The 67,459-nt window shown below is 58.6% G+C and overlaps 4 protein-coding genes across 4 annotated transcripts; 1 reads left to right on the top strand and 3 right to left on the bottom strand.

Moving 5' to 3' along the window:
• The first annotated feature begins 4,413 nt into the window (after positions 1-4,413).
• ERFL (ETS repressor factor like) lies at positions 4,414-24,332 on the top strand. The gene is made up of 6 exons (XM_084861403.1): positions 4,414-4,452; positions 19,115-19,194; positions 22,047-22,281; positions 22,612-22,807; positions 22,936-23,053; positions 23,420-24,332. The coding sequence occupies exons 2-6, from the start codon at positions 19,128-19,130 to the stop codon at positions 23,860-23,862; spliced, it is 1,059 nt and encodes a 352-aa protein (XP_084717529.1). The 5' UTR covers positions 4,414-4,452; positions 19,115-19,127; the 3' UTR covers positions 23,863-24,332.
• A 251-nt stretch (positions 24,333-24,583) lies between these two features.
• On the bottom strand, positions 24,584-43,333 carry ARHGEF1 (Rho guanine nucleotide exchange factor 1). The gene is given in 30 exon segments (XM_084861401.1): positions 24,584-24,925; positions 25,184-25,286; positions 25,365-25,528; positions 25,866-25,952; positions 26,036-26,109; positions 26,473-26,559; positions 26,691-26,778; positions 27,231-27,398; positions 27,536-27,611; positions 27,826-27,903; positions 28,067-28,167; positions 28,324-28,438; positions 28,565-28,690; positions 28,844-28,926; positions 29,701-29,847; positions 31,073-31,218; positions 33,244-33,346; positions 34,041-34,178; positions 34,390-34,422; positions 34,545-34,641; positions 34,768-34,867; positions 35,093-35,122; positions 35,533-35,776; positions 36,000-36,042; positions 36,266-36,364; positions 38,131-38,244; positions 38,696-38,763; positions 38,766-38,778; positions 38,866-38,911; positions 43,201-43,333. Coding segments are annotated over 28 exon segments (2,739 nt in total). The 5' UTR covers positions 38,899-38,911; positions 43,201-43,333; the 3' UTR covers positions 24,584-24,925; positions 25,184-25,202.
• Positions 43,334-44,313: 980 nt separating this feature from the next.
• On the bottom strand, positions 44,314-47,970 carry CD79A (CD79a molecule). Its single transcript, XM_084861402.1, has 5 exons — positions 47,709-47,970; positions 45,973-46,275; positions 45,657-45,775; positions 44,848-44,916; positions 44,314-44,728 (listed from the first exon to the last, which is right to left on the bottom strand). The coding sequence occupies exons 1-5, from the start codon at positions 47,785-47,787 to the stop codon at positions 44,615-44,617; spliced, it is 684 nt and encodes a 227-aa protein (XP_084717528.1). The 5' UTR covers positions 47,788-47,970; the 3' UTR covers positions 44,314-44,614.
• Positions 47,971-51,428: 3,458 nt separating this feature from the next.
• On the bottom strand, positions 51,429-59,388 carry RPS19 (ribosomal protein S19). Its single transcript, XM_084905357.1, has 6 exons — positions 59,301-59,388; positions 58,819-58,889; positions 58,455-58,555; positions 52,940-53,123; positions 52,369-52,423; positions 51,429-51,491 (listed from the first exon to the last, which is right to left on the bottom strand). The coding sequence occupies exons 2-6, from the start codon at positions 58,887-58,889 to the stop codon at positions 51,465-51,467; spliced, it is 438 nt and encodes a 145-aa protein (XP_084761483.1). The 5' UTR covers positions 59,301-59,388; the 3' UTR covers positions 51,429-51,464.
• Between the last annotated feature and the right edge of the window lie 8,071 nt (positions 59,389-67,459).

Here is a 67,459-nt window from a genome sequence, read left to right on the forward strand (position 1 = left end):
GGCGGGGGTGGCGGGTAGAGACCCAGCGGGGGGAGCCTGTGTCCCAGCTTCACTCCTAAGCTCGCCTCTGGAACACCCTCGGCCTGCGGCCCGCCAGGCCACAGTCTCCCCGTCCTGGGGACTCCACTGGCCTTCTGGGGCCCTGGCTTCCCTGCCCACCTGTGTTTCCCCTGCGGTCCATCTCCCCCTCCCCCTTCTCCCGACCTGTCATCCCTCTGTCACACTGTCCTGTCCACATGGTCCTGGCTCTCAGTCTACCTTTTCACCATCCCAGACCCTCTCTCTCTCCTACCACAGTCTCCCTGTCACCCCTATTCTCTGCCCACTGTCTGCAGGGACCTCCTTCTGCCCCCCATCTTCCCCTCACCCTCTGAGTTGGTCTCTCCAAGACCTCTCCCACTCTCTTTCAACCAGGGTCTCAGCCCTCTGTCTGCCTACTTCTCTGTCCCCTACTCATCTCTGTCCCTGTATGTGTCTGCCTGTCTCTCTGTCCAAATCTCTGTCTCTGTCTCTGCTCCCCTTTGGGTCTCTCCCTCCGCCTTCTCTTCTCAGGGTGGCTGAGCTTGTCTGCACCCGGTCCCTTGGCTGGCCTGATCTCCGCGTCCACCAGGGGGCAGCACGTACAGGCCTTTCAAGCGGGGAGGCTGAGGAGCTTCCCCGCCCGCCCCTCTGGCCTGCCTGCAGGCCGTCCTGTGAGTGTCTCTGCCAACCAGCTCCCTCCTCCCTCAGACCCAGGCATCCAGGCCTTCCAGCGCCCTCCTCCATCAGACTAGGAGTCCATCCCCCCATCCCCTCCTCCTTCCTCAGGGTCCCCAGCCACTTTCTCTCTTAGAACCCCGGGGTCCTGTCCTCCAGCCCCGTGTCCTCTCTCCCAGGCAGACTGGCCTGCACTGGGGGATGAAGAGAGATTTTAGCTGGGGACTGACAGGCACTGACCAGGAGCGCTGGCACCACTGCCCGCTGCTGAGGCCCACGGGGCCAGGGACCCGCTGTGTGCAGACTCAGGAACAGGGACACACAGATGGACTCACAACCTGCAAGTACACACACAGACAACAGCAACCACACACACACACGCACACACACACACACACACACCCCTGCCCTGAACACAGCCCATCACACTGGCTCAGACTCCTCACCCCCTGAGAGGCTCAGAGACACACAACACACTCACACTCTGCCTCCAGCAGCTTAGACCTGGACACACACCCTTCCCCCCATTCAGAGGGCCTTTGGGAGTGGCACACACAGGCAGGGCAGGGAGCTCTCTCTTAGCCCCCCCGCCCCCCCCCCCCCCCCCCGCTTCTGTCTGTGCCCTCCGCCCAGGGCCCCCAAGCCTGGGCCCTTGCCTGCCCCTTCCCCCTCCCCTCTTCCCCTACCTCTTCTCTCCTCCCCACATTCCCTTGCTCTTGCTCAGATCCCCTGGGGACTCTCTCTCTGACTCTCACTTTTAGTGCCTCTTTCATCTGAGAGTTTCTCCTGCCTCCTTCTCCATCCTCCTCTTCCTCTGTATTTGTCTCATCCATTTCTTTGCACCCTCTGGCAGGTCTCTAACCTCTGGGTTTCTCTGTGAAACGCGTTCAGTTTGTCTCTTGGTTGCAATTTCTTAGCCACATCTTGTCTCTCTGTCTCTAAGTGTCTCTCCGAATGTCTCTGTCTCGGGCTGTAATTCTGGGCCTTAGCATCCTAAGTTTCTCTCTCGGTCTCCCGCTCTGCATATCTCTGTCTCCCCTGACCCCCTCTCTCTGGGCCTCCCTCCCTCTCACGGTCTGTCCCTCTCTGTGTCTCTCTGTCCATCCATCTCTCTCTCCTCCCAGCCCCTCCCTCCCCCCCTTCTCTCCCTCTCTGTCTCACTCTTCGCCTCTCTCTTTTCTCTCTCAAGTGTTTTCAATTTTATTCTGAGTGGAATTAACTACCCCTGATGTCAAATTGCCGCCGAAATCGATAATAATATCTTTACAAAAGAGGATATTCTTCTCTCGGAGAACGGCCTCTGAAAAATGGAAAATTTAGTCGAAATTGATTCATTACTTGACACTTTATAGAACGGCTGCGTATTGATCGCACCTGTCATGTCCCATCTCCCCTAATCGAAGCTGAAGGCCGGCTCCGATGCCTGCTATTTTTCATAATTCCACCGCAGCCGACAGCTCCACAAACAGCGCCGCCGCCTCCCGCTCCGGCCGCCGCCGCACGCCCTCGGCCTGGCCCCGGCCTCGCGGGCCGCCTGCACCTCCTGCGTCCGTCCGTCTGTCCACCAATTCCCTGACCGTCCTGTCTGTTCTCCCTCACGCACAGCCACGCTCCCCTGCGGTCCGTCTGTCCTCTCTGCCCAACCCCGAGTCTGTCCATCCTTTTCATCCCTCCTCCCCTCTCCCCCCCTCCCCCCCCCCGCCCCTAGTCTACTCAACACTCTGCCCTTGTCCCTCTGTCTGTCTCTCCACCCCCCACACATGGGTATGCCCGGCAGGTTGCTTCCCTGAGCTTTGGTATGTCCGTGTGGGTGTCGGTTTGTCCTTCCTGCCAGGGGCCAACCTTCCTCCTTTTCCCCCTTCCGCTACCTCCCAGGGGTGGGGGGTGGTGGGGTGGGGGATGGTGGGGTGGGGTGGGGGAGGGGTGGGAATGCTGTCTGCTCTCCCCACCCCACCCCCCAATTCCCTCTGTGCTCCCTATACCCTGGGTGTAGCCTGGCTACCTCCCTGGGAAGCTGGGGCCCTGAGCCCCTCTCTACTGCTCCTTCCCTCCACCCTCCCTGCTCTTTGCCGTCCTCCCGCTCCCTCCCCCCAGTTCCTCCCCAGGCCCCAGAGGGCCCCTTCTGCCCTCAGGGAACACCCCACCAGCCGACCAGACACAGGCCCTGCCCTCAAGGAGCCCTGAGCCAGGGACCTCCCCCAGCCCCTCCCAGCCCCATAGGATGTCAGATTTGCCCGAGGAGGTGCAGAGAGCCGGTGTGTGTGTGTGTGTGTGTGTGTGTGTGTGTGTGTGGACTCTGCTTGGTGGGGGATTCTGGTGACAGCCAGAGTCTAATGTGAGGGGTGTGGGGGGCGCAGACAGCAGGGCCGTAGGAGCAGAGCCCCGCCCCTAGGACCAGCTGGTTCCACTCCCAACACTCTCAGCTGTGTGCAGTGGACGAGTGGCTTCTGTGCCTCAGTTTACTCATGGGTAAACCGGGGATAACACTGATAGCACCTGCCTCGCAGGGCTGTGGTCCTGAGAATGACACGACTTAATCTGGCCATAGAGTTTGGGCCACTGTCTGGTCCTTGCAAGCAAAGACCATTGAAATGCTCATTGTCACCGTTATTCTGGTTGTGCCTGGAAACTCTTCAGCCCCACCCACCTGCTCCCACCTCCGGTGGTCTGCCGTCAGGGAGGGCATTTAGGGGTGGGTTAGGGGTCAGCTCACTCCATCCTGGTTTCCCTCTTGGCGTTAAAAGCAATCCGAAGGGAGGTGGTCCCTCACAGAGGGACACTCGCCCTGCTGGGGGTTATGAAGAGCCCGGGGGTGTCCTCTCCTGTGGGTAATAAATCTGGCCCCTTGGGTGTTAAAGGCTGGTAAGTGTGTCCTTTCCTCCTCTCTCTCTCCCCCTCCCCCACCCCCCTGGAGGCATTAAACATCCTGAGGGTGTTCTCTCCCAGGGGGGTCCTAACTACAGTCGCCTGCTATGGCAGCCTCCCTGGGGATGTTAACTACGGCTTAATGGTCCCCCTCCTGTGAGATGTTTCCTTCAGTCAAGTGGGTGTTGGCGATACTGCTAATGAGTGGATGCACAGCCTCAGCGTACCCCCTCCTCGGAAACGCTGTGCACACACACTCACTCCCCTTTTGGTGAGCACCTTCTGTGTGCGCACGGGGCATCGCCTGCTCTGCCGTCCACCGTCTCCCGAACCCTCCCGATGCCCCGGGCTCAGAGAGGGAACAGCCCAACAGGTGCTACAGGAGCCAGGAAGGCATCTTTTTGGGTGTTTTCACCAGTCCGTTGGCCAGTGGCCTAGCCTCCCGGGTCCTGGCTACACAAGGCCTGGGAGCTCTCCCTGGGAGGCTGGCCTGGCCCGCTGGGCACTGGGAGTCCGCCAGCCTCTCACAGACACTGCCCACAGCCTAACACGTGCTCCTGGCACTCCGATGGCCTCCTCTCCCCCGAGGGTGAGGCTCACAGGTAAAGCTGGGCTGCCTGATGGGTGTCGCTAACATCCCAGGGACGTTCTGTTTTCCAAAAGGTGTTGTATTCCGTGTGAGAAGTGGTATTTCCCAGAGAGTGTGCTCCCTGAGGGCTGTTACATGCCTTCGATGGGGCTCTCTCTGCTCAGGTGTCCGTCCTCTCTTCCCAGGTGTCCTTCCGCTCATTGAATCGTCATCAGATACGTTCGGGTTGACGGTCCAGCTCTCTGGAGGGGTCATGGCCACCTGCAGGGTGTTTTCTCTCTCCCAGAGGGCGGCGGGGGCAGGTGAGGAGCCCTACCCCACAGAGGGTGCCCCAGAGCCCCCCCCCCCCCCCCCGGCATTCGGGGCCACCCATGGTGAAGGTGCTAGAAGAGACTCAGGCCTCCCCTAATGAAGGGTAGAGACTCCCAGGGCAGGGACTTCTTGGTGGCTCCTTGAAAGAGCGTTGTTCCATGTGGACCATGAGGGAATTCTCCTTTTCTAGCGGAATGTTTGGTCTTTTTAACATGATTAATCGGAAGTAGGAATGCTCAGAGCCAGTGTGTGTTGATTTGATGCTTGGAACGGGGCCAAGTGCACGCCCTTCTCCTGCTATTTAACCATCCCTACAACCTCAGGAGGGCGTCCTCACTGTTGCTCCATTCTACAGATGGAGAAACCAAGGCTGGGGATGCTTAGGCACTTACCCCAGTGAGTGGTGGTAGCGCTGGAGACTGTGTGAAGTCTCCTTCACGCCCTCAGCGCCTGGCAGAGCGGTCCTGACGGTGGCATATCGGCATATCCGCTTGGGGACTGTTGTCTTGCCCCAGCCTCTTTCCCCTCCTGACTTTAGGGGTGGCCCTGAGGAGGCTGTGGCTTTGGGACTTGTTGGGAATGGGAAGGGAAGTGAGGGAGGGCAGTGGGGAGGGGGAGAGAGAAGAGGGAAAGGGAAGGCGCTGGGCAGGGCACAGAGGGTGAAGAGTGGGGAGCCAGGCGCCGAGCTGAACTCCAGGGCCGCGAGGGGCTACAGCGCCCAGGGCTGCGGCCTGTGGGTGTTTACTTGCCATTTCAGGGGGGCCCTCCCTGTGGCTGCAGGTGTGCACTTGTGCTCCTGTGATTGCCTGGGCGTTTGAAGGGGAGCGCCCGTGTGTCTGTCCACATATCAGTGAGGGTGTTTAGTGTCCAGGGATAGAGCGTACCTGTATGTCACCATGGATCCGGTGTGCCCATGTGTCCAGTGTGTGGGTCAGGGTAGGTCCGTGTGTGCTGGCTGTGTGTTGGGAGCCAGCAGCAGGCCGGGACAGCTGTGTGTCCATCTCTGTGTGTTCCTGAGGGCAGTGTGTCCATGTGCCCACTAAACTGTCCTGTGTGAGTGAGTGCACTGTCTGTGTTCCTGTGTCCGTGTGTCCTGCCTGATGGCCATGTGCCTGCTCTCCAGGCCATGTGAGTCTGTGTGTGTGTGTGTGTGTGTGTGTGTCCAGCAGGGGTTCTGGCCTCCACCTCACGCCTGTTTCGCGTGCCCAAGGGCGTCCTCTTCGGGAGGGAGGGGCGCTGCAGGGAGGCCATGGGGTCTCCCCACCCCTCCACCCACCCCGTCCCCGCCCCCGCTCGCTCAGTCCCGGGATCGAACCTTATTTAGAGTCGCGATTCGACATCTGTTTTCAAATTTGATCAGCTCTGAACTTTATTTTCCGAGTTTGAGGAAAATTATATTCTATCGATCGCGCTCCCGCCCCCTCCCCCGCGCCGCCCGCCGCAGTCGCCGCCACCTCCATATATCTGCGCCCCGAGCGGGCCGGCGGCCGCAGGGCGGGAGGCTCCCGGCGCGGGGAGGACCCGGGGGGAGGAGGAGGAACCGGGGAGGAGGAGGAGGAGGAGGAGGAGGAGGAGGAGGCCGCCCAGCCGGCCCCGCACCCCGATCACCGCGCCGCCACCCGCCCAGAGCTCGGTCCCGGCTTCCCGCGCCTGGGTCTCTCCGCGCGTCTCTATTTGGGGTCTCTCCGCACCCCTTGTCTCTGCTCGGCCCCGTCTGGCCGCTCCGGGTGCTGGGTCTCCCCCAGTCCCGGTCTCCCAGTGCCTCTCGCTTCCTGCCCGCGCCCCCTCTTGCTGCACCCCCACCCCCGGGGCCCCGGGCACCCCCCTTGTCCCCCCCCCCCGCCCCGGAGCGCCCTCCCCGGGACGCCGCGGGGCATGGCTGCGGGACCCGAACTTTAAGCACTTCTCTCCGGACCTGACCAGGGCGGACGCGCAAGCCCAGCGAGTGAGTGCGAGGCCGGCCGCGCAGGGGCGGGGTGGGGGCGGGGATTCCTGTCCCGGCCGGGCGGGCGCCGGGGTGCTCCCGGGAGACCTGCGGGGGGGGGGGGGGGCTGCGGGAGCCCCAGGCGGGAGGCGGAGGGTGGGGGGGTCGCTGCCTGGGCAGTGGGGGGGGGGAGGCTGCACCATCCCTGGGGAGGCCGGTGGGGAAGGGGGAAGGCTGGGGGTGCGCCCTCGGCCAGGGGGCCGGGAGCTGTGTGGGAATTGGGGAGAGTGGGGCTGGGAGCGCCTGGGGTCTGGATATTTGGGAGTGGGGCTGGCGGGCAACCCGAGGGCGAGCCTGGGCATTTGGCAAGGGCCCTGGTGGGGTTTGGAGGGCGCCGAGGGCTTGACATTTGGGGGGGGGGGTGGCGCAGGGCCGGGAGCCTGGGAGTTTGGAGGTGAGAGCTGACTGTGGGGGGCTGGGGACCAGGGCGGGTGTGTGGATATTGGGGGCTTGGTCGGTATGGAGTGGGGGTGGATGTGAGGTGCTGGGAGGTCTGTGTGTGGAGCTTGAGTTCAAGGCTGAGGGTCTGTACATTTGGATCTGGGTATTGGTGTGAGGGGTCAAGGGGCTGTGGGAAAGACGTTTGGGCCAGTTTGGGGGTCTGCACAAGTTGGGTTATGGAGCGCAGGCCCAACCCTGACTTTCTAGGCCGTGTCCTTGGGGTCAGGTGGCTCACTGGGCCCCGCTGGGTCCCCTCCCCTGGCCACCTGCTCCTCGCTGTGTCTGTCCCTTCCCGCCTGAGTCCACTAGGAACCCCCCACCCCCACCCCAACCTGTCTCTCTCTCTCTTTATCTCGCCCCTTGCAGCATCTCTGTCTCTTTGGGTCCGACTCTTGGACCATCTCTCAGAATCTCCTCGCCTATCTCCCTCTGCATCTCTCCGTCTCTCTGTCTCTCGCTGTCTCTCGGTCTCTGTCTCCCCCAGCATCTCTGTCTCTGTCTCCCCCTCGCTGGTTTCCGCTCAGATTAAGCCGGGGACCTAATTCCAGGCCCAGGATCGAATTTTCTGGCAACAAAGGGAAATAGCGAATCGATCGGTCGCTCCGGAGATTAAGAGACAAGCGGCGCGCGGATCTATCACGGCTAAACGCCCCCTCCCCCGCCGCCCCGCCCGCGGCCGCCTGGCCGACGCGCTCCGAATCGCCAAGCAGCCTCCGGGGCTCGGCGCCCGCCCGCCCGCAGCCAGGCCGGGCCAAGCCCAGAGCTATCCTGGCCGCGGGCCGTGAGGATGGGCCCAGGGAAGGATGGGAGAGCCTTCCGGACCCGGGGGAGACAGCAGAGGGGAGGGAGAGACACCCAGGCTGCAGACCGCCTGGAAGACTCACGCTGAGCACACCTGTGGCCTCAGGTAACACCTTTCCTGTCCACCAGCACACCTGTCACCCAGCGTTCCTCCTTCAGTTCCCCACAGCCAGCCCTGCAGGTAACACTTCTCTCCTATGCCTGCCCCTGGCCGGTAACCCCCCCCTCCCGCCCCCCCCCCCATCCTCTACACCGCTCCCCTCATCGGCCTCTGCAGCGGGTGTCACCAATGTCCTCTCACCGGCCCCTCCAGGTAGCACTCAGTGGCCTTCACTCCTGCCCCAAAGATGCCTGTGATCGCTCAGACCTGAGCATGGTCTCCTCTCACCTGCTCTCCAGGGAATACCTCCTCTCCAGGAGCCGCCCTTCCCGCCTGAGGCCCGCGTCTGTGTCATTTCATATCACCGTTGCCCCTTCCTACCTGCGCCTACACCATCCCACCCATCCCCAAAACTGCACACGCACACTTGTTTCTCACACGTGCATGTTTCTTCACACCTGCCTCCCCTCAAGCAGGAGCTGTTTACCGTATATTCACACACACACACACACACACACACACACACACACACCTTCCTTTGCACATAGCATTCACACGTGCATTCTCTTGGCCTGTTCTCCAGGAGCTGTATCATCTCCTGCCCTCCTGGCCAAGCTTGTCTGCCCTCTCACCTGTCCTTCCAGAAGCCTTTCCCACGTGTCACCTAGGAACACACCTGCTTCGGCCCGGCTCCCTCACATTCCCACCGTTTTACACAAATGCACGTGTCCCCAGCGGTCCCCCGTCTTTCCCACTTGTCTTTCCAGGTGGCCCATCCCAGACAGCACCTGCTCCGATCGCACCTGCCTCCATGCCAGCACCAGCTGGTGCTCCAGGTGCCTTGGTCCTTGGGGGTCACGGATGTCCTTCCGGGTCTCTCTCCTGCCGGGGCCTCTTCCAGACCTCGTCCTCTGAAAAACCACACCTGTCCGCCCGCACATGGGCCGCCCGCCTGTGTCTGTCTCCTCACGGTGTCTGTCTCGCTGTCCTTCACAACACAACACCTTCACACATAACAGACTGGGGCAGGAAATCTGTCCTCGGACACAGCTATCTGCCTCACCTGGGTACCTGTGTCCCCCTACTGCCCCTCAGGTGCTATCTGTCTCTTCTTTTCCCGCCTACCTTCTATCTCATGTTTCTCGCTTCCTCCCTCTTGCTGCACGAGGTCACATCAGTATCTCCACATCTGCCTGTTCCTCACCTGTCTCCCTCAGGACCGCCACCTGCTCTGGTGCCATGGTCGCTGGCTTCTGCGGGAGATGGGGACTGAGCACTCCACACTGCCCTCCTCAACCTCTCTGCTCCCCGTGTCTGGCCTGGCCTCTGCCCTGGCCCCCCTGTCCTGTCCCCACAGGGCATAGCTACTCCTGGTCACACTTCTGCCTCACAGACAGGCACCTGACTCCTGACCCGGGTCCCCCTCTGTGCCCCTCCTCCCCCACATCCGTGGAACCCTTGTCCCTTAGTAGCTTTTCAAACCTTGTGCACCCATAAGCACCTGGTCTCTGCGATGCTTAGCTTCACCACCTGTTCATGCAACCCGTCACTCCCACTCCGTAGGAGACAAACCTGCAGATCTCCACACCTGCCTCCTGCCTGCTTCCCTCTGCAAACCATGTCTCTTTTCACAGATCCTGTCCCCAGCCACCTGCTCCTCAAGGAACACCTTTTTGGTGAGCATAAGTGACACCTGGAGCCCGGGTTACACATGCTGCACCTGTGCCCGGCCGTCCACACACCTGCCTGCTGCATCACACGGAATCCCTTGCACCCGAGGGTCTCAGACCTGGGCGTGTCAGAAACACGTGGAGGGCTTGCTGGGACCCAGAGGCCGGGCCTCCCCAGAGGTTCTGGCCCAGCTGGTCTGGGGGAGCCCGAGACCCTGCATTCCAACACTCCCTGCTGCTGCCCGCAGGGACCATCCCTGAGGAGATCTACCCATGGCACCTGCGGCAGCTGCTCTGTCACCCTTGTCCCTGCCCCAGGCACTGCTCTCAGCTCTTCAATCCGCTGTCTCATTTCCTCCTCACAAGACCCTTATGAGCCGGTGCTTACTCTTACCCCCATTTTACAGAGAAGGAAACTGAGTCCAGAGAAATGGAGCCACTTCTTTGCAGTCTCAGAAACTGGTGGATGTTGGGGATTTGAGTCAAACTGAGGCCATCGGACTTCGGTCACCCAGGTGTTCTTGCCTCCCTCACCTGCCCAGCTGGTGACCTCCTTCCGCCCAAGACTCTGTCCGCCCAGTCACTGGGGCCACACGTGCTTCTCCATCACCTGCCAGCTCTCCGACACCTCAGCCTATGTGCTCCCTCCCCTCCTGCCCTGGACACGCCTTGCCTCCCTGCTGTCACACCTGTCACTGTCCCACACGGACTCCCAGCCCAGCTTGTCAGCCGAATTTTCACTCCTGCCTGCTCCCCGCCCCCAGCCGCATGGAGCCAACACAGCCCCCTGCACCGTCTCCCACTCACACCTTGGTCCTCGGAACCACCCACCTCTTCACCCGCTCGTGTTTCCTGTGCCCATCAGCCTTTATCCCCTGCTCATCTCTGAGTCTGAGTCTCTTTTTCTGTCTCTCTCTTCCTCTGGCTTCTTTACTCCCTCCCAGTCTCTCTCTGTTGTCTGTCTCTTTTTAAGTGTCTCTGTATCTCTTCCTATCTCTTTATAGCTCTCCAACCCTCTTTCTGTGTCCTGCACTCTGTCTCCTCCCTTCTCTTCTCTGTCCCTTACTGTCTTCTCTGACATTGCACATAGCGGGGGACTTGAAGCTATACTGAGCTCTATTTGAGTCCAGGCATCAACATTTGCCCTTGTGAAACCTGTCTGAGCCTCAGTTTCCACATCTGTGAAATGGGCATCGTGACAGTTGCTACCTCCCAGGTCGTGGTGAGGACGAGGTGCTGAGGGCAGTGAGAGGACCCAGGCTAGCTAGGGCTTGCTCTCCCGTCTGTGGGTCCCTCTCTGTTCCTTTCTCTTTCCAGGGGCTGTAGCCCCCCCTGGCTGTCAGTGGGAGTGTGTGTGGTTGGGGGGCGGGGGGAGAGAAAGGTGGGCAGAGGCATCCCCGCCAAGGCCTGGGCATGGGACCAGTGTGGGGCTGGGGACAGGGATCGATCCACTCGGCGGCAGTGCGCGGACCAGGATTGCATCTTGTCACAATAATTTATTGCTCTCATCCCGTCTGATCGATGGCGCTGAATTAGCACCGTGCGATGCCCCTGGAGCCCCAAGCCTCCCCAAGCCCCCTGGACCCGGCCCTCTCCGGCCCCGTGGGATCCCCTCAGCCAAGGCGCCCAGTTCCAGCTGCCCTGACCCCACACCGGGGCCTGGTGGGTGCCAGGCCCTGCCCTCTGTCTCCTGCCTCCTCGTCCCGCTGTCTCTTCCCCTTCTCACTGCCCCACTTTGCCCCTCATGCTTGCCTTCCTGGGCCCTTGACCCCATGCATCTGTTCCTCATTTTCTCTCAGTCACCCGCTTCTCCCCCATGTTCAAGCCCATGTCTTCATCCATTTAATTCTCCGTTCCTCTCTGCTCCTCTGTCTGTCTCCCATCTGCCTGTCCCGCTGGCTCTCTGCTCCATTCCCGTCTGCCCGTCCCTGTCTCTCTGCCCTCTTGTCCCATGTCTTGCTGCCCCACCTCCATTTCTGTCCCATAGTCTCTGGCTTTCTGGTCCCTTGAACTCACCATCCCTCTCTTACTGTTTCCCTGCCACGTCCCATTTCATCTGAATTCCGTTTAAACTGTTTTTCCTGGGCACATACTTGGCACCAGGCCCAGTGGACAGGACACACAGCGCAGCCCCTTGGGCATCCCAGCCAGTGCTCAGCGTGGCTCTGGTGGGTGTGGGCTCAGCAGGTTCAGTTGGGGGGCAGCCTTTGGGCCTGGGGTTGGGATGAGGAGGGCAGAGAGCTGGGATTGAGGGAGAACTTGTGGGAAGAGGTGAAGGTTCAGGATGAGGCAGGTTTAGGTGTGGGAATGGGACCATGAGGAGGGAGGAGGAGGGGGAGGGTTTGGAGTTGGGGTGATAGCCCTGAGCGGACCCCCCCCCCCAGGACTGCTGAAGGCCCTGAACCCACCCTGAGATCAGCCCGCCTGCCCCTCTCAGGCCTTTCTCACCCTCCTGCCTGTCCCCTGCAGCTGCAGCTCTGCCTGGGCCCTAATCCCTCAATTTTCCGCATCTCTGCCCCTCCTCTTCCTCCCCCCCTGACCCCGGGTCTCTCCAGCAGCTCTCTCCCCTTAACCTCCAGCGCTTTAATTCATTTTGTCAAGCCTCTCTGACTCAACGCCTCTTCCAGGGGCCCCTGACGCGGGTCTCCCGCCTCTGTCTCTGCCTCTGCCCCTCTCTCTGCCCCTCTCCCTCCACCTCTCTCCCTCTCTGTGTCTCTGCCCCTCTGGGTGTCTCTCCTCTGTCTTCCCCTCACTCCCTGGCTCCCTGGCACTTCCTCCCTCTCTGGACCTCCAGAGGGAGGGGCAGGGCTCCCTTCAGAGGTTGGAGGAGCAGCCTGGTCCGCATAGCCTGCCTCCCTCTCCCCTCTCCAGCCTGTTTGGTAGGCGGGGTGCGTGGCACTGCGGCTCCCACCTCCCTGGGGACGCTCTCTCACCACCCCCACTGACACCGTTCTTGTGCAGCCACAGCCCCGGGGACATCCGTGCAGAGCCTGGGACTCAGGGAGAGAGACAGACCCACCGCCCCAGACAGATGCCTGCTGGCAGGAGAGGCTGGAAGCAGGGTGGAGTGGGCGTGAGGTCTCCATCCTGCCCTGGTTTGGTGCCTCCGACTCACCCTAAGCCAGTGTCACACACCTCCTCCGGCCACCATCTGTCTGCACTCTGTCCCTCCGTCTGTCTGGCACAATGCAGCCTTGGCAGAGGTTCCCGTGTGCGTGTGTGTGTGCCGTGTTGTAAGCTATGGTGACTGTCTATGTGTGTGTCCGTGATGTGTGACACTACGTGTGTGTGTGTGTGTGTGTGTGTGTGTGTAGATCTCAGCCGTCTCTGTGTGTGACTGTGACCCGTGGAGCTGTGTGTGTTCCTGGGTGCCTTAGGTGACTGGCCTGTGCCTAGCAAAGCCATGCGCGTCGTGTTTGTGAGCGAGTGTGTGACAGTGTGTCTGGCGTTCCCCAGCCGGTGGCCAGGCCGGCAGCCCGGGGCTGGGGGCCAGGGGTCAGGGGCTTTGTCCCAGGGAGCCGAGGAAGGCCTGGGCGACGCCGCCCCAACAGGACCCAGGAGCTGGCTGGGCGGGTGAGGAGCTCAGTGAAGAACGGCCTGGGAAAGGCCACACACACCCCCAAACCTGTGACCCGAGACCGCGCCCGCTGTGAGCGCCTGTGGCGGCGTGTTTGTGACAAGGCGTTGCTGTGTCTCTGAGCCTGCGGGCGTGTGTCTGAGTCTCACGTCAGATGTGCACGTTTGCGTGTGCGTGTGCGCGTGTGTGCGTGTGCAGTCATTTTGGGGAGTGGAATGTCACGGGCTGGGGAAGGCGGCCGCTCCTCCTGAGAACCGAGTGACTGATGCCGTGTGACCAGCCAAAGACTGGAGGCTGGTGTGTGGTTGTGTATGTGTGTGTGGCTGTCGGCTGGTGCAGTGTGTGCTCCGTGTGTGAGCTGGTGCCTGTGGTGTGTGGGGCTGTGTCTCTGTGCTGACATGGGAGCGCACCATGTGTGTGGTGCCTCTGCGTGTGCTCTGGGTGCCTGGGTGGGGATGAGCCAGCCTGTTGTGGGGGGTGGGGGGACAGTGTGTGGCCTGGAGAGGAGTAGTGAGGGGTGTGTGTGTGTGTGTGTGTGCGTCCACACCTATCCCGGGCACCCTCACTCAGGGCCGGGCCAGAGCACTTGGTTGATGTGAGCAGGGGCAGGAGTGGGGCTGCCTTCAGGGGTGTGTGGCTGTGTATGTCCTGGCAGGAAAGTCCCCGTCACCTTCCTGGCCCTATCCTCCCCGCGATGGGACTGGGTGTGTTACTCACGGATGTGGCCATGATCTGTATGGACTGGTGTGCGTGTGTGAGCGTGCACACGTGGGGAGTGTGACAGCAGGCAACCAGGCTGCGTGTGGTGTGGGAAGTGTGCCCACGGTGCGTGTCCGGAGAGAGCGTGTGCGGGGGCTCACTGTGTGTGTCTCCGTGTGCACGGTTGTGTCCTCACGGTGTCTGTTGTAGGCAGGGTTGTGCTCCCCGGGTGGGCACAGGCAGCGTGTCAGGGTGTGTGTGTGTGTGTCTCCAGACGGAATGTGTGTGCCTGTTGGTATGTGTGTGCGTGTGGGGGTGGCGGAGGGAGAGGGTCTTGGGCCGCATCTCTCTCCTCTTTAGACAGAGCCCTGGAGAAGATATGAAATTTAAAAAAAAAATCAATTTTCATTCCACTTGTGCAGATTGTGTTAAGGGGAGCTGGGGGCTGGGTGAGGGATGAAGGGGCTGGGGAGGGGGTGAGGCCCGAGGCGGCTCCCGAGGCGGCCGGAGCAGCTTAGAGAAATCAAAACAACTGGTTAAACCCCAGCCCGGGGCCCCAGTGATGGCAGGCGGAGAGAGACATGGAGAGACAGAGAGGACAGAGAGAGACAGAGATGCCCAGAGACAGAGACAAGGAACAGAGACACCGGGAAGCGGGTGTCCATCGGGAGAAGAGGCGGCCAGAGAGATGGAGCCCCAAGACCATCGGTGAGAGAGACGCTGATACCTCGTGGGGTCTGAGGGGCCCAGAGACCTGTCTCTGGAGAGACAGCACCAGAAGCAGGCCTGTACTGGTGCTGTCTCTACAGCACAGCTCACATGCTCACATGCATGGGCACACATGCACAGCTTATACTCATGTGCTCACGCAGAGACATGCAAATCTCACACACACAGGCACACACAGAGACAGCGTGCATGCATGTGGAGACTGCGCGTTTTACACATATTAGTGTGTACACAGAGACCACACACCTTACATGTAGGTGCACGGACACAGGGACCACACATCTTACATGCACGTGCATGTATACATAAGACCACACACATCATAAGCATGTGTACACACGCAGAGTTGGCACACCTTACACATATGTACATGCACTTAGGCTTGCACATATTACACGTGTGTGCATGCGCAGAGACCGCACATTTGCATGCATATGTATGCCTACAGGCTATACATCTTACATACATGTGTGTGCACGCACAGAGACTATACAACTTACATACATGCGTGTGCACAGAGAGACTGCACATCTTACATACATATGTGCATGCAGAGACTGCACGCCTATGCGCACAGAGAGACATGCTGGAGAAGGGTGGAGTGGATGGGTGGACAGGCAGGCAACTGGGCAAATGGCAGCAGGAGCAGCGGGGTCCCAGGTGGGGTTCCCTCTGAGTGCCCGCCCCATCCCCACGCAGCCCCCCACCCAGACAGCCCAGGTGAGTGCCCCGTGCAGACACTGCGTGGTGTACATGTGCCCCCATCTTCATGCGGTGTGGCACATGTGCACGCAGGGTCTCCAGCGCATGCCTGTGTGGCTCTGTGAGCTTGCATGTACTTGTGTGACTGGCTGGGCTGGTGCGTGCCTGGGCCCGGTGTGTCTGCTTCCGTGTGGTGTGGCGTGGCGTGGCGTCACTCAGGTCTGTGTGTCTGCATTGATGGTGGACCTTAGTGAGCAGTTGTGTCTGCCAGTGTGTGTGTGTCTGTGATTTGGGACTGTGGGTCTTTGTTTCAGTGGGAATGTCTGTGATCATGAAGTGTGACTATTTTGACAATCATGTCTGTGAGTTTTGTTTCACATAAGGCATGTGTGCCTGAGTGGCTGTGTGGGTCTGTGTGATGTGTGTTGGTTGTAACAGTCTTTGTGCAAGTGATTTTGTTGACTCATGATCACACATCTGCATGGTGTGTTGTGTGACGTTCTGGTGTGTGTCACTTTGCTGACCTGGGTCTGTGTGTTTTGTGACCTTGTGGTGTGTGTTATTTTGCTGACCTGGATTTATGTGTTGTGTGATGTTGTGGTGTGTGCTGCTTTGCTGACCTGAGTCTGTGTTGTGTTGTGTTGTGTGTAAGGTTGTGGTGTGTGTTATTTTGCTGACCTGGATCTATGTGTTGTGTGATGTTGTGGTGTGTGCTGCTTTGCTGACCTGAGTCTGTGTTGTGTTGTGGTGTGTGCTGCTTTGCTGACCTGTGTCTGTGATGTGTTGTGTGACGGTGTGGTGTATGTTATTTTGCTGACCTGGGTCTGTGTTGTGTTGTGTGACGGTGTGGTGTGTGTTATTTGTTGACCTGTGTCTGTGTTGTGTTGTGTGACGTTGTGGTGTGTGTTATTTGCTGACCTGGGTCTGTGTTGTGTGTGACATTTTGTGGTGTGTGTTATGTTGCTGACCTGTGTCTGTGTTGTGTTGTGTGACGTTGTGGTGTGTGTTATGTTGCTGACCTGTGTCTGTGTTGTGTTGTTTGACATTGTGGTGTGTGTTATGTTGCTGACCTGTGTCTGTGTTGTGTTGTGTGATGTTGTGGTGTGTGTTATTTTGCTGACCTGGTCTGTGTGTTGTGTGAGGTTGTGGTGTGTGTTATTTTGCTGACCTGTGTCTGTGTTGTGTTGTGTGACATTGTAGTGTGTGTTATGTTGCTGACCTGTGTTTGTGTTGTGTTGTTTGACATTGTGGTGTGTGTTATGTTGCTGACCTGTGTCTGTGTTGTGTTGTGTGATGTTGTGGTGTGTGTTATTTTGCTGACCTGGTCTGTGTGTTGTTTGACATTGTGGTGTGTGTTATTTTGCTCACCTGTGTCTGTGTTGTGTTGTGTGATATGGTGTGTGTGCCTGGGTTGGTGTGTGGGTCTGTGATCTGCGTGGCAGGGAGAGGAGGGAGGCAGCTGCGGCCTGCCCAGCCCCGCTCTGACTGCTGTGCACACGCACACGCACACGCACACACACACACACACACACACACACGCACACACATTCGGTGCCGTGGCTGCGGGCGGTGGAGATGGGGTGGGGGGTGGAGGAAGCAAAATAAAATTAAAAATTAAAGCTTGCCCGGAGTCCCCATCCGCACAGCGGCCGTGGGAGCCGCAGGGGGAGCAGCTCCCCCTCCACAGCCACCCTGGCTGGGCTGTCTGTCTGTCTGTCTGTCTGACTGTGGGGCCGTCCTGCTGGACCCCTGCCCGCCCCGCAGCCCGGCCCGAAGGCCCCACTCTCTCCGTCGGTCGATCAGTGATCAATGGGGCCAGGAGGGCGCCAGGGGCAGGGCGAGATCAAAGGGGCCCCAAGAGATGGACACTGGGACGGAAGCAGAGACACAGAGACAGACAGCCCTGGAAACAGAGACAGAGCCGGGATCCGGGAAGGGGAGCAGAGAGACGTGGGGGCCCGAGCGATGTGGAGACACAGAGCTGGGGGTGGGGGACATGATCCAGAGATGGAGACATGGGGATCCGGAGACACAGGACCTCAAACCCGGACAGTCCAGCCAAAACGAAGGGAAGGGGACAGGAGGGAGGAAGCAGGGACCGGCGGTGGGCCTGACAGGACAGAGGCGGGGAGAGACCAGAGATGGAGAAGTGGCAGGCAGAGACCACGAGACGGCAGAGACGAGAGAGAGAGACGTGATGGGGGGGGGAGCGTGGGAGCAGGGCCTGGAGCGCCGATCCCACGGCTCCTCGTTATAACGTGTCCGGAGGAGGCGGCGGGGAGTTGAAAGCATCGGGAAGAGAAATCAAAACCAACACGGAAATGAGAGGGGCCAATGGGGGGGGGGGAGGGCGGGGGGAGGAGGGAGGGGACCCAGAGAGGCAGAGCAAGCCGGGGATGTGGGAGAGGTGGACCGGGAGAGGTGCGGAGTCAGGGCGATGGAGGGAGACGGGGAGACAACCGGGAGGGAGATGGAGAGAGAGACAGACAGGGACAGACAGGGACGGGGTGGGCGCAGAGACAGAGACGGGAGCGTTAGAGGGAGAGAGGAGGAGGAAAGAGGTGGTGGAGAGAGACGGAGCGAGAGCCGGGAGATGGCAGAACTGGGGAGACAGGGAGAGAGACGGAAGGGTTGGGGCTGGCGGGGAAGACAGAGAAACAGGGCAAAGGATTGAGTGGAGGCAGAGACAGAGAGATGGAGAGAGACAGTGATAGGGAGGGAGACGAGAGAGAAGAGGGAGAGAGAAATGGGAGAGAGGGTGGGAGGAGACAGAAGGAAAGAGACCGAGAGAGGAGAGAGAGAAAGAGGGAGAAAGTTGGGCAGAGGGAGCCGAGGGGCAGAGGAGGTGTGGGGGTGGGACTGGCCCCAGAGGGGCTTGGAGGGAGGGGATGGGTGGGAGGGGCCTCAGTAGACTCCAGGCCATGGGGTGAGGGTGAGGGTGTGGGTGATGACAAGTCTGGGGGGAGTGAGCTATCCGACACGTCCTGTCTGGTGTCCACAGGGAGGTGGGCTTTGGGGGAGCAGGGTGCCTGTGGTTTCTGAGGGATATGCGAGATCTTTGGGGAGCAGTGGGGTGTCTTAGGAGGACTGTGTGTTTAAGGGTATGCGGGCTGAGTGTCTAAGGCGGGGATAGGATGGGGTGGGGAGGGGGGTGGGTGCCTGGGTGGTGGGTGTCTGAGGGGCGGGGCTGCCAGGAGGGGAAGGCTCTGAGAGAGGGGCAAGGAGGGGTGGGGCACCTCGGGGAGAGGCGGTATCGGGTATCCGAGGAGGGGTGTCTGTCTGCGGAGGGGTCTGGGCGGGATCACGGTCTGGGGGAGGCAGCGCTGAGGGAAGGAGTGCCTGAGGGGGAGGCAGATCTGAGGAGGAAGCGGCGGCGGGGAGGCAGGTCGGGGTGGCGGGCGGCGGGGTGAGCCGCAGGTGGCAGGAGGGTGTCTGGGGGAGCCGGCGGCGCTGGGGCTGCTCTGCCTGGGTGGGCGGAGGGCAGGCCGGCCTGTCCCCTCCCGGCCGGGGGAGGGGGGCACCCGCCCTGGCGGGCTCTGGGCTGGCAGAGGAGAGGGATGGGGTCAGCGGGGGGCGGGTAGGGCGAGGTTCGGGAGAGAGGAACGGGGGCAGCACAGAGACAGAGGGAGAGGTCGGGCGCGAGCCGGGGACCAGGGGCAGCGGCGGGGACGGTGCGGGCGGCGGGCGAGTGAGAAGTGAACGGGGAGGAGCGGGCGGCGGCTGGAGCAGCGGTGCCCCGTGCTGGGGCAGAGCGGGAGGCTCCGGAGGCTCCGGAGGGCAGGATCGCAGCACTGGTCGGGGACAGGGACCGGACGGGGCAGAGGGTGCCAGGGTGGGATGTGGGGGGAAGGCAGCCAGCGTCGGCGGGTTGGGTCTGGGCGCTGACCGCCTGTCTGTCCGCCCGCCCGCCCTGTCCTGTCCCCGCGTGTCTGTCCCGGCCTCTCCGCAGGGCTGGCTCCACCATGGACTGTAGCTGCGTCTCCGACCTGCTCTTCGCCCCGCCCGCCCTGCCGGCTCTCTGGACCCCCGGTAACTGGCCCGGCCCCCTCCCCTGCCCCAGCCCTCAGCCCTCCCCAGCGGCCCCTCCTGGTCTCCCCCTCTGCCCCCCTCCCACCCTGGGCTCTGTCGGAGTCTCCTGCATCCAATTCCTTAATGAAAAACTTGGCGAAAAACTTCGCAGCCAGATGTCCCTGCACCTGCCGGTGGGACGTGAGGGTGGGATGTGAGGGTCGTTAGGAGGGTGGGAGAGGGGTGGGGGTCTGAGCGAGAGGAACAGGGGTTCAGGGTCCTGAGGTCCCGGGGGGTGGGGGGGAAGGGGACGGTCTGCTGAGCACATCTCAGCCTACTGTCACCAGGGACCGGCAGGCAGGGAGAAGCGGGGGACTGCCTCAGGGGTGAACCCCTCCCCTGGCCCTTACCGGCCTGTGGCATGGCCTGAGGCATTCCTAATGGAGTCCCGGTGCTGAGGGTGGGCGGCCCGGGCCTCAGTGCTGGGTCCCTTTCTTGCACAGGCGCTGATGGAGGGTGGGTAGGGGGAGACCAGAGGGCATGGGCCAGGGGCTGTGCACAGGGACAGACAGGACCACCCATACGGGGCTTGGAGCTCCTGCCGCTGGGCCCTGGGAGAAGGCTTGCTCAGAGGATGCTCAGGATGGGGACGTGGATAGTCAGACCGGCTTGGGTGTGCATTTGAGTGCAAGTCACACGCCCCACAGATGAGCTGTGAGTGTGTGTGTGTGTGTGTGTGTGTGTGTGTGTACGCGTGCGCGCAGAAACCTGTGCCTGGTTATTTGGGGCTGTGGAGTGTCACACTGAGTGTTTCTGGAAGAAGGGTCACACTGGATTGTGTGTGTGTGTGTGTGTGTGTGTGTGCTGGTGTGCCTCCTGTGCTGCACAGCTGAGGCTACCTGAGGGCTCTGGGCTGGGCATGTCGCACTCTGTGGCACGTCCAGTGTGTCTGCATTTAGGCCTTGGGGGGGGGGGTGTCTGCCAGTTGCCGAGTGTACCTGCCTCAAGGGGTGAACCCTCTGCCCGGTCCTTACTAGCCTGTGGCATTCCTATGGGGGCCCGGTGCTGAGGGTGGGCGGCCCGGGCCTTGCCTCAGTGCTGGGCTGTGTGTTTGTGTGTGGTTTCTTGCATCTGTGCCACTGAGTGTGACTGAGTGTTGCAGACTGTCAATGTGTGTCCTTGTGCTGAAGTGCGGGGTCCTCTCCCTAGGGGTGTGTGTGTGTGTGTGTGTGTGTGTGAGCACTCACCACACGAGGGCCATAGGCCAGGGGCTGTGGACGGGACAGACAGGACCATCCAGATGGGGGCTTAGAGACCCGGCCCAACGGCCGGAGCCCTTTGAGGACAGGTGTGTGTCTGGGTCGGGTTGTGTACTTGCCTGTGTGGCCAGTTGCGTGTCATCTTTGGGGCCGTGTGTGTGGTGTCTGTGATAGTCGCATCCCCACTAGGGTGTGTTCTGGGTGTGGAATGGGCCAGAACCCCGTGTTGATGGAGCCCTGGGTCTGAGGTGAGAAAGACCCCAGATGGAGTTGAGAGAAAACGCTCCCTTTGGGGAGGAAACTGCCTGGCTTCCCGGTCCCCGGCTCAGGCAGGAGGCCTGTGCCCAGGCGTGGACACCAGGCAGCCTGGCCTCCCGCCCCAGAGGGGGAAGGCACGGCCGGACACACAGCAGTGGACACACGCGTCTCCCGGCTCAGCCTCGCTCACCTCGTTCCCTCCCTCACACGGCTCTCCGCTCTACAGGCCAGTTCTCCCTCCAGGTTTTTGTTTCGTTTTGTTTCCCTGCCGTGTGTTTTAATGCCGGGCCTGGGTCTCTGAGGGAGGGAAAGCGGATGGAGGATGTGGCCGGGGAGTGAGTATAGGGTCTGGGGCTGCCCGGGTGGTGAGGTTGAGGGGTGAGCAAGCACATTCCATCCCCGCCACCCCCAGCACCTGGGCATATTTGGGCCTCGGGGTGCAGGATGCCATGGGAGTGTGGGGAGCTGAGTGAGCTGTGGGTGTTACAGAGTGGGGATGCCTGGGGGGGCGGTCTGTCATGGTGTGCGTGCCTGTCAGGGTGACACGTCTGTCTTGATGCTGCCTCCCTGTCTCCCCCACCCTCTGTCGCATTGGGTCTTTGGGGGCCTGTGCTTGTCGTCGTGGCTGGTTGCAGTTCTGAGGGGCCCGAGGAGCTGTGTGATTGTGTTGGGGTGAGTGTGAGTGTGCAGTGTTGGGTGCTGGTGTGGCACATGGTGCTGGTGCGCTGGGCCAGCAGGCGTGTCCCTGGGGTGGCAGGGGCCCTTGGGGCGAGTGGACGTCTGTGTGACACGTTGCACAGTGTGGGGATCTGCAGACACACTGCTCTCCGGCCGGTGCATGGATGCAGGGAGGGAACCCAGCGGCGTGAAAGGCATACATACATGACAGACGTTGAGACGTGTGCGCAGGCCCAGGGCGGGGCTGGCCACGAGGGGAGCTTTGGGGAGAGATGGCACAGGGCGGCGGGGGCCGGCAGGAATGAGGCTGAGAGAGCAGGAGACCAGAGGCCGTGGGCGCAGGCCAGGGCGGGGGGTGGTGTGCCATGGAGGGAGAGGGCTAATGCATTCCCTGCAGGCCGGCCCTCCCAGCTCCTCCCCACAGTCAGGGACAGGACGCTGGGCCTCCTACCCTCCATCCAGGACGCTGAACCTGGGAGAGTTGTGCCAAGACAGGGACCCGATGCTGAGCTCTCTCCCGTTATGGGGCATTTGGGGACCAGAGAGCCACTGGGGTGTGGAGTAGGAATTCAGTTTCCGAAAGATGCCTGAGGCTGGGCAGCTGCTCATGGGGGGGTGGGGGGTGAGGGCGGGGTGCCTCTGGGGTCCAAGCAAGGCCGCTCCTGCCTGTTGTCCCAGGGTTTGCCTTCCCGGACTGGGCCTACAAGCCGGAGTCGTCGCCCGGCTCGAGGCAGATCCAGCTGTGGCACTTCATCCTGGAGCTGCTGCAGAAGGAGGAGTACCAGGGCGTCATCGCCTGGCAGGGGGACTACGGGGAGTTCGTCATCAAGGACCCCGACGAAGTGGCCCGGCTCTGGGGCATCCGCAAGTGCAAGCCCCACATGAACTACGACAAGCTGAGCCGCGCCCTGCGGTGAGGCTCCCTGGGCCTCGCCCCTTCTCCCCTCTGGACCCCTGGGCCCCCAGCCAGGAGCTTCTGGTTTCCTGGGCAGAACCCCTTGATCAGGCCAGGGCTCTCCTTGGGTCTGGGGGGGGGTGTACCTATGTCCCTGAGTGCGGGGCAGGGGAGGAGGCAGGGCCCCTCTGGAGACACACAGGCAAGACCCCAGCCCTGCTTTGCCCTGCCTCGCTCTGGGACCTCAGTCAGGGGGCTCCTGTGAGCCTCAGTTTCCCCAGCTGTGCTCTGTGGCTGGCAGAGCATGGGCCCGGGACCCCCCTCCACCCTGTCCCGCTCTCCCCACAGCTATTACTACAACAAGCGGATCCTCCACAAGACCAAAGGCAAGAGGTTCACCTACAAGTTCAACTTCAGCAAAGTTGTGCTCGTCAACTACCCTCTGCTGGACGTGGCGGCCGCCACCACGGGCTCCCCGCTCCTGCTGAGCCCGGGTCCCTTTGCGGGGGGCCCGGGGCCAGATGCTCCTCCCCTCACCCCCGAGGTGAGTTGAGATGCAGGGGCGGGGGGGGGGGCTCTCAGAACTGGAGCATCTGGTGTCCCCCAGGCCATGAGCCCCTGGGGAGGAGTGGCCGGTCTGAGCAGCACCGCCTCCCTCACCTCCCCCTCCAGACCCTGCAGACCCTGTTCTCTGCCCCCCGCCTGGGAGAGCCGGGGGCTCGGGCACCCCTGTTCACCCCCGAGACGGACAAACTGCGTCTGGACAGCCCTTTCCCGTTCCTGGGCTCTGGTAAGGGCCTGAGGTCCCGGGGGTGCCGGGTGGGGGGGTGCTGCGGGGGTTTTAGGGAAGAGGATGGGCAGGAAGGAGGCGGCGAGGCTGCCGTGTGTGTGTGTGTGTGTGTGTGTGTGTGTGTGTGTGTGTGTGTGAAAGCTGGAGGCTTTGCAGGGAGGGGAACGGGAAGGGGGATGGGCTGGGAGAAGGGCTTGCAGGGGTGCTGAGGGAATGGGAAGCCGCATGAGGGTGGGGACAGGTGTGGGAGGGACAGTGGGCACAGTGTGGGGGCCACAGGAGGTGGGTGGCACCCTTTGCTCAGGCCCGGGTGGGCAGCCTGCCTGTGGAGCCCTGGCCCAGCCCGACCCACCCCTGTGTCCCCAGGTGCTGCCGGCTACTCCAAGCCCCCTGGTCTGCTGGGTCCATACAGCCGAGCCTTCCCCGAGTACCCCTGGAACTTTAACCCCTACCTCGCCGGCCCCTTCCCCAAGCTGCCCGCTTCTCTCTACCCCCCCCACTTCTACCCCAACCCTCTGGCCAGCTCCCTGGGCCACCTGCCCTCGGCCGGGGCAGGCCCCACGACTGCACCCCTGCTGGCGGCCGCAGGGGAGGGCCTGGGCCCCGAGCGCCCCTCGGGCCTGGCCGCGGCCCCCCGCCTGGCACTGCCGGGGGCTGGGGGTCCAGAGACCACGCTGGGAGGGAAGGAGGACAGCGACTCGGAGTTGGAGATCACGGACGTCAGCGGCTGCAGCTCTGACAGTGAGGGCGACGAGGGCCTCCCGGTGCCGCCCAAGCCCAAGGGGGGCAAAGGGGGGCTTGGCAGCTGAGCCGGCATGGGGGACAGGCTCTGCTGGGGCAGGACCGGGGCCACTGCCCATGCAGCCTGTGTGTCCGGTTCGCCCTCGATGCCCTGCCGGAGGCCAGGGACAGCCCTCAGCCCCCTCCAGGGCAGGACACCGGCTGCCCAGTCACTGCCCCAGCCCCGGGCTGGGCCTCCCCTCCCCCTCCAGAGGGCGAGGGGACACGGCCTCCAGCCTCCTCCCAGGCTCCGGTTCGAGGGGGCCCCCGCCAGGCCCCACTCCCTAAGTGCAATATGGTGCCCGGCCTCCCCGCCTGCCCCCACCCCCGTGCTGTGACCTGTGTGTGTGTGTGTGTGGCTGTGTGTCCCCTGTGCCAGCCCGTCCTGACACCCTCTCTACACAGGCCCCCTGGGGACAGGGTGCTCAGAGCAATAATCCCGCCCCCAGCCCCCGCCCAGGCGGGCTCCCCTCCCCACCCGCTCCCCGTGACCCCAACAGCCACCTCCAGAGTTTACTACAAAAATAAAAGAGCAGAAAGGAGTGTGGATGTGGGGCGCCCAGCACTGTGGGTGACCGTGGGCGGTGGGGGTGGGAGCTGGGAGGGGTGGGTGGGCGTGCCTGGGGGAAACGGTGAACACACCGAATGAATGAACAGGCGGAGAAAGGCCAGAGGCACAGAGGCACGCGGCGGGTCTGACCCAGGCAGGGGGAACTCCGGACACCACGCCAGGCCCTCACAACACAGAGCTCTCCTTAGATAATATATATTAAAAATAAACCTCCAATTCAGGATATAAAAACAGAGCAAAGGCACTTGGGGGTGGGAGATGGGGGTGGCCCCCCAGGCAATACTGGGACGGCCCGGGAAATGGTGATCACCGTGGTGCCCGGGGAATGAAGCCCTGAGTCCCCCAAGCAGAAGGCCAAGGCCAAGGCCAGCGGGAGGATGGAGGCGGCAGTGGTCCCGGCTGGACCCCCTCAGACTCGGCCTGGAAGCCCGCGCCCTGCCCGTGGGCCCTCGGGGGCATACGCTGCGGCGGCCGTGCAGTAGTGGGTGGTGGTCCTCCCGTCTCTCCGACGTGCAGAAGGCCTGGGGACGTGGAGAAAAGCAGGAAGGAGAGCGATGGGGAGAGGAGGAGGGACGGAGACAGACACGGAAAAGGGGGAGAGAAAGGGAGGGTGGGGAGAAAGCAAAAAATGGCCTGAGAAACAGAAACTGACAGAGATGGCGAGATGCGGAGGTAGCTGAGGAGATTCAGAAAGAGGAAGACGGGGAGAGGAACGGCTGAGGAGGGGGCCCCTGGCACCCCTTCTCTGGCAGTGCCCAGCCCCCGAGCTCCCCACTCACCTGCCTGGGGCCGGGAGCCTCAGGTACAGCCGGACTGGGGGACAGTGTTCTCTCCCAGCTGAGACAAGGTGAGTCGCAGGCGGCAGAACTCTTCCTCCACTTCCTGGTTGGGGAGTCATCCATGAGGGGGGCCCTCACTGAGCCAGCCCCCCCGCACCTCATCCCCTCTGCCTGCCACCACCTCCAGCTGCTTAATGGTCTCCTCCAGGCCAAGCAGCTCCTCTCGGATGTCCTGGGTCTGTGCGGGGCTCAGGGGGCCGCCCCCGGGGACCCCGCCCCCTTCGGGGGGAGGCCCCGCCCCGCTGTCTTCCTCTGCAGGGAGCAGGAGCTGCTTCAGGGACAGCACTGGCGGGGACAGGGGGTCAGAGTCAGAGGCTGGGCTGGGGTTGAGGTGGGGGATTCAGAGGGGAGCAGGGGAGGGGTGAAGCCAGGGGCCTGTGGGTGGGAGGGTGGGTGCCGGCCAGGCTGAGCTTGGGGTGAGCCGGGCCTGCAGATGGAGCTGGGATGCATAAGGGAGTGCATAGGCGGGGTTGGGACCCGGTGGGAGGGCACCCAGGATGGAGGTGGGGCTGGGGAGACGGGACTGAAGGGACTGAGCTGCAGAGGGGCGTGGGGCGTGCGTGTGGCTGGCGCAGCTTGTGGTGGTCAGCCCTGCAAGGAGTGGGGGGGGGAGGGGGGCTACCTTTCTGAAGGGCTTTGGCAGCGAGCTGGCCCTCGGGGCCGGGCCTGCAGAAGGGCAGGAGGGCGCTGAGGGTTCTCTCGATCCGGCCTGGGTGGGAGCAGGATGGGTGGTCAGGTTCTGCCTGGTTCCCAGCAGACACCCCCTCCCGCACTGGAGGCCCCCGGGCTCACCGTCCGTGGGCGGCATCTCTCGGCCGCCGCCACCGTTGCCGTTCTCAGCACTGCTGAGCAGGGGCTCGCGGGCGCTGGGGGAGGAAGTGCTGGGTGACCCCACACCCTTGACCTCGGGGGAGGCAGGGGCAGGGAGGGAGACAGGGGAGGTGGGGAGGTCCGGAGACCGAGACAGAGGTCAAGGCTGGGAGGCAGGGAGACAGAGAGGCCCGGCCAGTGGAAGGCAGAGGCCTGGGTGGGAGACAGGTGGGCTATGGTGGGGCAGCACACACATGCACACACATGCACACACATAGACACACAGGCACACACACAGACAGACACACACACGTGTACACAGGTATGCACATGGACCAAGGCTAGAGCTCAAGCTCTGGGGACACACGAGAAGCCAGGCCCAGCCCCCGAGCCCTCCAGGTCCTCCCTGCCCCGCTCACCTGCTTGGACTGGGCCGGGGTTTGGGGCGGGAGGCGGGGGCAGGCACCTTGAGGGATCCGGCGGTCTCCGTGATGAGGGCACACCAGCTGGGGAGACAGGCCAGCAGCTGGGCAGTCAGAGCCCAGACCTTGTGCCAAGGCCCCCCACCCTCACCCTGCCCCCGGGGACTCGGAGGCCGGGCCCTCCTCCTCCAGCTGTGCGGCCTCCACCCCCTTACTTCTTCCGCTCGGACACGGTCTGCGCCACCAGCTCGTATATCTGGGCCTCTTGGTCCCAGGTGAAAATGACATAGAAGGCTTTGTGGTCTGTGAGGGGAGAGGGGGGCTCAGAGCCAGGTAGCCCTCACGGAGGAGGAGCCCTCAGGCTCCTGGACCCAATCCCCCTCCCGTGTCACCCTCCCCCCATGTGCCCTTCTCCCGCCTTCCCTCTCATCCAGCCAGGCAGCCCCTCGCCACCGCCCTGACCTGGGGCAGCTTCGTTTGCAAACCCCTTGTCCCTGGCTCCCAGCTCCCACTCTGCACCCCTACAGCCCCAAGCACAGCCAGGTGTCTCCAAAATGGAGCTGGCCGCCCCGTGAGCTCCTCCGCGCAAGCCCAGGGCAGTTCCCATCTCACTCAGTGAAGCCCACAGCATGGCAGGCCCCGCCCACTTCTCGGGCCTCCAGCCTGCCAAGCCAGGAATGCGAGATCCCCGGCTCTTTGGAGGGTTCCCTGCCCACTGCCTAGGCACCATGCCCCGCACCCAGGCCAGGCCTCACCGGTGGCCACCTCGCGGGTCATGGCGGAGGTGAGCCGCAGCACCGGCCGCAGCATGGTCTTGCCGTCGGGCGTTGGGGTCAGCGTCCGGCTGTGTGACTTGAGCAGCAGCCGCTCATCCTGGCGCTGGAGCAGCAGCAGCAGGTCGTCCAGCAGCAGCACGTGGACCTCTGCAGGGGCACGGCCCTGCTCAGCACCCCTGCCTGAGCGTCTCCCCCACCCCCACCCCGCCAGGCCCGGCCCTGCTCCGCACCCGGCCTGGGCGCCACCCCCCCCCCCCAGGCCCGGTCGCCGCCCGGGGGCTCACCCACAGCCTTGTCCCTTGTCACCCGCCATGTCAGCGGGCCCTCGTGCACCAGCTTCTTCTTGGTGATGTCCAGGTTCTGGAGGCGGGAAGGGTGACAGTCAGTGCAGGACAGGGCGGGCGGGTGGGTGGTGGAGATGACCAGGGGCTGGGGGTCAGTCAGGGGTCAGGGCGGTGCTGAGGGAATGGGGAGGGTCAGCGTGGACGGGCTCTTGGGATCCCCGGGACATCAGAGAATGACCGGGCAGCAGGGCCAGGGCCGAGGGAGAGGAGGCGAGGGCAGGCAGGGTCACCTTGAACTCGCTCAGCATGGGGTCACTGCTCTGCCGCAGGTGGGACAAGTCCAGGCGCCTCTGATAGTCCTTGAGCCGCTGGAGCAGGAGCAGAGTCATAAGTACAAGCCAAGGGCTGGGGCCACCCCACCCCGTCCCCCAGGGAGACAAGCCCAGGGAGCGGCCTGACCTCCAGTAACCCTAAAGGGAGGAGCGAGGGTTACTCAGCAGAAACGGCCCCGCGACGGCGGAGCCAGCTCACCAGCAGGTCCTCCATGTCCCGCACGGCCTGGTTGACGTGGTGCAGGATCTCTCGGCAGCACTCGGCCGCCAGCTCCACCTTCTCCCGCTCTGCAGGCTCCTCTGTGGGCGAGGGAGGGACAGGCCGTGAGTTCAGGCCTGTGAGGTCCGGCCAGGAGGCTGCCGGTCCCCGGCCAGGCTGGGAGACGGTCCCGGCCAGGCTGGGAGGTGGGAGCCAGGCTGGGAGACGGGAGCGCGGCTGGTGGAGTGGGGGGGTACCTGTGTTCTGCGCGATGCTCTGCAGGAGCAGGGGGTACTTGGTCAGCCGCTGCATCTCCGTGGGGATCATGTCCTTCAGCTGCAGACGGCGGCACCGCGGGCGGCTCTCGGCCTCCTAAGGGGACGGCAGCGCTGAGGTGGCCCACGCCTAGGCCTAGCCCCCGGGTCAGGGCACCAGCCCCTGCTCCCTGGACCACGGCCCAGCGCCCGTCCCCCCGTCCCCACCCCCAGCCCGCCTCACCTGCACAAAGGCACAGAAGCGAGGCTCCTTGCGCTGCTTGGCTTTAAGCTGCTCTAAGGCGAATGACTGGCGGCTGCAGAAGCGGGAGGAGATTTTCTGGAACCAGGAGCCCTCGGCACCATCAAACTACAGCGAGATCCAGGCCAGGGGGTGTCTCAGCTGGGACATTGGAGCCCAGACAGAAGGACAGGGCTGGGGCCCAGGCCCTTGGCTTCTGGGTCCCTGGGGGGGCGGGGGGAAGGGGGGGAAGAGGGGCGGAGTCGGGCAGGGCGCTCTCACCCGGGCCAGCAGCACATCTCCAATCTCCTCAATGAGGTAGCCGCTCTCCTGCCTCCGCTTCATCAGGCAATCAAGGAACAGAGCTGTGGGGGATGGTCAGGATAGGGGGTACTGTCAGGACCCCCAAGATTGTCTATAGAGCCTGATGGGAGCTGGCGGGGGTGGGTTGCAGGTGTGTCTGTCTGATCCCTGGAGCCAATGGGCTGTCCACCTGGAATCTGAGCTCCAGGGGTCGGGGTGGGGTTGACCCCAGTGCTCAACTTGGGGCTCTAGGAGAGCGGGCTAGACCCCCAAGTCTAGGCGCAAGGTCTCAGAGGAGGAGCCCAGTAGTGGGGAGGGCAGGAGGGCAGCGAGCAGGGTGGGTGGCAGGCAGGGAGGCGGTGGGCAGGGGGGTGGCGGGCAGGAGGGAGGCGGGCAGGAGAGCCGTGGGCAGGAGGGAGGCAGGCAGGAGGGCCGTGGGCAGGGGGGCGGCGGGCAGGAGGGCCGTGGTCAGGGGGGCGGCGGGCAGGAGGGCCGTGGTCAGGGGGGCGGCGGGCAGGAGGGCCGTGGGCAGGGGGGCGGCGGGCAGGAGGGCCGTGGGCAGGGGGGTGGCGGGCAGGAGGGCCGTGGGCAGGGGGGTGGCGGGCAGGAGGGAGGCGGGCAGGAGGGCCGTGGGCAGGGGGGTGGCGGGCAGGAGGGCCGTGGGCAGGGGGTGGCGGGCAGGGGGGTGGCGGGCAGGAGGGAGGCGGGCAGCGGGGCGGTGGGCAGGGGGTGGCGGGCAGGAGGGTGGCGGGCAGGAGGGTGGTGGGCAGGAGGGCCGTGGGCAGGAGGGTGGCGGGCAGGAGGGAGGCGGGCGGGGGGCGGCGGCCTGCACTCACAGTGCACCTCGATGAGCTCGTCCAGGCTGGGGAAGATGTTCTGCAGCTCCTCCAGGGGGAAGAAGCCGCCGTCGGCCATGGGCTGGTAGAAGAGGTCGTGCAGCACCCGCAGCATGCGCACGTGGGCCGCCTCGGTCACCAGCAGCTCTGCGGGCCGGCAGGGAGGAAGGTGGCTGTCGGGGAGCCAGCTATGGGGGCAGAGTCCGAGGCAGGCTGGGAGGATGAGGAGGGAGGGACGGACGGGGACACCCTCTCGGGGTTGAGGTCATCTGCCCGAGATCGCACTGAGGACGTGTCCACCCGCCGCCTCTCCTTTTGGCAGCGGCCGCCAGCCAGGGCGACCGACGTGTCCCCGTATGCATGGCACCAGGCTTCCCAGGACATGGGTGTGAGTGCCCTAACGGGGAGAGTCCTGGGCAAGCCAGGACCACTGGGTCACCCCACGGCCAGCAAGCGGGCAGCTGTGTCCCGTGGCTCCCCGCCCAGCGAGGGAGTCAGCCTCGGTCTCAGGGACACGGCCCCCTCTGCTCTCAGACGCAGGGCCCACGGCGTGCCCAGCGCCAGGCCCCGCAGCCCCTTGGTGCGGGCTCTGCTGAGAACCTGCTATGCTTCGGATTGGTAGCCACTAGCCCCGTTTCACTCAAGTACTAATTAAAAGGGAACGAGACACAAACCAGTCCTCAGGCGCACTCGCCAAAGTTCAAGTGTGCAGCAGCCACTGTGTGCCCGTGTTGCACAGGCAACATCGGCATTTCCATCATTCCGGAAAGTTCTGAGAGCACTGCTCATGTTTCGAGCATGATCTTAGGAGGTTCTGACCTACAAAGCACTCGCCTAATGCTTTAAAAATCCTGAGTGCGTACCTTCTCCAAGTAAACTTCCAAACGAGCTCCCAAACGCAACTCTTTTTGCCAAATCTCCTTCATACGCACAATTCAGAACCACAGAAAACGAGACAAAAACGAGACTCTCTCACCTCCGCCCAGAAGCAGGCAGCCCTTGGGCTCTTCCCACGGACCCCCAGTGGCCGGACTGCGTAACAGCAGCTGCTCTCGGCTCTCACTCCGCCCCACGGGTGCTAAACACCCCACGCCAACGCCCCATCCTCAGACAGCCCTGACACAGGAACATCACTGCCCACGTCTCACAAACAGGGAGGCCAAGGCCACGCCAGAAACACAGGGGCACGTACAGCCCTGCTCGCAGCACCGCGCCGTCCGCACCACTCCCGCCGTGGGGACCGGCCCTGCCAGCAGCACCCTGGCTCGGAGCGGCCGTCCTCAGTGTACGTGACGGACACCTCCCTGCACCGCCTCCTCTGCGGAGCGGGCCTGGTCTGCCCGCGGTCACACGGCGGCAGGAGGGCACTCACCGCTGATGACCTCCTGCCGCTTCACCTGGCTCTTGGGCAGGCTGTGCAGGGTGCCGGGGGGCACGAGCTCCCGCCAGCCGGGGGGTTCTTCTGGTTCCAGCTCCAGTCCTGACCGGCCTGGCTCGCCCTCCTCTCCGGGCTCGGGGCTGTGGGACAGAGGCCTGGTCAAGGCCCGGCTTAGGGGGCCCAGAGAGGAGACCTGCTCCTAGTATTCCCCGCCCCTCACATCCCCTGCTCCCCATCCACTCGTCTTCAGCACCCATGTCCCAGGTGGCCATGCTGCAGAGCAGCCCCCAATTTATAGGAAGAACCGTCCTCCCCTCTCCTGGAACCACTGCAGGCCCTCAGGGACCTCAGCATCCATACCCAGTTCTCTGTGACTGTCACTGACCCCCTCTCCCCGCCCATCCCCCCTGACTCTCCGGCTGACTCTGGGGGGGTGTTGGGGTGACGTACGTGGCTCGTCGGGCGGGGCCAAGCACGGCCGTGGCAGAGCTGGGGTCCATGTCCACGTCGCTCCGGGAGCGGCCCCCACCCCGGCCCTTAGCCCCGAGGCTGCCCCGGGCAGGCCGGCGGCGGTCACTCACCCGCAGGCTCTCCGAGCGCCCCAGACGCCCCGACAGCCTGGACCCCGAGGCCAAGGATAGAGTCAGGACAGAGACGAAGAAAGACCAGGACAGGGACAGGCACAGACCAGAACAGGGACAGGGAGAGACCAGGACAGGGACAGACCAGGACAGGGACAGGGACAGACCAGGACAGGGACAGGGACAGACCAGGACAGGGAGAGACCAGGACAGGGACAGGGAGAGACCAGGACAGGGTCAGGGACAGACCAGGACAGGGAGAGACCAGGACAGGGACAGGGAGAGACCAGGACAGGGACAGACCAGGACAGGGACAGGGACAGACCAGGACAGGCACAGACCAGGACAGGGACAGGGAGAGACCAGGACAGGGATAGGGAGAGACCAGGACAGGGACAGACCAGGACAGGGAGAGACCAGGACAGGGAGAGACCAGGATGGGGACAGGGACAGAGACGGACAGGGACAGGGACAGACCAGAACAGGGACAGGGACAGGGACAGGGACAGATCAGGACAGGGTCAGGGACAGGGACAGGAACAGACCAGGACATGGAGAGACCAGGATGGGGACAGAGACAGACCAGGACAGTGAGAGACCAGGGCAGGGACAGGGACAGACCAGGATAGGGAGAGACCGGGATGGGGACAGGGAGAGACCAGGATGGGGACAGACCAGGACGGGGACCAGGACAAAGATCAAACATGCAAGAGAAGAGAGGAGTCAGAAGGAGCAGTGGCATCTAGGGGTGCCCAGTAGGGGGTGGTGAGGAAGGGAGGGGAACCCAGTGTGGAACTCAGGACGGACTCCTCCCTTCCCTGGGGTGGGGGTGGGGGCAGAGCCAGGAGTTGGGGTGGGAGAAGGGGGATTTTAATACTTAGCTCTTTGGCTGGGAGGGTGATGTCCCCACCCACCCCTCTTATGGGTGAAGGGGAGTGGGTGGCACGTGGGTAGAGGGGAGGGGCTGGGAGAAATGGGGGAGGGGCTAGCCCTGCCCCCTGACCCAAGGCCCAGGCACCCACCTCTTCCACCTTCTGGGGAGAGAGGGGCACAGGGTCAGAGGTGGACCCAGAGGGAACCCAACTCACCTCCCCCACCCACCAAAGGGTCCCCAAAGCGGCTGCACAAGGACGGGCAGGGGGCAGAGCCTGCCCCCCCAACTGTGAGGGGGACAGGGCCCCCAGGCATGAGCACAGAGGACCGGGGGCTGAGGGAAGGGGTACCAGGAAGCAGGAGCAAGGCCGCGGGGCTGAGGCTAAAAGAGCAGAGGGAGGGATGAAAGTGGAAGAGTGGGGGAGAGGGGCAGGCTGAGGGGTGAAGGGCGAGGGGAGGAGAGGGAGAGTGGGAAGAGCAGAGGCAGATGAAAGGAAAGAGGGAGGAGGAAGGAGAAATAATTGTAAAAAAGAAGAGAAAAAGGAATGAAAGAGATGACGAAAGGGAGATGAAGGAAGAGGGAGAAGACAGAAGGGAGAGCAGGACAGAGTGGAGACGGCTTGGGGACAGCAGGCGCAAATGGCAGCAAGACTCCACACCCATCCTCCGCCCTGATTCCTGCGCTCAGCACCCCGACCCCGGCCTGGGTACCTCTCTGTATCAGGGCCCTCCTCGGTGCTCTCCAGGGGCGCTGCGGGCTCCAGGCTGGCGGGGCCCTGCGGGGGCGGGTCCCCCAGCTCCGGGGAGGCATCACCTGGGGGGTGTGGGGGGGCAGAGCAGGGCTGGCTGGGAGGCCCTCTGGCACAGACTCCACTCTGGGGGTCTGTTTCGTCCGCCATGGAACGACAGCTGAAGACCAGCCCCTACTGCCCCATCTAGTGCCCGGCAGACACCATGTGGCTGTTCTGTATGCTCGTGGGGGATGGACAGACGGAAAGGCCTCTGAGAGCACGGATGGGGCCCACAGAACTGGTGGGGAGACTGGATGCTGTGCTGGAAGCATCCATCTGTTCTCCTGACCCTCAGCAAGGACTTTCGGGAAGAGGACACATACACCCCATGTAAAGATGAGGAGGCTGAGGCTCAGCGAGGGGTGACTGCCAACATACAGGGAAGGCAGGCCTCAGAGATGGGCTTTGGACATGGGCTGGCTGAGCAGCTGAGGTCCCAGGGGCTGAGCCACAAGAGGATTGTGAGAAAGGAAACTAACAGGGCTGGCGGCTCACCCTCTGTACTCAGAGAGGGTTCTGGGAAATGAGCTCATGGGGCTGATGGGAAATGTAGTCCAATGATGTGGGAAACATCACCAGGACAGGGGTCAGGGCCTGGGAGGAAAGCCAAGGAAGGGGTAAACTGAGGGAAGGGCGGTTCTATGATTGGCACTGGTGCCCAGGAGCAGGGGGACATGTGGGATAACTGAGGGCTGCTCTGGAGACCAGAAGACCCACCTAGTTCCCGGTCAGGGCTGTCCCCGGACACAGGTTGCAGTGAAACTCCAGGGGAGTCCTGCCCAGGGACCCCAACACTCCGGTCCCGGGAGGGCACCCCCAGGCCTCCCTTCCGTTCGTTGAGGCCTGGCTTCTCAGCTGGGGAGAAATGAGGGAGAAAGGGGGAGATGAGAGCTAGTAACGCATCCACAGCGGCCGGGGCATCGAGGTGCTATGCTCCAGCCTTTCCTCTCCACCCAAGACCCTCCTCCTCCTGCAGCCCCAGGAGCCAGCCCAGCCCCCTCCGTCCTCAGCCCCATCTTCCCCTCTCAGGTTCCCCAGATGGATGCTCTGGCTTCAGGAACATTACCATCTTCTGTTTTGAGGTGTCGAAAATCTGGGGCTGAAACGAGATGGGACCAATGGGACCGTGAGATGGGGGAGGTGGGATGGTGGGGGAAGGCGGGGCGGTGGGGGGGGGAGGCGGTGGGGGCAAGTCAGGGTGTGCGAGGCCGGGCGCCTCACCCTGGGGCTCTCCCCGGTTCCATCGGGCAGCGTCCAGGAAGCTGCTCAGTCCTTTCTTGGTCTTGGTGGGCTCATCTGACCGCCGGTTTCCCATCACCTGCGAGAGGTGGGGAGGGCAGAGGGGGCTGGTGAGCCACCCCCACAGAGGAGCTGGGCCAGGGCAGAGTCAGGGGGGCAGCCCTCTGGGGAGGAACGGTCCAGGTCCGATCGCTCAGGGAAGCACCTTTTTCCGGAAGAAATTCCTCCCCGACTTCTTGTCCCCGCTCTTGGTCCGCACCCCGAGGTGGCGCATGTACAGGCTGATGGCGGTGACCACAGCGGCACTGTGGGGAGGGGGCGGTGAGGACCCACACACTGACCTGCACACTGCGCCCCCACAGCCTGACCCACCCCCACCCCACAGCCACTTCCTGCTGCACATCTCAGAAAGGGGCCAGGGCTCCAGGGGAGGAGACCAGAGACGTGGCCGGACCCGGACCCACGCCCCAGCCTCCTCCCTGGGGCCCGGGAGACTAGAACGCCTGTCTTGCTGTCTCTGCTTCCATCACCTCTTCTCTTCGTCAGTAGAGATGGTATGTCTGTGAGGAAGGGAGAGAGAGACAAGCTTGCTAAGCCTGGGTTAGTCCCCCCAGCACAAATGTCCACTGGCTGTCCCTCTGAGGCTGGGACAGGACAGGGGAGTGGCAGAGAGGGCACTGCCGAGGCAACTGGGAAGGAGAGAGATGATCTCATCCGGGTGCAGCCAAGGACAGGAGTGGCAAGGACAAGACCCAAGCGCCAGGCTTGAGTATAGTTGGACAGGCCTGGAAACTGGGAGACCCTACAGTGGGGAAGAGGAGATGAAAAGCCAGGTGAACTAAAATGCCAGGCTGTGGGCCCCAGAGGTCAAGGGGCGATGCTAAGACATGGATATGGCGCTGCAGGGGGGGTGCGGTGGAGGGGGGGGCTGAAAGGGATGGGGCAGCTGGGGAGGGGCCGGCCCACTCACTGCATCTCCTCCAAGTGGGCCAGCAGCCGCTCTGCCACCAGCCGCTCCCGGGCCTCGAAGTTGGCGCCCCGCCCCACCCAGGCCTCCAGCTGCGTCAGCTCCTGCTCCCAGGGTGTCATGCCCATGAGCCGCTTGGATCGGAAGTCCTCCAGCTGCCGGCTGATGGCTGCCTGCTGGCTCTGCACCACCTCCTGCACGAACTGCCGCTGGCTGTCCTCGGAGATGAGGTCAGGCCGCGTGCGGTCTGCAAGGGTAGGGGTGCGGGCTGGGGGCCAGTTTCCCGGGCCCGGGGTCCCCACCCACCCCGGACTCCAGCAGGCATGCTTCCTTGGGCTGCTGCTTCAGGAGGAAGACAGGAGTCTCCACTGACCAAGACCTTGGTGTGTGCCTCCCGCCCTGGGCCTCCGGGGGGCCTGGACCTGCTAGAGCCCTCTCCCTCACCCCAAAGTCCCCGCTCGTCTCCTTACCAAGTTCAAAGGCGACAGCCGAAGGGACAGACACCCGCAGTACCTGCTCAGGAGAGAGGATGGAGTGAAGGGGAGGACTGGGCAGGGATGGGAGGGCAGCCCAGGTGCCCCGGAACGGGGGTCTGAGGGAGCAGTGGCGGGAGGCCAGGCTGGCACAGGGCTCCCCAGCCCAGGCTGTCCCTCACAATGCCCTCAGCAGGATGGAGGTTGGGGGTGGCTTTCCAGGGCCAAAGGCAGGGGGACCGGGCCGGGGAGGTGCCTCTCACCGCGGTCTTCTCTAGGAAGCTGTGGTAGAAGTCGAGGAAGGCCTTCTTGGCTTCCTTAGGGCCCAGGGAGCCCAGCATGTCCGCGTGCAGGCAGCAGAGCTGGGGAGACAGAGGCGACCTGTCCTCTCCCAGCCACCCAAACCGCACCTCCGCTTGGGAAACCTCGGGGCTCAGGTCCTCTAGACATGTGCTCCCTGATCTCCACAAGCCCCTCTCCCAGGCCTGCCTCTCAGCGGCCTCCCGGGGCCACCATGGGCATCTGGGAAGTGCTCCCCTGCAGAGTGGTTTTCTGTGGCTGTCTGCCCGCTGCTGCCACTGCCACCCACACCTTCTAAACGCTTTGTAAACAGGTACCTGTTAGCGCTTAGGGGCATCGCCAACCCATTTCACAGATGAGAAAGCTGAGCTCAAGTTCACTGGGGGTCACACAGCTCGCAAGGGGCAAAGCTGGGACGGGAACCCAGGCAGCCCATGTCCACTGCCTAGAGAGGTCAGTGTGGCGAGGGCGGGGTGTGGGCTGACTCCTCTGTGTCTCAGCCGGGCTGGGGCACAGCAGGCCCGGTGAGGGGCTCCCTTATGCACTCATGAAGCACTTCCTTGGACTGTCCTGTGCTGGGAGCCGCGGGCAGTGCAGGGGGGGACTCCAGCCAGTCCTGACTCCGTGGGGCTCTCGTCTCAGAGCACTAAGTCTAGTCCACTGGGGGTGGGACTCCGTAAACACCTGCAACAACTACGTCACCACCCGCCCCCAACCCAACCCAAGGCGAAAACCCCATGCAAGGCCCCTGGACAGCCTCCCTGGACCACAACGACCCCTCCGACCCCTCCGCTGCTCCTCCAGCCACAGAAGTGGGGGAACGGCACAAGGACCCGCCCCAAAATACCGAGGCCGTCTGATCACCTCAGCCCAGCCCTGGCCCTCGGGCCTCGGGCTCTGCTGTGGGAGGACATGGCAGGCAGCACCGTCCCTGGGCTGAGCTCCAGGCGCTCAGTTCCAGAAACCCCAGGCTCAGGAGGCCGGGATCTCCAGGCACCAGGCACTTTCCTGGAGAGAAGGCAATTTCCAAATCTCCTGCCGGTTTCTGAAGCTTCTGTGTCAGTCTACGTGCCCTTCTTTCTGCATCCCCGGGCAGCCCTCGCTGGCACTGCCTTCAGCCTCCTTGTCTTCTGGAGGGACCTGTTGGGCATTCCGGTGCAGCCCAGTGCCCTGGGCCAACCCTGCTCTCAGCCTGTGCGGGCTGCACAGGGCTTCGTGGGAGGGGCCGCTGTCCACAGAGCTTCCTTCCTACACCACCCGCGGGGTCCTCTGGATCCCAGGGGTCTTACACAGACAGCATGGCTCTGCACCTGTAGCTCTCAGAGGTTTTCGATCCAGGAGGCTTCTGGATCCTGGATTATCTGCCTGAGGGCTGCTTGTGGTGGCTGCTTGTTTCTGAACAAGGCTGGTGCACTACCTAGATCCCAGGAGGCTGATGGGTGCGCCATGACTGGCTGGAGGCACCTCCAAGGCCACGGAGAGAGGGGTCCACTTTCTGGAGTCCCTGGGGGAGTCCGCACTGATGGGTGACACGGTCACAGACACCAGAGGGGAGGGGTGTGGTTTCTCCCCGGCTCCCGGATCCTGCTGCTCTCACGGCCCTGCGCTGTGTGCTCTCCCAGCCTGCACTCAGAGCTCACTGAGATTCATCCAGGCACCTGCAGTCCTGTCTGGTTCACACGGAGGTCCCTCTGACTCCCTAATTCTAGATCTGCTTTCTGGATCTGTTTTCTGGACCCTCCTGGCTCATCTTCACTGGCCTACCACACTGACCACTCTGCCTGGCCAGGGCCCCACCCTGCCTGTGCCCACCCAGCCCCATCCTCACCAGGGGTCCCGGCTCGAACTGCAGGGCCACGTGCTGCAGGAGGGCCATCAGGTGGGCTGGACGCCGCTTCACCTGCTCCAGGCTCTGGAACTGGCTGTTCTGCTCCTCTGCGTTCTGAGGGTGGGGGTGGGGGTGGGGGTGAGATGTGGGGAGAAGAGGGGCCTTGGGCTGACCCTGCTCCCTCCCTGGCACTTCCCGATGGCTCCACGCCGGGAGGGGGTGTCTGTGCTGTAGAGGTGGCAGCACGGCAGGTGAGAATGGAGAAGGTTCAATGTTATGACGAGAGGAGATGAGGACATACGTTACACGGGATGGGATGGGGATCTCTGCTGTGATTGCGGAGCAGAGATAAAGTCGGGGTTAGGGTAAAAAGGGTGGGATCAAGAATGGGACGGGGAGATGAGGAAGGAGGCTCCACAAAGACGAGAGAGAAGAGCATTGAGAGGCTGCAGCGGGCCAGCATCTGAGGACAGAGAGCTGGACCCGAGGTGAGAGGGGACACCGAGGATGGGACGAGGGGCGGGGGCCCCAGGGACAGAAGCTCTCTCCCACTCCAACTTCTCACCGCCTCCAGTTCGTTCTCAAAATCCTCGTCCTCGGCTCCGATGATGCTGACCGGCACCAGGCCAGGCCGGGGGGCCCTGGGGCCTGGGGAAGAGGAGGGTTGGCTTCAGCCCACGGTGCTCCCCACTCACAGCCCCCCAACCTCCTCACTCCTGGGCTCTCTCCACTCACCGCCCCTCGGACCACGACGTTGTCTGCCTCCATGGGCTGTGCAGGGCTGGGGGAAGAGGAGGGGCCGTGGTTAGGGATGGGAGGAGGTGGCACAAGAGGTTACTCACAGATTCCTGGCCCAGGTGTGAAGGTGAGTAAACAGCCTTTCCCCATCTGGGCCTCCTCCGCAGCTCAATGGGGCCTCTGTGTGGCGACAAAGAGCCCTTCAGAGGCCAGCCAGGGCGGGGAGCCCGAGGACAGGGAGACTTGTTGGGGGAGAAGCTGGAGTCCCAGGAGCCTGGGTCCATGAGAGAGCTGTGGCCATGACAGCCTGCAATTTTGGGGTCCCTAATGAGGGGGCTGGACCTAAGACTCTGGGAGGAGGAGCTGGGGGCCTGGACTCCTGGGTCTGGGGAGGAGGAGGGGCTGGGGGCTGGGCCCCGGGGAGGCAGGGCGGGGAGGCCAGCAGAGTTGGGAAGGTTAAAGGGGAGGTAGGAGGTATATAAATGGGGTGTGGGGGGGCTCTCTTCTGATCTGTGACAGGCTTGGGGCAGGATGTTGCCTCTGAACCCACCAGCCCCACTTCCTGTGACAGGAAGTCACAATGGCAAACCCCTCAACCCCCAACTCTCCCCGCATAAGAAAACAAACTCTGAACCCCAACCCAAGCGTTCTTTCCCTCGAGGATCTGATACATATTCTGGCCTCCAGTCCCAGAAAAACAAGGAACAGTCCTCAGACAGCTCATCCCCAAGGTGTGTCTGTCTCCTTCGCCTATGTCTGTCTGTCTTGCTGGCTCTCCTTTCTCCAGACAGCACTCCCAGGCTGTATCTCCCTTGAATCTACCTCATCTTTGCCTCTCTTCCTCATTTTCTCTCTTCCTCCCCCCAGACCTGTCTCATCCCCCCCACACCCCCCTCTTTGCCTCTCCTGGACCCCATCTTGCTTCTGTTGCTCTCAGCTTTTCCCCTCATCTTTCACTGCCTCTGTCTCCCCACATTGGGTTCTGTAGCCACTGACCCTGCACTTCTCTGAGTCAATGTTTCATAACTCTCCTTCTTCTTCTTCTTCTTTTTTTTTTTTTAAACATATTTTATTTACTTTTACAGAGAGGAAGGGGTAGGGATAGAGAGTTAGAAACATCGATGAGAGAGAAACATCAATCAGCTGCCTCCTGCACACCCTGCCACTGGGAATGTACCCACAACCAAGGTACATGCCCCTGATCGGAATCAAACCCGGGACCCCTCAGTCCGCAGGCCAACGCTCTATCCACTGAGCCAAACCAGTCAGGGCCCATCTATCTTCTTCCCATGTCATCTCCCTTAGAATCTCCACTTCTCCCTGTGTCTTTCCACCGCTATCTTCTGTGTCCTTAATTAATCTGACTAATGTCACAAGAGCTCATGTCAGGCAGGAAGGGCTGTGGAAACAAGAGTGGGGTGGACCAGTGTAGGGGGGTAATTCTCCCCACAGCCCAGAGCTATTTATAACCCTAGCTGCCTGAGACCCACCCTTCCCCCTCTTCCATAGGCCTCCTCCCTGCCACTCAACAAATGGTAGCTATGATTTTGATTATGATCATTAAACAGGGATGCTTCCTCGAGTGTCCAAATGCCACTCCCGGGTTCACCCGAGCAGGCATCATTTCTATTCTTTTCCATAAAGGGTAGGTGTCCAACATCCACAGTTGAGTAATTTAAGATCTGAGCACTGTTAAACGTTCACATAAATAAAGTTGCAAACCAAGGCAGAAAAAAATAATAGTAATTATTTATCTTGAGAGCTAAACTCACATAGCACGAGCAGGCTGCCAGCACTGCTCCGAGTGCTTCTCACACGGAACCTCAGCCCTCACAACCACAACAGCCCATGCTACTGTTACTCCCTCCGGAGGTGGGAAACCTTCCCTGGGCTGCCAGCTGCAACTCCTGGGCTGGAAAACATGACCATGAACACGAGAGTCCATGCTCGTCCCACTTAGGAGTGGACAGGGTCAGCAGAAGCAGGGAGATTCCAAAAGAGCACAGGCTATCTGAGCGAATGCCATGCACTTGGCATATATTATCTCCTTTATTCCTTGCCACAGCCATGAAACAATGACTAAGGCTTAAAGTGCACTAAGTGCCGTTAAGTGGCAGCATTACTGCTTTATAGGTATTAGCCAACTTAATCCTCTCAGCGACCCCCAGAGGTCATTATCATCACCCGCATTTTGCAGAGGAAACTCAGACACAGCTCATGAGGATAGAATGGGACCCAGCCCGGCAGCCTGGCCTCAGAGTTTATGGATTAACTACCAGAAAGTGCTGCTTCGGAGCATGGGGAACCCCACCCTTAGGAAACTAGAATCTGAACCGAAGCCGAGACACATGAGGTCTCTTTATGGTCTGGGAAAGTCAGGGATACGTAGGCACTGAGGCCTGGCAGGAATGCAGGCTGGACGCTGCTGTGCCACAGAGGGTTGGGGCTGAGGGAGGATGGGGGAGCAAGGGTTGACTGCTTAGGGGACAGGGGAGATGAGGGGCTACCACAAAGGCTGAAGCTGTCAAATGGATCAGTAGGCAACTGACAAGGCCTGAGGTCCAGCAGGGTGGAGATCATAGAGCAAAGCTGGCACATGTGGGGGGCAGCATGGGCACCTGGGTTCTTTGCAGGGCTCAGAGTCTGTAAGATAATGAATGGATGATCCTGGTCTCTAAGAACCTCTGGGAGACTTGTAGAACCTAAAATAAGAGTAGTCAAGGGGATTCCATCTGACACATGGTGGGTCACACATGACCATGAAACCTTGGAGAAAGTAGCTAGTCTATGGGATCTCTGGAGATTTAACAGGGGACCAGAATTCTCTAGGGGCCTGTGGTGGTCCCTAAACCCAGGATCTATAGGGCCCTGGATTCTAGGGGATGCTACTGGTCCCCTAGTTGGGGACCACACGTCTGTAAGAAGCCGGGTCACCATAGGGAGCTAGCAGAAGAAACTTGGGGGGCGTCTGTAGAATCTTATATCTGCATGGAACGTGGCGGGTCTACATGAGCCCCCAAAGCTATATGGGACGTGGCGGGTCTCTACATGGGCCCCAAATCCCACGGGAAACGTGGCGGAATGCACTTCTAGGGATGCTGGGGCGGACGTGCGGAGTCAGGGTCTGACGCCCGCGGGGGCCGCGTCCCTCACCTGCTCCGGGTCGGAGAAGCCACCGCAGCTGCCAGGACCGAAGCCTCCGCGCGCCGGCTCCCGGTCCCCCACCCCTCCGCTGCCCTCCCCAGCCGCTCTAGCCGCCTCCGAGGCCCCCTTTGAGTCTAACTCACTCCACTCCTCCCACCAGCCGCTCTAGCCCGACAGGTGACTCTATTCCTCCTGCCGGACGCTCTAGCTCTCCGCTGCGCCACGCTGGCCAGATGGGGCCGCTCTGGCCCGCCGTGGAGGGCTGGCGTTTCCGGGTCTCGACTGCTCCCGTCACTCCCCTGGGCCCCGCCTCCTCCCGGGCCGGAGGTGAGGAGGGTTCCAGCCCGGCTGCCAGGGCTCAGTCTGAGATCTCGGGGTCACCTCGGCCCTCCGGCTCCCGGACGGGGCTCCCCACCCTTATCTCACCTCCCTAACTCGGAGATCAGTTCCGTTCCCAACGCCTGTGCATGAAGTCTCCCCGCATCCCACCCCCACCCCCACCGCCACCCCCACCCCGCACCCTTCCCGCTGATCGGGAAGGCAAAAACCCCCGGGTTCGAGCGGACCTTTCCCTCGGACATACATGCAGTGTAACCCGGAGTAAGCAATGACTTCTTCCCGAGCCTCAGTCTTCCCATCTATGCAATGGGCGCAGTCCGCCAGCTCCGTCCCCCCACAACCCAGCTCTCCGGGTTATAATGAGTGGTCCAGAAAAAAACACAAAGATTTCCAAAAAACCGCTTGCAAACAGCTCTCTGCAACTGGCAGCTTCACAGCGGCCTGCGACGTAGTGAACTGTCGTGTTTTTTCCTCCCGGGGTCCTGAAGCAAGCGGGTGAGAAGGCGGCGCCTAGCGCGGGCAGCGCCGCGAGTTCAAAGCCCAGCTCCCCTGTCTCTGGGCGAGTCGGCGCTGCTCCCGGCTCCCCGGCCTCAGTTTCCCCACCCGCACCGCGGGAGAGACCTCCATCTTCCGCGGGGCAGTGGGAGGCTTTGGCCCCGCCTCGCACGCCTCTCCCCCGCCTATTGCCCTTGACAGGTATTCGCTCTCCTGGTTTTGTCCCTTTGACAGGTGGGAAAACTGAGGCCCGGGGAGCGGCGGCCGCCGAAGCAGCGGCGCCCTGAAGGCCCCACCCCGCCATCCTCCCCGCCTCCCCGCCGCCGGGGGGGAGCGGGCGGGCGCGGGCCGTACCTGCTGTCCGCGCGGGGAGGTGGCCGGCGGGCGCCCGGGTCGGGCTCGGCGATCCCGGCCCGGAGTCCCGGCTCCCGCTTCCTGGCTCCGGCGGGGCAGGAAGTTGGGGCTTTTTTCCGGAGGCCCCCGCCCCGCCACCCCTCCCCGCTTCCTGCCCGCGCCCCGCTCCCGCCCGGCACCTCCGCTTCCTTCCCCTTCTCGCCGCCCGCCCGGCCCCGAGGGCGCCGCCCGCCCCGCCCCGCCGCGCCCGCCGCGCCCGCCGCGCCCCGCCCCGTCCTGCGGTCCGGCCGTGGATCTGCGGGGTCCGGTGTCCGCCGTGCCCTCCCGGCTGCAGCCTCTCCCTTTCCGTCTGCCTCTCCGTGTTTCTGTCCGTGTCCGCCTCCCTGTGTCTGCCTCTCTCTCTCCGTCCTGGTCCCCCCGCCCGTCCCCTCCCTCTCCGTCACCTTCTCCCTCCGAGCCCTTTCCCATCTGGGTCTCTGCGGAGCCATCCGACTCCTTCCTCACCTGTTGATTCCTCTCTAAGCCTGTCTTTCTGAGGACCCTTCCCTCCTCTTTCTGCGGTCGCTCTGAGTATGTCCTCTCCGATTCCCTGTCCTTCACTCGCTCTGTCTCTGTCTCTCTCACTCTCTGTGTCTGTCTTTCTCCCCTCTACCTCAGAAACTGCTTATCTGTGCCTCTGTCATTGCCCCCTTTCCCCAAGCCAGGGCCACACACTCTCCAAATCCCGGGCCACAGCCCACTCCCAGACAACAGGTATGGCCATAGGAGAATTCTGACAGTCCCCTGTGATTCTGAGACTTAAATGTGCATAAATAAACGTCCGTGGTCACCTCCATTCCCTCCTGTCCCCCCACCCTGCTCAGGGAAGACATGCCTGGGGTGGAGACCCCTGCAAGACACTTCTGTTCCTTTCGGGGGGCAGCCGAGATGGGCTCCCTGCTCTCAGGTAGTGGGAGAGGCAGAGGCGGGGGAGGGGAGTGGAAAGGGGTGGAAGGGGTTAGAGTGGGGCAGAATCCTGGGACAGGGGGAGGAGGGGACTAGAGGCCTGGACTCTTGGGTCCCAGGGGAGCAGGGTGGGTGGTCCCCATGAGATCCATGACTCCTGCCAAGGTCTGCAGTTGGGAGGCATTTATTATAACTAAGTGGCCTTGACAAAAGCAGGGAGGGGGAGGTGACACGGAGGCTGCTACAATCAGTCCCCTAGAGGCAGTGATTAAGGCTCATTACCAGCGGGGTCAGCGAGTGGGTGGGAGCTTGGGGAAGGCGGCAGGGAGGGGAAGGGAGGGGAAGGAGGAGGAGCGGACACTCCCCAGGGGGAAGTTGATGCAGGACCCTCCCGGGAATGATGGTGAAAGCGCTGGTTCCCGGGAGCCGGGGAGACACTGCCGCTGGGAGCATGGCAGACAGGGGCTGGTCACGGCTTCTCCAGCTGGACGTCTCCGATGTGGAGGCTGCCCACGTCCTGGTAGGTGCCCTGGAGGCCCCGCGAGATGTCCTCGTACATGGAGCAGTCATCGAGGTTCAAGCCCTGGGGTGCACACGGGGTGGTGGGCCTCTCAGTGTCCGGATGCCTGGGCCCCTCCCCCAGAGGCCCCCCAGGAGGCCCCCAACGCACCTGCTCCTCCCCTGCCCCCACCCTCCACTTACCTCATAAAGATTTTCGTCTTCGTAGTCATCCCGGGGGTCCAGTCCGAACTTCAAGTTCTGCCATCGTTTCTGTGGGGGATTGGGAGTCTCAGTGGGTAGGGGATATGTGTTCAGGCCCTTCTGGATGCCAGGAGGTGCTTTCCCAGAGCCAGCAAGGGACCTTGCTCAAAGCCACCTGTTGGGTAAGTGGCCCAAGCCAGTGTTCTTCTGGCTCTCTCCGCGGCCCAGTTGCTCTCCATGAATAGCAGCACCCGTGGTGAAGAGCGATGGTTGCCCTGTGGCCTAAAGAAACTGCAGCCACATGCCGAAACCGGTTTGGCTCAGTGGATAGAGCATCGGCCTGCAGACTGAAAGGTCGCAGGTTCAATTCCGGCCAAGGGCATGTACCTTGGTTGCGGGCACATCCCCAGTAGGGGGTGTGCAAGAGGCAGCTGATTGATGATTCTGTCTCATGGATGTTTCTAACTCTCTCTTCCTCTCTGTAAAAATCAATAAAATATATTTTTTAAAAAAGAAAGAAACTGCAGCCACAGACACCGGGAGGATCCCCAGCCCCCATCTTCCCTGGCCTTGGCTGCTGTGTCTGGAGAGTAAAGCACCCTGAGCGGGGAGGGGGCAGGGGGTAGAGTGAGAACATCCCTAGACAAGGGCAATGATGACAGCCAGCCGAGGGGAGACGGAGCAAAGGCAGCGCCCCGGGCACCATGTAGACTCCCGTCGTCGTCTTCACTGTGCTCGTCTGGGTGCCACCCTGCCCCTGTGTGGCGGGGCTGTCATTCTCCCGGGTTTTCGGACTCCAAGGGGCTCACCCTGAACAGCAGCAGCGTCCCGGGCACCACGGCGCAGAAGAGCAGGATGATGCCCTCCGCCGTGATGATGTTGTTCTTGGTGTCCTCCCCCATGTCCAGGAAGGCTCTGGGCACCGGCTCTGTGAGGAGGGGGTGCTGCTCAGAGCCCTGGTCCCTGGCCCTGCCCCCAGCAAGGCCCCGCTCGGAAGCCCCCACTCCACAGGTGAGAAATGGGTAAGTGTGCGGGAGCCGGGAGCAAGGATGCCCAAGATACAGGCACCCACCGGCTCCCTCCCACTTCCCAGACGGGAGGCCCCGAGAGCCCGGCACTACTTACTGAACACGTGGAGGTAGGTGCCATAGGAGTGCCACTCAATGCCGTTTTCCAAAATGTGGCACCTGTACAGGCCTCGGTGGCTCATGTTCACCGATGGGAACAAGAGCTCCCCATTGCTCTCGGCCCAGGCGTGGAACTGCGGGGGCCACGTGAAGTTGCCTTGGAGGATTTTCCACCAGGTGATGTTAGGGCGGCTGCTGAGGAGGCTGATGTTGAGCAGGCACGGGAGGCGGGCCTCCTCCCCCACCATCACCCTCACCGATGGCGGGGTCCGGTCTGTGCACTGGCTCTGGCCTCCTGGGCCTGCAAAGAGGCGGGTGGCTCAGGGGCTGTGGATGGGGACACAGGCTCCAGCCCCGGCCTCTGCAGCTGCGGCACTCCTGGGGATGTGGGGGTGTATGAGGGCCCTCCCGGGGGAGGAGAGGGAGGTGTGGGGCACAGAGGACGCAGGGTGTTGGGACAGGGAGTGAGGGGGCGGGCACCTAAGGAAGGAGAGAGAGGAGAGGACATACCTTGCGGGGTGTGTGTGTGTGTGTGTGTGTGTGTGTTGAGGACGTCCTGGGGGGGGGGGAGGGGAGAAGAAGACACCTGGATGGTGACACAGTGCCACCTCTTGCATGTGGATACTTGGTTCCCTGGTGCCCTGCCCAGGCAGCAACTTCCAGAAGCAGTTTGGGCATTGCCTCCTCCTGAAGGCTTTCCTGGTCTCCAGCCCCAGCCCCAGCCCAGCCCCACACTTGACACTATCTTTTGTCATTTTCAAAAAGCCCTTAGAAGAAGGTCATCTCCTCATGCTGTTTTTCAGGTGGGACAGCAGAGGCCCAGGGCAGCAGGGTGGGGGCCGGGGTAGGAGGAGCCATCTTCCTGTCAGGTTGGCTCTGCCTTGTCTTGTGTCTCTGAGCCCGCCCCTTATTCTCTGTAACTTGCATGTGTCAGCCTGGGGTCAGGGGTTGAGTGTAGTCCTTGGGCTGGGGGTTAGGGGAGCGTCTCGGCAGTGTGGCTGGCTGGCTGGAGGGAGCTGGTGGCTCAATCCCCCCTCCCTCCTCCCTCCCCGGGAACCCCCAGCTATCAGAGCTGCTCGGCCTCTTCTGGAAGGGAAGCGGGGAGTTGAGGAAGAGGCAAGAAGGAAGACGTGGGCAAAGAGGCAGCAAGCTCAGGGGCAGGGGCTCCATTCCTGGCTCCCAGCGTGACCTCGGGTGGCCAGCTGCCTCTCTGAACTCGTGGGCCAAACAGGCGGTCGTAGCCTGACAGACAGCTGGCGGAGCTGAGGGAGGGTGGTGTCAGGGGGCACCCCTCCCCCCGCACTGAGAAGGGGCTCCCTGTGCAGGGGGTGACTGGGACTCCAGGCAGAGAAAGGGAAAGCTTTTCTTCACTCTGAGGCCGAGTGCGCCCCAAGGTCCCCTCCTGCCCCCAGCTCTGAAGCTCAGTCAAGGGCAGCCCTAGTTCCTCATTTTGAGCCCAGGGGACAGGGTAGGGAAGGCACCCTGGCTCAGGCCTTCCTCCACGAGGTGGTGGGTGCCCCTTTAACAGTGCTGAGCCCCCTCCAGCCAGCCGCCCTAGGCCAGTTTGGAACCGTCGAGCCAATAGACGTGTGCGGTTTCTACAGAGGCCTGTCCCAGCTCCCCTCCTGCTCCCCTCCCTGCCCCCTTCCTGAAGCCCTTCTCTCTGCCTGTGCCCTCTCTCCAGCCTCCGCAGTGCCCCCTCCTCTCCCAGGCGCCCGCCTGTCAGCCACATACCCAGGCCAGCAGCACAGATCAAGAGGAGGAGGACGGTGCCAGGCGGCGGGCCTTGCAGGACGCTGGGACCCCCAGGCATCTTCTCCCCGTGGGTTGGTTCCTCTGGCTTGCAGCAGTCCTGGGGTACCAGACCCCACCTCTGCAGGCCCCGAACTCCACCCTGCTTCCTGCCCAGCCTCCCGGAGATGGGCTCCACTGGCCCCGCTGCTGGGCAGCTCCCGTCAGTGTGTGCGTCCGATGTGAGCTGAGAGGAACTGCTGCCTGCACCTGTGCTGGCCACAAGTCCCCTGGGAGGAGGGTGCTTGGGTGGGGGAAGAAGCTAATTCGGGGTCTGGCTCCTCATTGGGTGCCTGCTGTGTGCAGGCAGTCAGGGCAGAGGCTCTGAGCTTTCTTAGTCTTAGTCCCTACTGGCCTTGGGCAAACCTGTGCCCAGTTGGACACTCTGTACGTTCCCTTCGTGGGGTTGGAAATGAGGGTGTAAAGGCGAGGTGTGGCGCATGAACAGCACTGACCATAGCACCTGTAGTAGGCGCTCAGTAATGGTGATTACTGCTAATGTTCATGAGGAATAAGTGAGTCAAGCCAGCGGGCTCTGTGACTAAGTGGTGACTTCCCTTCCCAAGCCTTTTGTGGTGGTTAATCCTCACATGACGGTGTTGTTTTCATTGATTTTTAGAGTGAAAGAGAGAGGGAAAGACAGAAATATTAATGAGAGAGAAACACATCGATTGGTTGCCTCCTGCATGCCCCCAACCCGGGGAGGAACCTGCAACCAAGGTACTGTGCCCTTGACCAGAACTGAACCCAAGACCCTTTGATCTGCAGGCCGACACTCTATCCACTGAGCAAACCCATTGATTTCTTTAGAGAGAATGAAAGGAAGGAGGGAGGGAGATACATGCCTGTGAGACACATCGATTAGTTGCTTTCCAAACTCACCCTGATTGGGGCAGGGGATCAAACCAACAACCCAGTTAACATGACTGGGAATCGAACCCATGACTCTGATGTGAGGGCCACTGAGCCCACCAGCCAGGGTAAGCCTTGGCATTTTTAATCCGAGACTAGGATATCTCTCTGGTGTTGTGACATGAGATGTTCCTGGTACCCAAGGAAGTAATAGCAACGATGGGCTCTTTCTCGCATTCTTTCATTCAGCCTCCCCCCAAGCATCAAGCCCCCCTCCTTTTACAGAGGGGGAGACTGAGGCCCAGGGAGGGAATGCTGTCACTGTCCCCTGTCTGGTGTTACACAGTGGTGGTGGAGCGGGTTCTTCTGAGTATCATTTTAGGTCAAATGGGAGGAAAATGAGGTTTGAGGGTGGGGGGTAATAATATGAAATTGAAATGTTTCTGAGCAGTTAGGGGACCATCACACACACACACACACACACACACACACACGAAAAACTTTTCTTGCAGGGAGAGTCCTGGTAGCAAAAACTGGGAAGCGAAATGATAAGCCCGGGCATGGAGAATGGATGCATACACTGTGGTCAGCCGACAGAGTAGCACACAGCAGGAGAAAGGCAGGGCCTCATGTCAACAGGGCTACAGCAGAGGAAAAAAAAAACATGAAGATGAGAAGATACAGTAGCATGATATGGTTGACTTGTCTTCAAAAGGCAAAACAGTGCTGTGTGCTGTTAGGGACACGTGGTCTGTATTCAAGGTGCAGACAGAACGGTGCAGGGGAGTGACACCAAGTTCCTGAGAAGGCCTCTCTGGGGGAAGCCAGTGGGTCATGACAGGGAAGATTACACAGAAGGCTTTGCCTAAATTTTGTCATGCTTTTTTTTTTTTTTTTTTTTTAAAGTATATTTTATTGATTTTAGAGAGGACGGGAGAGGGAGATAGAAACATCATCGGTGAGAGAATCATTGATTGGCTCCTGCACGCCCCCTACTGGGGATCGAACCCACAACCCAGGCATGTGCCCTTGGCAGGAATCAAACCTGGGACCCTTCAGTCCGCTGGCTGATGCTCTATCCATTGAGCCAAACCAGTTAGGGCTTGTTTTCTTAAACTAGGAGGTGGGCCTAGGAGTCTTTGTTACACTATCATGTACACAGTTTTTGCTTGCTTGAAGTATTTCATAAATATTTTTAAAAAGCAATTATATGCTCACAGAAGAGCATGGCCTTCAGGAGTCACCATTCCTGGGTTTGAATCTCAGCTCTGCCAACGGGCTGGTCGTCTGAGCTTGTTTCTTCTGTAATCTGAGCACAATCCCCCCATCTTGTGAGGCTGAGATAATATCAGTGTTTAGCACAGGGCAAGTTCCTCTTTTCTGGCCAGGAGGCTCTCTACCCTTTTCTCCAGCGACCCAGGTGTTCTGTTGGGACCCTGGTGTATATAGCAGGTCATCAGCACCTCTTGCTTTATTTAGCTCCTGCTTGTGGTCTCCCTCCTAAGGAAGAAGCCTGGAATCGCAGGCTGCAGCCCTAGAAATTCACTTCCTTCCTCATCCATCAGTGGCTGAGCCGGCTTCCAGGCCCTCGACTGCCCTCCAGTGGCGGAGAGGCGCAGCTGCGGGACTGCTGGCCCTCCTTGGCCTGTCTGGGCATCTGCACCTTCCATCACCCAGCACTCCTTCTCTGGAGCTGTGCATGGGAACCAGATCCTTGGCATTTTGTTCTCATGACAACTCTGGAAATGTGCTTTTTGGCATTTTCTCCACAGGGTTGCAGCATTAACGATATTTACTGAGCGCCTTGCATGTGCTAGGTTCTTTATTCAGAAGTTTCCAGCACTGAGCTGGGATGAGGGTAGGAATCTGATTTGGTCTTTGAATATCCTGGCCTTAAGCTGGGTAACACTGAGCCACAGCACCATCTCTGGAATCCCCCGGGAACCAGCAGCGCTACAGATGAGGACTGGAAGGTTCAGAGCAGGAGTTGCACAGAATTAGGGGCATAGTTGGCATCCTACCCCATTGTTTGAAATTCAGGCTTGGCACCAGGCTCGTCACTAGGACTGGGGCCTTGTGCAAGCCAGATCCGCTTTAGTTCTCCCCAACCAGGTAAGGCTGGTCACTTGGAACAGTAATGGGCTTTATCCAGGATTGCCCATTCCTATGGTGCTCGCTGTGTGCCCCTGGGCAAGTTCCTTTGGGCATCCTTGGATTCTACCACTCACACCAGTGGCCCAATCAAAGGCAGAGCTCCTGCCCCATTGGCACCAAGAGCCCATCACCATGTAGGACCAGTGAAACTATGCCAGGTGACAGCACTCTGCCTCCGCAGGCACCAACCGGCCTCCTTAGCACCTATTACAACTCTAGGGCAGGAACATCTAGGCCCATTTCAGATCAGGGCCTGTAGCCACAATGCAAAAGTGAAGGCTCAGACAGGACCACCCTGCCCACAGACCAGGAAAGCAAGTGCAAACCAGGAACACCGCTCAACCAGAGCTGGAAAAACCACTGGGAGTTCGGGTTGTTCCCATCCACTTCCTTCCAAGGAAACATCTCAACCCAGCCCTCCCCTCCCTCCCAACTGTTCCAGTAGGAGACAGAGTGCCACCTCAGCAACCCAGGCTCCAGCTGGGGCCACTGCTTGAACAGCATCTTCTTTCAGCTTCTCATTCTCTGAGATTTGCAAAGCCAGGATATGAATGAAGTCCAAGGGTTTCCAGATCCTGGCCCGCCCAGCCACCCAGCATCCCTGGCTCATGGGCCCAAATGGAAGAGGAGCAGACAATCAAGAGATCAATACCGAGATTATGAACGAGGCAATTTATTAACCCAGCATTTGTTCTAATGCTTCTTGTTGGCAGCTGCCACCTGTGGGAAAGATGGAAGAGTTAAGATCAGTCCTAGTGTCCACGTTCTGGCACTTGGTAATAGTTACCCACAGCCCAGAGGACACCAGGCATCCTGCTTTGTGGTCTCACATGTATTCACTCTCCTTGTCTAATCCTTATAACCCCAGGTACCTCCCCATTTTACAGAAGTGTCAACAGGGACTCAAGAGCACTGGGATGGGATTCCAATACTGCAAATGCCATCATACACAACGATGCCTGTGCCAGGCCCTGCTCTGGAAGTTTTCCTCTCTTAGGCCACCCAACTCTCAGAAGGCGACACCTTCCATTCCTGACACTTGACGTTAAGTGACTAAACACTCCAAGGTTCCCAGTAGGCCTGACACAGAATGAAGGAAACCAATATGGGTTTATGCCAGGCCCTGGAGGGCTCCCACTGCTTGTAGATCACGGAATCCTAACCACCACACCAAGGTAGGCAGGAGCAGATTGCTCCACAGACAGGGAGACTGGCTGCAGCTGAAAGGACTGCCCCAGGGTGTCCAGCCCTTAGTCATCAGGATGGAGACCTGAATTCTGGCATGTCATAATTACAGGAATTGCATCAAAAGGTTGATGAGACTTGGACTCAACAATCTCATGCCCATTCAGCATGAAGAGTAGGGAGACATTGAAGCCAGAATCTGTGCAGGGAAAGCAGCCCAACTGCACCACAGAGTTGGGTTCCCTTTACCTCAGCTCCAGCAAGCCACTCAGAAATGCTTTTCTCCTGCCACCCCCAGGGAAGGCCTCCTGACCCCTCACCAGCCTGGACTGTGCCCTTCAGGGAAATCCTGATCTGACAACGCCCAGGCGATGACAGAGGGACCCAACCCTAGCCCTCACCCAGATCTCACCTGCCCTGCAATTCTGTCCAGATCTCTCTGTCCCTGAGGTGTCAATTTGCGGCCCCTGTGGGGAGAAAAGGGTCGTGAATCCCCCCCCAAGTTAGCGCAGGTTCTCAACCCCTCCTTCCGGATGTGAGTCAGGCTTTCCCAAAAGGCCCCTGGCCACCCGACCACATGCTGCCAGCCAACTCCCACCGAGGACCCCAGTGGGCTGCATTCTAATGAGCTTGGGGCAGGAGTGGGAGCCCCCCGGGAGCTGACGGTGTCGTTTGTGCAAGCATTAGATCAAAAGCCCTGAAAAATCAATCGGGCAAAGTTAACGAGCAGGCTAATGAAAGCGGACAGTCGCTAAATTACCTTCCGAGAGCCCAGGGTAGTCAGTTAGAGAGGTCGGAGTGAGGCTGTTAGCTGTTTGCTTTTTTGCAGAATCCCCTGCCCACCAGAGGGTCAGGTACGGACAGTGCAGAGACCTAGCCCCTCTCTGCATGTGGGGATGGCCCCTGCTAACTTTATTATAGGTGTTTTGACCCCAAGGCTCCTCCATCACCCCCTTTCCCACCCATCCCGATCCTTTGCTTACCCATCCTGATCCTTCTCCACCATTTTCAGCCCCTCCAGGGCTTGGAGGACTCTGCGGGCCACGCTCTTAGAGCCTCTGCTGAAGTGGCTGGGCATGACACCGTTTCTCTGTCGTCCTCCGTAGATCTTGGTCATGGAGCCAACCCCAGCGCCTCCCCGAAGGTAGAGGTGCCGCGCTGTGGACGCTGGTGGGGTGAGAGGGAAACTTAAGGGCCCTGCTCAGGCAGAGAATACTCTTCTCCATCGCCAAGGGGAAGGCCTTGTCACACGTACAGTCTGTGTGGGGCTACCTCACCATTACAGCCAGGGCAACTGTGCACGCACTAAAACCTGGTACCCCCTCTCCCACCATGGCCAAGCCATGCTGCACTCTGGGCCCAGCCTAGGAGACAGGGCATCCAGGCAGTGGAGGGACCGCCAAAGCCACACTGCTAAGGCTAGACGGGAAGGCCTGTACATAGAGCCTGTCCTCCTTCATATGCCCGAGGGGCAGGAGGGTGGAGGAGGGACCTATTGCCACTTGAGTGCTGCTCTGAGCCCTCGGCCAGAGAGCTTGGTGTGGGGGGAAAGGGGTCAGGACCGAGAACCATGCAGTGGATATTTCCAACCCGGCATGTGTTGGACACGAGGATCACTCTCCCTAGATGGGCTTGGTTAACCCTATCAGACCACTGGACTGTTTACGGTAATTTTCATATCTGCTGCTATACCGCTGTACCTAATTTTCCATCCTTTGCCTAGACTTATGGCGGGCCTCCTTGGAAATGCTTACTCCTTTTCATGTGGAGTACTTAAGTCATCTGCCAGCTCTGTGCACCTGCTTTCACATTTTCCTCCCAGAGATACTAAGATGGTCAAAGAAGCTGCCTAATGTTATGGCCCTAGCAAGTCACCTACCGTCCTCTAAGAATCAGGGGTAACTGTCCCTCAGATGAGGGTTATTGTGAGGACTCCTTGCAGATGTGTAAAGTGCTCTTGTCCCCTACAGAAAGGAAACAGGCTCCAAAGGGTGCTTACTGGCTTCATGCCGCAGAGCTCTGGAGGGACAGCTCCTCCTCCTGTTCTGATTTCCTACCTCAGGGGCCACTGAGGTTTAAGGGCATTGCCGCTGAGGTGCACAAAGTGCCCAGACTTCAGCCATCACATGGCCCTGCCTGGCTGGGAGCTGAATGAAGGGCAGTGACTCCAGGCCACCCTAGACCCTGGAGGCGTACTGCTAAGAAGCAGGTGCATGGCCCTCGTGTTATGAAGTAGGGGTGGGTTCCGCCTCCCCTCCAGTGCTGCTCCCAGAGCACTCTTCCACGACACTTATCCCAGCCCTCCAATTGCCTCAAACAGCCATGGGCTTCTGGGGGTCAACAGCACAGCCTCTCTGTGGTCTCCCTGTCCCTGTCCTTTGCTCACTTAAAAACCACTCTCTCCTTGGTCCTTTCTACCCCAACCTTCCTTTCATCCCTTCCCTTACCCTACTGCCCTAAGCCTCTTCCAGGCACCAAGCCACCCGCCCCCTGTGGTTTAAGAGACTCACTTGGTATAAGTCAATCCCCACAAACTGGAAAACCACCTTTATAGCAGTGCAAACGCCTAACACCCACCACCATCCCTCCTGTGCCTGTCCCTGGCAGAGACCTGCTTTCTCACCCAGGCTGGGGAGCGGACTGTCTTAGGAAGGGGCAAGGTGAACATTCCTAAGATGCCCAGAGGCTGCACACCTGAAACGAGATGCCCAAACTTGGCCTTGACAAGCCAGGACCAGCACTGACGAGTCCCAGTCTAGGGTCCATGTGGAAAGGGTGGCCCAGCCGAGCTGCCCAGTAGACAGGGTTTGAATTTCAACACTGCTCATCAGCCCATCTACTTTCCAGGTTTGTGTGGTGGTACTGAAGGAGTTGGCTTACTTAAATCTTGAGTAGTGATGGCAGAGAATAAGCTCCCATAAAGCCTATTAGTTTCTTTTTTTAAATATATTTTATTGATTTTTTACAGAGAGGAAGAGAGAGGGATAGAGAGCCAGAAACGTCGATGAGAAACATCGACCAGCTGCCTCTTGCACACCCCCCACCGGGGATGTGGCCGCAACCAATGTACATGCTCTTGACCAGAATCAAACCTGGGACCCCTCAGTCTGCAGACTGATGCTCTACCACTGAGCCAAACCGGTTTCGGCGCCTATTAGTTTCTTCATGGGCGGTGGGTGGGTTTACATTTCCCTAACACTGTAAAAATTATCTGGCCTGCTGTCAGATGTTACAAGGCCCTCACCATCACCCCGGTTTGCAGTAATTCTCCTAACTTAATAGGAAGGTTAACTTCACAAATTGGAAACTTTAGTTGAAATACTGAGTTCTTCAAAATACATATCTTTTTCACTCTTGAGCCCTTGTGGCCCCAGCCCCAACCACACAAAGCCAGGTGCTGTCACAAATGGCCTCTCCTTTAGGCCCTCCAATGGCTTTCTGCTCCTCTCCTGATCCCTGGGAAACCTTGCCACTCTCTACTGCCAGCTGTGAAGGAGGGACCATGCAGGGCCCTCTACCCATGGGGTCTAGTCAAAGTAGAGCAGGTACATGTCCTGCTAGGCCACTAGATAGGACACACGTTGCACTGAGCACATGGCAGATCAAAGGAAGCCTTCCCAAATGCATTTTGTCCTTGACCCTTCTCTGCTAAATTTTTAACAGGAAATTTAGACCTTTATCCACCCCTTGAATTGTTCCTATAATGTCTCCAAAGCCCCATTCCGGTATAGGACAGACCAGCCTCCAACCTATAATAAAAAGCACTCAGGTGTCCCAACTTAGCAGCTGTCACTGCCAGATGTCTTGTCCAGGGCCACACTGCACCACCTTCTTCACAGGTGGTCTTCCCTCGATGCAATCCCTCCTCTTACAGCAGGTCTCCACTCTCCGGACAGGTTCTTTCTAGACTTACCTCACCCCCTACCGCTGCCTGGGGACTCCTTCCTGGTACAGCTCTGCCCTTCTTCTAGACCACTCTCAGAAACCTCTGCTCGCTCCACATTGACTCCTGCACACCTCCAGAACTTACACCCCCACCACTGCCACAAAACTGAGGGGGCAAAATAGGCCAAGCCCCCATGATCCAGAACAGAGAATACAGCACAGACTCTGCTGTGCCCCATAGTAAAGGAGCATCTCCTGTGACTTCAACTTGTAGAGAATAAGCTGACCACAAAACTAGGCGGGAGCACTCTCGACTCGAGAAGAGGTTGGCAGACATTGCAAAGGGCCAAATAGCAAGTATCGTGGGCTTTGTAGGTGACTGCACTGCAACTCTGCCTCTGCATTGTATACAGATGGGCTTGGTTCTATCCCTGCCGAAGCTCATTCCAGCCTGTCAGCAGGGCTGAATCATCTGGAATTAGCTGAGGGCATTTCCCCAGACCTAAAAGGGGTGCATGGATGATTGCTTGCTGCCAGACAGCTAAGGGCATCTTAATTTACATGTTATTGCCTCCTGCTGGCCAAACACTTGAATAGCAGATGAGTTTCTCCCAAACCTGATAATCTAAACCCTGGCCTTTGAAGTGTACATCTACCTCGTCTTAGGACAATTTGTGTTAATAAAAAAGCAAGGGGTCCTGAGTAAAGGGAGAACTTGGTTTCTTTAGCCAAACTCATCTGGCCCCTCCATATGCCTTCCAAAACTATGTTTTGTCTCTGGACTTAGAAATATGCACATAATAAACCTCCATCTAGAACCATCGCCCAATGCCAACAGGGCAGCTGGGAAAGGTAAAAAAAAAAAAAAAAAGAGAACTTTGGAAACCCTGAGGAAGGGGGACCAGGAAGGCAGAGGACGCACCCCAGTATGTAGAAGGGGCATGTTGGGCAAAGACTGGCCACAGCAAAATGAAAATTACACAAGGCCTTTGCCCAATTTTCCATTAGTCTCTCTCCATCTAAAAAATAAAGTACAAAATTCTGCCAGGGAAGAGATGAAGCTCCCCTGCCACATGATGACAGGTGGGGAAAACTGTAGCATCACAAGCTGGCAGACCCTGAACATATTCCTTAACCTCCCTGGCATCAACCAATAAACCGAAAGCACTGCTCCTGTTTGGGAAAAAATTTTTTTAAAAAATATATTTTATTGATTTTGTACAGAAAGGGAGGGAGAGAGATAGAGTTAGAAACATCGATGAGAGAGAGACATCGATCAGCTGCCTCTTACACACCCCTACTGGGGATATGCCCGCAACCAAGGTACATGCCCTTGACCGGAATCGAACCCAGGACCTTTCAGTCCCCAAGCCGATGCTCTATCCATTGAGCTAAACCAGTCTTGGCCTGTTTGGGAAATTTTTAATAGGTGCAGATTAAAATGGGAAAGCTATGATTCTTTCTCCTAATCTTAGATTCAAAACTGTCCTGACTTTTGAGGCATTGGCAAAGAACATTCAGGGTCAGGTAGCTCTACTTCCCAAGATGGGTGAGGTTTTGTCCAGGCCCTACCACTGTGGTTTGTCCAGTAAAGTCAAGTCAGCTTCTCTTCACCAACACTTCCCACCTCAAAAAGTTGACCATTTAGCCCTCAGGGGTCAGAAGCTGAGTCACGTTAGCACATGTGTCCAGACTAGGGCCTGAAATCAGTGACATTTGATGCATGACCAATCTACAATATACATGCTCTGAAGTGCTAGGCAACTCTTCCCAAGGTTATTCTGAAGCTTTATCAATTTTAAAACTCTCCTTTTCACCAATTTCCCATAAGGAGGTAAGCTTTGGCCGGGATGGAGCTCCCACTTCAGAGGAGGAAGGTTGGGGTGACAGTTTGGAGAAATTGAGAACACGCACAGTGAAGTCAGGGGTTACACTTGCAATGCGTCCAAGCTGCAAGTTACTAAAAGATTAATAAAAGAGGGGGCTGGCAAATGATCAGAAGGCTCTCTCTCTCTCAAGATTTAGCGCAAAGAACGACCTGGCCAGATCGCTAACCACTTAGGAATAACTTGCTAGAGACAGGGAAGCACCTGAGCAATAAAAACAGCTGACTCTTCTTCAACGATTACTCTCCATCAGGTAAGCATATTTTATAGCAGTTTGACTGTATTAGGCTAATTTGTTCCAACAACATTTGGCACTGACACATTATTAACCCCATTTCAGTGTTAGAAAACCAAAACACCGGCAGATGGAAGTCACAAATTAAATGTAGAGGAGGATCTGAACTCAGGGAGTCTGGACCCCATGGACATAAGGATAATGCCTGCCTCTAAAACAAACCACCTCTAAGCAAGATATGAACATCCATTTGTCCCTGGGTTTCCCTGGAGGATCAGAGGAAGCCACGGGTCCTCACACAAACCTCTTACAAAGGGAAGAAACAGCCAGGGTAAGTTATTATTCACACAAAGCATGCAGTAACAGCGTCAAAGTCTCTTGCAATCTGGGGGGACAGGGCAGTAAATAAGAGATCACAGAGGGGGCGGGAGTATGATCTGTGCCAGGAGTCACCCGCCTCCCCGCTACCCAGCTAAATGCCCCAGTTCCTACCAGCTCGTGTGTAGAACCAATTCTCATCGTAGGGAGCAAGCTCTTTGTGCTTGGCCAGCTTCACAGTGTCCACCCATTCAGGGACTTTAAGCTTTCCGGACCTGGGATCAAGACAGCAAGAAAGGCACAATTCACTAGTCTGCACAACCCCCTCACCCCCTCTCCTCAATAGGGACCGGACGTTAAGAGGAGCTGGACGAGTCCCAGAGTATAAACAAGCTGAAACTCAAACACAACCCAGACCTCGTGTAAAAAGGGGGACTCCATCCACACTGAGGCCCTCCAGTAAGTCTCCCCCCCTACCAGAAGAGGGCGCTGCGGCCGAGGGGCCAGCAAAGACCAAAGAACCCGTCCCCTCACTCACTTTTTGAGGAAGGCTGCTAGAGCTCTGACGAACTCCTGCTGGTTCACGTCTTTTACAGTAACTCCGGGCATCTGCGAGAAGGACCACGCATGTGAACACGAACTGGCGGGGACCACCCCCAGGAGCCGGGGCCGAGCCCCAACGCGACCTACACCGCCGCCCTCCCCTGACTTCCAAAGGCCCTACTTCACGTAGGCGGCCTTAGAGTTTCCCGGCGCCCACGACCACAGCCCGGCCGCATTGGTGGAGACGCTGCAGGACCCCAGCCCCTGGGGTCCCGCACTCCCGGCTGCCCCAGGCCCGGTCTCTGTTCCCGGACCACGCCGAGCCAGCATGTCCGGGCCTGCCGCTCGCACGTGGCTGCGGCTCCAGGGGGCGGGACGGCGCCGCGCGGGCTCTCCGGCCTCCGAGACACACGCTTGGGGCTGGGGAACCGGGTCCCGGCGCTCCGTGCCCAGCACGAGTCGGAGAGCGCGCCTTACCGTGCGGCCTCCGCGCTGCCAGCCAGGGGAAAGGGAGCCACGGGGTTTCCCGGATGCACAAATCGGGCGTCAGGTCTCGCGAGGGTTTCGAGAGCTCGCGAGAACAGGGTTAGAGAAGGCAGCTCCGCCTATCTCCGGGCGAACGGGGCTTCGCTTCCGCCGAGGTGGGTGGGCGCGTAGTGAGGAGGCGGGAAGGCAAAAGGAAAGGCTACGGGGACGGGTGGGGAGGTTTGTTCTTCCCCATTCCTCCTCCCGGAGTGTAACCGAGAGAGGAGAGCGTTCCCGTCTGGAGCTGGGGGCATCTGGTTTCGTTTGCATTGATCGGAACATCAGCGGAGGACACTGGTGGCGGAAGTTTTGAAGTTCGGTGGGCAGGAAAAAGACCTAGCCACTTCCGGCGTTTCCAAAGGGACGACCCCCTATCCCCCTTCAAAGTGGGAGCGGCTTTACTGGGCGGAAGTGGGCGGAACTATGATGGGAAACCCAGAGGAAGTGCTAAGAAGAAATCCGTCCACTACCTTTCCTGTTTGGACCGTTAGCTCTCCAGCGAGCTCGAGACGGAAGCCCCGCCCTTCTTAGGGCGGAAGTGGCTTCACGAGAGCCCAGGCGGACTGATGGGAACCAGGCAGTGGAGGCGGGGAAGAGATAAGGGCAGGGACGCAGAGGCGGAGGCGGGACCTTGGGAGAAATTAGTTTAGCTCTGCCTCCTAGCGTCTGAATCAGCTCGCTCAGCCCTTAGCCTTACTTGCTGTTTATATTTACCTACTGACCTGTGCAACTTTAGGCTGTCCCTTTGCTCGGTCTTCAGTCTCTCCTTTAAAAAAAAAGGGCGGGGGGGGGGGAGGTTTTAAATGGAAATACCGAGATCCCGATTATTTGCCTCTTTTAATTGACTGCTTCTGTACGCGCCTACTCTGTGCCAGGCACAGGTAAACATTATGTAGTATTAGTACATGTACACTTGTTCAGAAGCGCAAAATCAAAGGTGCCAGTAGGTTCTGTGTCTGGTGAGGGCCCACTTTCTGGTTTATAGACAGCAATCTTTTTGTGCATCCTCATAGAAGAAAGTGGGAAAGGAAGCTCTCTGGGCCTTTCTTATGAGGGCACTAACCCTATTTGAGGAATCCATCCTCATGACTTAATCACCTCCCAAAGGCACCACCTACAAATACATGATATTGCAGATTAGGTTTCAACATATTAATTTTTGGGGGCACACAAATATTCAGTTTATAAACTTTAGAACAGTTTATAATATGTATTTAAATACATACATGTAGCATGTTGTCAAAGCCTATTTTGCATTGTTTCTAAAATTTGAGAATAGTTTTAGTATCTCAGATTCTCCCCAGTCTTGAATCACTTGTGTTTCCATATGTAACTGTAAAAGTATCCATGTAATGGGTAATTATTTTTATTTTTACATGCTGACTTTTTAAATTTAAACCTTTATTGCCAAGAGTATTATAAATATCCCTCTTCTTTCCCCCCATTGTTCCCCTCCACCAGTTTCTGCCCCCACTCTAGGCTTTCACCACACTATTATCTGTGTCCATAGGTAATGTATATCCTGTATAATAAAACCCTAATATGCAAATGACTGAACAGCAGAATGATTGGTCACTATGATGTGCACTGGCCACCAGGGGGCAGATGCTCATCGCAGGAGCTGCCCTCTGGTGGTCAGTGTGCTCTCCCTGTGGGAGGACCACTCAGCCAGAAGCTGGGCTCATGGTTGGCAAGTGTAGCAGCGGTGGTTGGAGCCTCTCCCACCTCCACTGCAGGCAGGTGGTAAGGAGAGAGGAATCCTGAACTGTTAAGAGCCCTGGACTATGAAAGGAATGTCTGATTGCTGGCTTAGGCCTGATTCTTGGGGGATTGTCAGTCTGTTCCATGTTTCCATACCTCTGATTTTCATACATATACTAGAGGCCTGGTGCATGAAATTCGTGGACAGGGTGTCCCTCAGACCAGCCTGCACCCTCTCCAATCTGGGACCCCTCGAGGGATGTCTGACTGCCCGTTTAGGCTCGATCCTGGTAGTTCTCACAATCCAGGACTGCTGGCTCCCAACTGATTGCCTGCCTGCTTTCCTGATTGCCCCTAACTGCTTCTGCCTGCCAGCCAGATCACCCTCTAACCACAACCCTGCCAGCCTGTTTACCTCTAACTTTCTCCCTCCCTCCCCCCCCCCCCCCCTGCAGGCCTGGTTGCTCCCAACTTCCCTCCTCTGTCAGCCTGGTCATCCCTAACTGCTCTCCTTTGCAGTCCTGGTCCCTCTCAACTGCCCTTCCCTGCTGGCCATCTTGTGTCCACATGAGGGCAGGATCTTTGACCACATGGGGCAGCCATCTTGTGTGTTATAGTGATGGTCAATTTCCATATTACTCTTTTATTAGATAGGATAGAGGCCTCGTGCATGGGTGGGGGCTGCTGGTTTGCCTTGAAGGGTGTCCCAGATCAGGGTGGGAGTTTCCTTGGAGCATGGGGTGGCCTGGGCGAGGGGCCCATGGTGGTTTGCAGACTGGCCACACCCCCTGGAGACCCAAGCGCAGGCCCTGGTATCTGGGATTTATTTATCTTCTACAATTGAAACTTTGTAGTCTGGAGCAAAGCCAAGCCTTCTGCTTGCTCCGTGGTGGCAACCATTTCTGTTGGTATTTATTTATCTTCTATAATTGAAACTTTGTAGCCTTAAGTGGAGGCCTGGGCTGGCCAGGTTGTGCAGAAAGCTTTGCTTCCTCTATTGCTGGGGGCAACCCTAGCCTCCTGCTTTCTCTAGCTCCATGGCTGCTGCCATTTCTGTTGGGTTTTATCTTCTATAATTAATACTTTGTAGCCTGGAGTGGAGGCCTCATCCTGCCAGGGTATGCAGAAAGCTTGGCTCCCTCCATCGCTGGGGAAACCCAAGCTTCCCTCCTGCTCACTAAGTGGCTATAGCCATCTTGATTGGGGTTAATTTGCATACTCACTCCTGATTAGCTGGTGGGCGTGGCTGGTGGACATGACTTGTGAATGTAGCAGAGTGATGGTTATTTGCATATCACTATTTTATTAGATAGGATATATATCTAATAAAAGCAACTATTTATATAGTTGCTTTTTTACAGAGAGGAGCGGGGAGGGATAGAGAGTTAGAAACATTGATCAGCTGCCTCCTGCACACTCCCTACTGGGAATGTGCCTGCAAAAAAGGTACATGCCCTTGACTGGAATTGAACCTGGGACCCTTCAGTCCACAGGCCAACACTTTATTCCTGAGCGAAACTGTTTTGGGCTCCGATTCTATTTTTTAGATTCAATTGTTGATAGCTATATATTTATTGGTATTTTATTAATTTTTTAAAATCTTTTTTGTTCTTCTTCTTCCTCTTCTTAAAGAATACCCTTCAACATTTCATGTAATACTGGTTTGGTGGTGATAAATTCCTTTGGCTTATTTTTGTCTGTGAAGCTCTTTATCTGACCTTCAATTCTAAATGATAGCTTTGTTGGATAAATTTTGATTGTAGGTCCTTGCTATTCATCGCTTTGAATATTTCTTGCCACTCCCTTCTGGCCTGAATAGTTTCTGTTGAGAAATTAGCTGACAGTCATATGGGCACTCCCTTATAGGTAACTGCTTTTCTCTGCAGCTTTTCTTTTGCTGCTTTTAAGATATTCTCATTGTCTTTAACCCTTGGCATTTTAATTATGATGTGTCTTGGTGTGGGCCTCTTTGGTTCCTCTTTGTATTTCCTGGACTAGTAAGGTAAGTCTATTTCTTTCACCAGATAGGGGAAGTTTTCTGTCATTATTTTTTCAAAACCACCTGGCAGGAGGTTTTAAATATCTTGCTCTGTCTCTTCTCCTTCTGGCATTCCTATTATGTGAATGTTGGTATGTTTGAAGTTGTCCCAGAAGCTCCTTCCATTGTCTTCATATTTTTGGACTATTTTTTCTTTTTGCTGTTCTGATTGAGTTCTTTTTGCTTCCTCATATTTAATTTCATTGATTTGATTCTCAGAATCCTCTACTCTACTGGTGAATCCCTAGAAATTATTCTTCATTTCAGTTAGTGTACTAGTATGCTTAATTTCTGAATGTTCCTTTTTTTATGTCTTCGAAATTCTCACTAAGATTCTTGTGTCACTAAGACACTTGAAGCTCTCATTAAGGACCTTGAGCAACCTATTAAGCATTGTTTTGAATTCTGAACCCATTTTGCTTCCATTTCCCCCCCATTTGTAACATGTTTCTTTGTCTTCTCATTTTGGCTGCTTCCCTGTGTTTGTTTCTATGTATTAGGTAGATCTGTTGTGTCTGCTGGACTTAGTAAAGTGGCCTTGTGTAGCAGGTGTTCCATAGGGCTCAATTGCTCAGCCTCCCCAGTAACTCTAGATGCACCTCTGTGTGGGCTGTGTGCATAGTCTTGTTGTATTTTTGTTTATTTCTTTTTGTATGGTACTGTGTGCGGTTTATGCTTTTTGGTCTCATAATTTTGTCTTCTTTTTCTCTAAAAGGCACTCCAAACTATATAAATGTCAGACCTCACAAAACTACCCACACTGCTCCACTAGGCATCTTTCACAATGCATTGCATTTGCTTACATATACTCTTCCTAGAGTAAGGTGACCAGACGTCCAAAAATCAGGACTTTTAAATAATGTTACAGCAGGACAAACTGCTAAAAATCGGGACTGTCCCACCAAAAGCGGGACGTCTGGTCACCTTATCCAAGAGGCATGTCTCATTCTCCTTGCAGTCCTAACACTTACCAGGGCCTGGTAAGTCCCCATTAAATGTACACTGAATTGAATAAAATAAAAGTCTTATTACTAGCATTTTTCTGATTCCCTGTAACTGTAGTTTATTGATTAAAATATTTAACTTCAGTCTTTCCCAAGCTTGACACTCCATGAAAACCCCCCTTTCTCTCCAAAAGCCCAAAAGAGTGGTGTGTACAGATTTCTTTCTGAATCAGCAGGAAGAAGAAAAGAAGAAGATGAATTGCAGTTTGCAGTGGGGTCTCCTGGCGAGGAGTCCAAATGAAGAACTTAACCACCATGACTCAGCTGTAAACTTGGGGGTCAGCGTTGGTTCCCTCCTCCTCTTTCTCCTCTCTATCCAGTTTACTGTAAGTCCCACCCAAAAAGTTCTAAACTTTTTTGTGCTCTGAATTCTTTGGTGTCTCACAAAATCTACTGCCCCTTCTCAGAATTAGAAAAATACATAAGGTAAAATACATAGGATTTCAAATGAAATCATTTATATTGAAATACAGTCATCACAAGTATTTTGAATTGTGCTAGTAGTAATCTATGGGCTTCTTTAGCACATTTTTTTTTTTAAAGTTCTATCATTTCTTTCTTTAAAAAAAAATATTTTATTGATTTTTTTACAGAGAGGAAGGGAGAGAGATAGAGAGCCAGAAACGTCGATGAGAGAGAAACATCGACCAGCTGCCTTCTGCATACCCCCCACAGGGGATGTGCCTGAAACCAAGGTACATGCCCTTGGCTGGAATTGAACCTGGGACCTTTCAGTCCGCAGACCGACGCTCTACCACTGAGCCAAACCGGTTTCGGCTCTTTAGCACATTTTTGTTTACGATCAAGCAAAGGCCTGATGACTACTGTCATCTCAAAGCCACAGAGAATGAAAACAGTATTTTCAGAGATCTGCAACAACTGCACAGACTATGGAAACAGATGTGCCTTCCATTGGCGGCAAAGCCTAAGTCCTGCTGTGTCACTGTGATCTGTTGTCTACATTCAAGATAGGAGGAAATACTACCGTGTTTCCCCGAAAATAAGACATTCTCCGAAAATAAGACTTACTTACAGGTTTCCTTCTGAGTGAAATATAAGGCATCCCCCGAAAATAAGGCCCCCCCCCACCCCCCAGGCTCTGTCTCAGAATGCTATTGCTAAACATGAGAGATTTGGTCCACTGATTCTGAAAGAAATGGAGTCACAAGAAATTCACCAGGAAATTCAGGAATTGGATTGTTATGATGATGTTCCAGAAGATGATGACATGATTGTCATTGAATAAATGAGTAAATTCTTGATACTGTAGGATTCAGTTTGTCTGGTTTGTGTTGACAACTACCGTACTACCGTACAGTATACAGGTAATAAATTTCCTTTATTTTCATTTAACAATAAATGTGTACCGTATTCTTCTTCATAGAAAAATAAGACATCCCCTGAAAATAAGACCTAGCACATCTTTGGGAGCAAAAATTAATATAAGACACTGTCTTATTTTCGGGGAAACAGGGTAGGTTTTTGGTCAGAGGATAGCAAAAATCAAGGCATAATTCTAAGTTCATGGACCTTCTCCCCCTGAATGCTATCCACAAATCCCTTTAGGGGTGGTCTGTGGAATCCAGGTTTCTGTTCTAAAATATTAATCAAACCAGAAAATCTCCTTTGGGTTTCATAACATTTGTAATAGAATTTAACGCCTTGTTGTGGCCCTGCGTGAGCCAGCCGCCTGCTTGCCTCTCCTTCCTCACCTCTTTTTACTTCCTCTCTCCCTAACTCTAATCCAGCCATACTGGTCTACTTCCTGTTACTCAACCTGGAAAGAAATCCTCACCTCAGGGCCTTTGCATATGTTGCTGCTTTGTACCTTCCTTTCCTTTTTGATCTACACATGACTGGCCCCTCCTCATCACTCAAGTCTCTATCAAATGCCTCCTTCCCTGGCCACCACTCTGATAAGGAGTCTTCCTTTCTCTTGACCTCATTGGTAACCTATTCATCCTTTATAATAAAGAGGGAATATGCTAATTGATCCTCATGCCTTTGCAAAGATGGCAGGCACCCACAGCCAATAAGGAGGGAATATGCTAATTGACTGCCCTGTCCTCAAATATGGTGGCGCCCAGTCCCCTCAGCCCTGTTGGGATGGCAGGTGTGCTGCAAGGCTGAGCCCGCCTCCAGGCAGGCCTGGCCACTCCATGCCCCTGCCTCTGGAGTCCCCAGTCCCCTTAGCCCCCCAGCCATCCAGGGTCACCTTGAGGCACAGGCAAGCCTTGGATGGCAGCTGCCAAGATGCCCAGGACCAGCCCGAAGTGCAGGCAAGCCTTGGATGGCGGCTGCCTAGATGCTCAGGACCTCCTGAGCTTATACTGCCAGCAGTGACAGCAGCAGAGGTGTGATGGGGTGTCATCTTCCCCTGATCACCAGGTCACCTCCCACCCCTGAAGGCTCCCAGACTGTGAGAGGGAGCAGGCGAGGCTGAGGGATCCCATCCAGTGCATGAATTTTCATGCACTGGGCCTCTAGTTGTTTAATAACATGATATTTAGCCTCCATGTGTTTGTATGTTTTTACTTCAATTTCATTCCACTGTGATCTGAGAAGATGCTTGATATGATTTCAATCTTCTTGAATTTGTAGAGACTTGTTTTCTGTCCTAACATGTGGTCTATCATTGTGAATGATCCATGTGCATTTGAGAAGAATGCATATTTTTCAGCTTTGGGTTGAAATGTTCTATAAATGTCAATTAAATCCATCTGATCCAGCGTGTCCTTTAGTGTCACTGTTTCCTTGTTAATTTTTTGTCTGGAAGATCTATCCAATGAAGTCAGCACTATCCACTGAGCCAAACTGGTTTCGGCTGGGGTTTATTTCTTTGTCTCCTCATTTTAGCTGTCTGTTTGTGTTTGTAACTATGTATTAGGTAAATCTCTCTACGCTTCTCAATCTCTAGTGCAGAACAGTGTCAAATGCTATTTCTGACTAAGCCTCCAGAGACTACCTCTGCCTGTAGATTGATGACTGCCATTGTGACATGCAGACTGGTGCAGCCACTGTATGGAGTTTCCTCAAAAACTAAAAATGGAACTCCTATATGACTCAGTAACCCCACTTCTAAGAATATATCCTGCCTAAACCAGTTTGGCTTAGTGGATAGAACGTCGGTCTGCAGACTGAAAGGTCCCAGGTTTGATTCTGGCCAAGGGCATGTACCTTGGTTGCAGGCACATCCCCAGTAGGGGGTGTGCAAGAGACAGCTGATCGATGATTCTCTCTCATCGATGTTTCTAGCTCTCTATCCCTCTCTCTTCCTCTCTTTAAAAAAAAAAAAAGTATATATATATATCTCCTAAGAAACTAGAAACACCAATCAGAAAGGATATATGCACCCCTATGTTCATTTT

Source organism: Pipistrellus hanaki, assembly GCF_964339955.1.
Source record: "Pipistrellus hanaki genome assembly, chromosome: 15".
Lineage (NCBI taxonomy): Eukaryota > Metazoa > Chordata > Mammalia > Chiroptera > Vespertilionidae > Pipistrellus > Pipistrellus hanaki.

Coding starts and splice junctions, on each gene's coding strand:
- ERFL (XM_084861403.1), top strand. CDS start 19,128: ATGGACTGTAGCTGCGTCTCCGACCTGCTCTTCGCCCCGCCCGCCCTG. Junction 22,808..22,935: donor CTCCTCCCCTCACCCCCGAG/GTGAGTTGAGAT, acceptor CTCCCCCTCCAG/ACCCTGCAGACCCTGTTCTC. Junction 23,054..23,419: donor TTTCCCGTTCCTGGGCTCTG/GTAAGGGCCTGA, acceptor CTGTGTCCCCAG/GTGCTGCCGGCTACTCCAAG.
- CD79A (XM_084861402.1), bottom strand. CDS start 47,787: ATGCCTGGGGGTCCCAGCGTCCTGCAAGGCCCGCCGCCTGGCACCGTC. Junction 44,917..45,656: donor GGACGCTGCTGCTGTTCAGG/GTGAGCCCCTTG, acceptor AATCCCCCACAG/AAACGATGGCAGAACTTGAA. Junction 44,729..44,847: donor AAGACGAAAATCTTTATGAG/GTAAGTGGAGGG, acceptor TGTGCACCCCAG/GGCTTGAACCTCGATGACTG.
- RPS19 (XM_084905357.1), bottom strand. CDS start 58,889: ATGCCCGGAGTTACTGTAAAAGACGTGAACCAGCAGGAGTTCGTCAGA. Junction 53,124..58,454: donor TTGGTTCTACACACGAGCTG/GTAGGAACTGGG, acceptor TCACCCCACCAG/CGTCCACAGCGCGGCACCTC. Junction 52,424..52,939: donor GTGGAGAAGGATCAGGATGG/GTAAGCAAAGGA, acceptor TTCTCCCCACAG/GGGCCGCAAATTGACACCTC.